Genomic DNA, 70,601 nt, shown 5'->3' with positions numbered 1-70,601 from the left:
TCTTATTTGCAGTTTTTCAGATAACGAAGAGTAATGAAGTTCTGAGAGCTGTACGCCTGATTAGACTGACTCTTTTATACGTTTATTTGCATTCCTGCTGTGTTTCCAAAGCCAATTTGGGGTAAGGAAAAAATGGAAAGTCACTTAAAGTCTTTTTGGGGAGAGATAGCTGGGGTTGGTAAGCAAGAGCCAGAGCTCCATGCTGTTGTCAGTCTGGGAGAATCACAGTGCTTTGCCCAGTTAAGAGCTTCCTGGGTTCCATCGGTGTCCAAGAAGGCTTTGCAGAGTGTCCCTCCTGGCAGACCGTACCCCCTACCACTTAAATGCCATTGCTTTGAGATTGCACAACGACAATGGCTGAGAAGCAAATGGAAAATCTTGGCAGTAGCTCAACACCATTTTAAAACCACTTTTCCACCTCCCCTCTCTGTAACACGTGAAAACTGATAACATTCTGCACATACTGGCTGATAGTTCAAATGCATTAGAAACCAACTTAGTTATGATTTATTAGCCGGAAGAGCTGTTAGAATAATTTCTAAGTGTGAAAGAATACAAAAAAAAATACTGTTCTCCACCAAATCAATATTAAGATTACTTAATCTAAAATCAAAGTAATTCAGAAGTAAAACCAAAGTAAACAGGTAAAAACACATCACCTGGTTCCATTAACTGCCATGGGCTATGTTAGAAGTGGAGGGTTCTTGCATCTTTTCAGAGGTGATTAATGTCTTGTGAGATCTGAGCATTAGCTGTGCAGATGCACTGCCGTGTAACGAACTAACACTGCCTTTGCTTTCTTCTGAGTGTCATATCACTAGCTCTTAACTCACAAGAGCTCAAATTCACACACTATTGTTGTGCTGTGATGGCAACGTAGCATAATTTTATCTCTTGTTCCCGTCTCAGTGTACGACTTCACTTGTTTAGTAGTTTAAAGAATGATCTGTAAATAATACACATGCATAGACTTCACTGAGATGGATGACAATGATAATTAAAGTGGTCTTTTCAGTGGGAGACACTATCAGCATCAATAGTTAAAGCAGAATTTTAAGAGTAATCAACACATTAGAGCCTGTAAATTCTATTCTTTCTGGCAGTAATACATTCGAAGATTAAATTAGACTAAATGTTTGTTACAACAAACGGATTTATGTTAGCATTCAGGATTATGTTCCCAGTCAATGTTTATTATGCTTTTGGTCATATTTATTCTAAAGGTCTCATTTTCCTACTTCCATAATTTTTTGATCAGTTTTGTTTAAACTGGAAGCCTTTTACTTTTCACTTTTAAAATTACTGTTTCTTCTTGAAACTTCTAGCAGGTTATGGTATCTGGAATGAGTACTAAGAAAAAGGAAACAAGCTAAACCAAATTAGTATCTAATCTAACCCATCTGACTATTTCTAAGGCATCTATTATTGTGCTATCAAAGTACTGGATCTCTGATAGCATGTGATCTTTGATCTTAAATTGGACCTTCAATAACATTTTTAATTAAACATCTTATTTGATGCCTGCTGTAGCTGAGATGCAAATAGCATCACATAAAGAACAAAAGTTATGAGAGCAGGGAACAGAAAATGATGGCTAGTTATAGCATGTTTATTGTACCAAAACAAAGAACCCCATCCTCCAGTCCCTGCTGAATTAAAATGATCAGGTTCAAAGTTCAAAGACTGAGTAACAACTACCTAGAAATGAAAAATGCTTTCAATTTATTAAAATTAAAAGTGAAATAAACAGTTTGTCAGAAGCAAATTTGAGGTACTCGCAAAAATAATTCAGAAAAACTGTGATTTTTTTTGGCTTCCTTTGTCCTCCAATGCTCAGCAAATATTCCACTCTGTTGCAATCCTTCACCAGGAATTTTGTTTAAGACTTCCGCACTGGCAGAGGTAAACCACGTTTGTTCTCTTTGAAAGGTGTTTTAAAATTACTTTTTGCATATGGCTCATTAGTATTAAAGCACGAATGCACTGACAAACTTTATCCAACTATATTCATAGTTGATTTGATAGCTATTTCTAAGAGACATTAAGAAGGAAGATATTGTTAGAGCACTGCTATTTCAATTTGTCGAGGCTTATATGAAAGCACATATCAACCGACAACTTATATCGATACAGGGCACATACAGGCAGCACTCACAGCTGACAGAAGTCGAGTGTGTCCAATTCCTTCCACATCAGATAGGAATTACTCCCTTGATGCTTAGACGCTGCTACTTCTGCTTAGGACATAAGTACAGATACCATTGCTCAGAATGTTCTGTTAGATATGGAATCCCAAAAGATTTCAGTCACACTTAAACCCAACATTTATTAAAGCCCCACTGTTCTAGATGAAAGTCATCAAGTACAGTATCATGATACTTTGACTACGAAGTAGTCTTTTTCAAAATGTCTTTGGAATTTTTTTCTAAAGTATTCCCATTTGCTTTTTTATATCGTTTCTTTCATTCTGCACTCATCACCATAATATGAGCACACTCTAATAGCACACCAAACAGCTGTTCAACCATTTTTTTTTCCCCAGCATCTTCCCAGAGGGGGATGCGTATACTGTAGTGATTTATAAGATTTAAATTTTTCACTGTGATCCAACCCCATGTAAAGATATCACCACAAGTTCTCTGACAGCTCTGCAGCCTGGAGGAGCAGCCTCTTGGTGTCTGCTGCCTGGAAGGAGGCAGAGTACAAGCAGTAGTCATCTCACAACTTATCTGAGGTCAAAATTCAGCCCTTTCCTTTCAATCATCACACAGATAATAACAAAAAAATTTCTAGCCACAACTACAGCAAGCGGTAAATAACAATAGACATCAGGTTCCAGAAAGGACAACAGGTGAAATTTCTGTTTGTTTATTTTACAACATAGTTGACATTTCTAAGTGTAGTAACCAAAAAAGCCCACGAAGCTGAAGAGCCAAGTCAATTTGTGGCTTCCCCGAGATGGAGCAGCCAGGGTGGCATCCATGAAGGGCCCAGTTACAGCAGAGCCATCAGAGCATCACCTCCCAGTCCCTGGAGATGCTGCAGCCCAGTGCCAGCTCAGAACCCCAGGACCCCGATAACACAGCAATGCTCTACCCGCACCCCACGTCTGCGCAAGAGCAGCCAGTGCCTGCAGTAGGAGAATCTGGCTGAAGAATGAATGGCAAAACCCTATAGAAGAGGCAAGAGAGCAGAGGTCTCATTTTTCTCCTTTCTCTCATTTCCTAAGGTAACTGTGGTTTAGCCTTTTGGTTTTCATTTTTCAGGAAAGTCCTTAAGCCTAGTTCACAGCAGTCTTTATGGCTGAGAGCTCATTCATCAAGAGCAAAATCTCAGATGCAAAGTTCATGACGGAGTGGTGAGGTGCAAAGTTGAAAGAGAAGAAAAATAATTTTTCCCATCCCAGAAACCATTTCAAAATTCCAGAAGCACTCCCAATTGCAACAAGATGAACTTAGAAGTGGTATTTGTTTGTTGCTTGGGGTTTTTTGGTTTGTTTTTACAAAAGCACAGGAAAAGAGCACTCTAACAACATCATAATGCAGAATTAGGGCTCTCCTGGAATGTGAAGACCTTGGGGGTTAAATACTTCTTCTCAGACAGGCAGATCAGGGTTAGAGCACACTCCCTCTAGATTCTAGCCTGAAAACAAACTTTTTATTACAGAAGTTTCACTGAAACTGGCATGTTCCCACAAAATGTTTCAGTGGTGAGAAATAAAGAGTTCCCGAGTGGGAAGCGCTGCCAAAAAAATCCCAGTCGTTTCTAGCCAGTGAGCAAGCAAATGTGTTATTTTGCCATCAGTGGAGAAGGATCTCGCTGTCCCAGTGGTGCTGTAAGGTCACGCTTCAGCTTATCCCTAGCAACTTCTTTGTGCATCCACATTGCTAGGTACCTAAAATAACGCAGGGCCATTTTCAAATGCATTTGAGCAGTTTGTATTGTAAATGCTTATATAAAATCAATAAGCATGGCTACAGGACGCAGACAGAAAGCTACCGTGACCTCTTTTCTATCCTTTTACGGCAGTCTCTATTCCCTGCACATACACATACACATTCGTGATACGTGAAGAGATTTTGGAACTAAATTTTTCACAAATATTTGCTCTTCAAACCTATATGCTTTTAAAAGAGACGTAGGATCCACCTTTCACTTGTAGCACTTAGAACTTGCCTCTTGCTCACATGTTGGGAAAGGCCAGAAATTGAGTGCAAGGTGACAATTCCCTGATTTGTCAAAGTCTTTCTGGAGGAGAAATGTTGAAAAGGAGCTGGCTAACATGGCACAACTGCAGCCATGAATCTCGTGGAAGGTTTGGTGGGCACCGAAGCAAAGGACAGTGTGAGTGCCCCTATCAGCTGAGCGCAGCTGGCTATTTGAGGAGCGTGTCCTTCTCTCAACCAAACTTAGAGGAGTGGCTGTTTCAGAAGTGAGGGGTGCTGAGTCAGCACTTCTAGAGACCACTCTTGTCTTTATCACTTGTGAATACTGGATGCAGCTAAGCATTTCATATTAACATCCCCATGCTAAGTTTACACATGCTACTCCTTACTGTACCCAATCCGTAACAGCAATGCTTTGCAGTTAGAACCCATTAGTCAACCTGTGTTAAATCCATCTTTTTCCAAATTCCTTTGCTATCCCCAAACGGGCACCACACCTGCTGTTATCCCCAACAAAGCAAGTACTACCAGAGAGGATAAGCACCTCTACGTTACAGGCAATGAAAATCCAGCTGAGCAAAAGAAATCTTACATTCTCTCTGAAGAAGACCTTGTGTGCTCAAAACAAGCTTGAAAGAACTCAAATACTTCATATAATTTTTAATTCTACCTAGACACACAGCAGTCTGAGAAGCTGTAGTGTTTTATATATAACCTCCTTATGTTTCACTATTTACATTGTGTTATTCTCTGGCTATTTCCCAACCTTATTCATTCACCCTAGAGATCAATTTATGCACCAAAATAAAGTATGATCTTATCTTTGCACTGTACAGAAAACCGAAACAAAATTTCTCACGGGAGGCAGGGGTTAAGACACTGGACTGGGTGTCAGAGAAGTGGTGTTCTATTCTTGGCTCTACCACTCACTTGCTGTGGGAGCTTGTAGAGCAAGATATAGAGCAGGAATGGAGACTCTAGCCAGTAAATTCCTCTGTAACTTTTCCTCTTTCATTATGCATGAGAGTGAGTTTTTCCAGCGTGCAAGCATACATCTGAAAGCTGGGGAAACACGACTCAACCAAAATACAGAACCAGCAGAGAAAGAAAATGAGTGGAAAACATCAATTACAAAGTTTTCTTGGGTGCCTCTGAAGTACTGAAACAGAATCTCTACTCACACAGTGAAGATAGAGGACCAAATTCAGGCCCAGTTTCAGTAGGCAAACCTCCAACTACTGCACTGGACCCGCACAAGGGCTGACTTTGTCCTTGATCCATTTTCTGCTTCAGGCAAATTTTCTGGGACAGCAAACAATAAAGACTCAAGGCAGGGGGGAGAGGTTTTGTTTTGTTTTTTAAAAAATAGGAACCTACGTTTTGGTTTTTAAATAAGCAATCTGACTTTTAAAAAGTAAAAATAGAATTTATTAGGGCAATTTTGATTCAAAAGCCATAGCTAAGACTACATCCAGATCTGGAGCAGCTAACAAACTGTCTAAATTAAGAATGACAAACTCAGTTAACTCCTGCTGGAAGCGGTATTTCCATGCCCTTCAACAGGAACAGACTAGACAGTACCTCTTGCTTTAGGTAATAGCCATGATCTAATACACAAAGTTGCAACATTTCTTATCACTTTGGTAGAACTGAAGAAAAAGTAAACATGTAGGTCCTCATTTAGGCATGGCTAGGGCTAGGCTCTTGTACCACTATGCCAAGTAATGACTGAACAGCTAGATTTTTCAACTGTGGTGTTCTGTGTGTAAAATACATTGTCATGAAAGTGATTTATCCTAGCCTTATTTATTTTTAATTGCTTTACCACTTATTAAGAGAATCTGCACCACATTCTGCTTTGAGCCATGTTCTAGATGTTTGGTGCAAACTCATTTGCTGACAGCTTTACAGCTGGGTCTTGGACCCTTTAGGCTCACAGAAACAGAACACTAATCCAGTTGTAGAATATTGTTCGAGATTTTTTTTCTTTTAAATTTTGTATATGATATGTGAGAATATGTGGGAATAGCATATCCTTGTTTTGAAATTTTAGGAGTCATATGAAATCACTGACTGACCAATAACCTCACAAAAGCAGCTACTGTACAGTGTCAGTTCTCAAACACAGGTAATCCTGGTTCTACTGTGTAACAAAATGCAGTTTCTTGGTCAAGACAGAAAAAAATTTCTTATTCTGACAATCACTCAAAACACCAAGTTTTCAGAAACTTTTGGACTGAAAGTCAGGCCCACTAGGGCTCCTTTAAGGTGACCAGATATAGGATATATCCAGTCATAAGTGATTTATTAGAAATGTTAACAGTGAATATAGGGCTCCTTAGACACAAAGTGTTTGCTCCCTTCTCCTTTTTTCATGTCAAATCTCTAACATTTTTTATTTTTCAGGGCCCATAACAAACTGTTCCAGCCAGTTGCTTCTTGATATGTAAGAACGACCCTTCCAACTTCATACTTTCAAAAATTTTCTATATTTTAGTTGCTGAAATATTAGCTACCTGCAGTCTTTAGTCTTTAATCTAAGTGCAACGCACACCTGATATATAACAATTATTTCTTAATAAAATATAATTATAAAAAGTTGAAGGCAGTCTCAGAGAATGTGCAATTGAAAATGTTAATATACCCAAGGGATTTTTTGCACGTTTATTATATTAGGCATTATATAAAACATAGGATTTCTTGGGACATTATCAACAAAGGAGAATTTTTTTTTTTTTAAACCTGCTTTTTACTGATTGCATTATTGAATTCAACTTTATTAGCTTGAATCTTCTGGGAAGGATATGATTTTAATAATACATAAAAGGTTTGCCTAGTAGTTGGCTGTTGGCTTTTACTTGATACTTAATGTAATCTGTAATTACTATAGCAGCTCCTATGCTGGCTAGTGTGTTAAGGTCACTGGAAAGCTATCCTGTGTTGTACTCAGTGTACGAGAACATCCTTCTGGTGATTGATAGCTATACCCTATGGAAATGTTTTAATTTTGTCCTTGAAGCATGCCTTTAAGGAACACTGTCAATATGTATTCTTCCTTGTCAAGCAGTACATGGTCCTTAGGAAGCTGTAGACAACACCCAGATCTGTCTTTCTACCAAAGAGAATTCAGTAACATCTCCTTTGGATTTCAAATTTGGTTCCCAAGTCTTCAACCAATGAATTTACATATCTCTTATTTATTAGAAAGGGTGAATTTAGAAGGCACATTTTACCTTACACAAGCTTCAAGATGGAAAACACTTGAAGCCCTCACTATACTTTAAAAAAAAAAAAAAAGTGTTACAGGACTTGGCTTTAAGAAGGTAATCTTTCACCTTTATAAGTATTGCTCCTTCTTGGAATAATTTTTCTTTAAACTGTAATCCTGAGCTATCTGAAACACTTGGCCAGAACTTACAGTTGAGAATCACACTTAAAACATGATTTGAACTGACTTATATTACAAGACTAAACTGTATTTTAAACAAGTTTAACATTGTCATGCTGTAGCCAAGCCCTGTGACAGAGCAAGCTTGCAAGCCAGCAAGTCACCTGCGGCTTCACATGTCATCTGCTTCAGTGGTACTACCAAGATAAACTTGAAAATAGAAGCAAAGTGTTGGAAATATTCCAGAGCTGCAGTACCCCTGAGCTTATTAAACTTGGATTTTACACTCACAAGGTTTCCATGAAATAGATTGACAACCAAAACAATGGTCAATATTAATCACAGAATCAGAAATTTAACTAATAGTCTACATCTGTTTATGATCCTCACTGGATGTAAACCAACTTTTTGTGCTGGTGATACAAGTTTGCTACATTAAAAATGTCATTCCCGAGGGAAAAAATCAGTATGGAAAGTCCTCTGATTGAAGAATGAAAAATCAGCTTGGTAGAAAAAATGATTGTGAAAAGCTGATTAATGACTAATTTTTTTCTGTACTTCATAACAACTTCTGTACTAGATAACATTACCTTTACATTCTGTAAGTTTATTTCAGACAAATTGTTCACTGAAAGGTTCACATGCTTTCACAAAGAAAATCAGGAGCAAGACTCCACTTGTCATTTACCAGGATTTGCCATCCATTTTCATCATTTCAAATTCATGGTTGCTGCTCCTTCTGAAAGCAATTAGAACACTGATTTATAAGCCATAGGAATAGAATTTTGTAAAATACTTCATCAGTACTATTTTGGTATTACAAACACCAATAAAGAATCATTATCTTCACCTCCAATAAAACAAACAAAAAAAGGCTCCCTGAGACAGGTTTTAAGGACTTTTTCAGTATAGAACTTCATGTTTTAGGTTGTTGGTTACCTGTTTTCTCAGTGAAATTAATTAATTTCATGTTCACTAAACAACCAGCCATTCTGTGGAGATGGGTGTCCTCATCTCCAGTTCTAGCCAAGACTGACGGGTTTTTCTGTATCTCCCAGCTCACCCTGACAACAACATAGATTATTCTCAAGACCAGGTGCATTTAAACTGTAGACAAGAGTCAAGAGGATTTTTTTATAATATCAGTTCAGCTTAGCTCTTACTGCAAGTTTAAACCTGCTGCAAGTCCAACACAGATGGAAGTTAAACATATTGTCGTTCTTGTCTCATGAAAGAATAGGGAGGTTTTAAACATTGCTCTCTGTAACTGCTAAATGACTAGCACATACGGACCAATAAACCTCTGCCACTGAACAAGGCTCATGATTGTCTCCACTGAAAATTAATTTTGTTGTACTCATCAGCTGTGTTGCATCATCCTTGTCAGCAGAAAAATAACCCCAAACACACGCAAGAAACTGAGTAACAAAACACCTAATATTTCTATATCCTTCATGACCAAGTCTGCGGGTTTACTTTTTTGTTATAAATAAAAACAATCTAAAATCAACATTAATACAGAAGAAAGCTGCTATTCAACACATCAGTGAGAACCCCCGTTACCTGTAAAGCCACTACTGTAATCCCCGATAATTTCTTGGGAGCAGAATCAAAGGACTACAGCATGCAACTTCAATAAAAAAATCCAGCCAGAATAAATAGAGAAAACATGAAAACAGTGATTTTCTGGCACTCTGTTTGAAAGGAAGAGTTAAATTAATACATGAAAAGATCCTATCAGCTCTGACTTGTCTGAGTTATTAATTGAACACCTTCTTGGAAACATGTAGATAAAGACGTGTACCTTAGAGAATACGAGATAAGAGTGAAAGGCAAGGGAGAGAAATTAGCAGTTTTGCCAGTTCACTCCCTTAATTGTCAAGCTAAGGTTGTTCAAAGCTGCCTGGAGGAGCATAATATGAAATTGTAACTAAAGTGCAGGCTGATGATGCAGAAGATAAAAACTTCAGGATTATACTTAAACATACTTATCTTTAGACACAGAAGAGGCTGTAAAGCCAGCTGAACGATATAAAGCTGTTCTAAAACAAGACAAATGTATACTCCATGTGTTATAAGCAGTTCAAGCTGCTTCCTGTGATGAAAAACATGGACTGTACGGTAGACATACTACAGCTAAGTACAATAGATCCCATGATACAGTTGTTTAAAGGAATATTAGAGTGATGAAAGAAGTGATGGAATTCTGCTCTTTAGGAGGCTCAGAGGCTGAACCAGACAGAAAAGGTTTAAGCATGCGGACTTGGTAAATTTTCCTGATCCTGAAAGTTTGTGACCTAGAAGACAGTTTTATGCATGAAGAGCCTGGCCCCTCAGGAAACAATACAACTCTATGGGTCTGTTGCCCCGGGCAAGAGGAGGAGAGGGTAGTACTGCTTAGCACTTCTCATTCACGGCCGCACAAGGTCAGTATCGTTATCACCATTTTATAGATGAAGAATCTAAGAAGCTCAGAAGGGCACATCTGGAGTCAGTAGCCGTCCTGGGACCAAACCCCCTTCGTCGCTTCGTTTCAGTTGGTTTCTATACTTTCTGCCTTATTTTGTCCCCCACAGAGCACAGTGAAGCATCCAACTGTACAATTCAGATAATACCAAACAGTAATGAGAAACAACCTTATTAAAATACTAATTGCACCACCAAAATGTTTTCTATGAAATTATCATAGCTGCCAATATTCCATCATTAATGTACAAAAGTCTGATTATCTTTGCAATAAAACCAGAGAAATGCTAGCCTTTAAACTCGTTATCGTTGCAAAACAGACTGCTATGATAATGCATGAAAACTTTGGTTTCCAGCTGTAAAATTCCCAAAAGTCTTGTGACTCGGTTATAACTTTGTTATAGATGATTACCTTCCTCACTCACATAACTCTCACGTTTGCTTTTGGGAAACAAAGTATATATTCCACAAAAGCAAACAGTAGATTTATTTAAATAAATGAGAAATGTGGAAAGCAATTTATCCTACAGCATACTGCTGTATAATAGGAAAACTAACATTTGCACATGTAGTTTTGAATTATACAATGCATTTTTAGAGGTAAAAGTAAAAACGAAGATCTGTGAATACTGATCTCTGACTATTTTCAGTGGGGTCAAGGTGTCAAACTAATTTGTCAGGGTGAATCCTAAAGTTTAGAGAGAGGAAATAAAATCCTCTAATTTGGGTAAAGATATATTTTAATTAGTTTCTCAACCAAACATAAACTGAAAGCTACTACTGTTTTGAGCAAACTTGAAAAGGAATAAAAATCTAGTGTTAACCAAGATTTCTTAATCACTTGAATTTCCCTAGAATGTACGTGGAAAAACACATTTTTAAATACTTTTTCCAATAGGGATGAAAATTCATTATAGTACCTTCCTGGAAACTTAAGTAGCATCTTTCAAAATTTTTGTTTTGAAGTGGATTCTATAAAAAATTTATTTAAATTCCAAAGGTTTCTATTTAATAGCAGTTTACCTGTGCTCAAAAAAAAGAGGAAGGTTTTACAAAATAGTTTCACTGGAATTCCTACCCAGGAATGATCCTACTTGCACATTAAATTCTGTAACGTGCTGAGTTCTACTCTGATGTTTTACAAATGAATGGCTATTGCCATCTACTGTTGGAAAAAATATGATCAACAGCAAGAGCACATCCAACAGACCTTCACAGCACAGGTAAGATGTAGAAAACAAAGACTTCACCAACCACAGGTGAGCAGCTTACCCTGCTGAAATCTCTGAAATACAATATTCAACTGACTAAAGAGAGGTAGAAAAAAAAGTCTCTTCTACTCCTAAATCATTATTGGTTTTAGGTCTGATATAACTGGGAACTATCCACAAGTCCAAACATTGACAACTGTTCTTTTCGTACAGATTTGAGGGTTTGTAAGACTCCCCCAGTGCCTGCAGCTAGAGTTGATAACATACAAATTAAAAGATTAACCAATAGAGCTTAATTTTAAGATACTATTCAGCCCAAGATATGATTATGCCTCTGCAAACTGAAAACTGTAAGTGCAGAAGGTAAAAGCCATCCCATGGGTCTCTATGCAAAGGCCATGCAATCCAGAGCTCTTGCCTGAAGTCAGACCTGATCTGACCAAGCAGGTCAAAGTCACCGAGCACAGGACCAAGACCCAGAGCTTTCTCCCAGGCTCTCACGTCAGAGGTTTAGAATTGCCTGGGGTTGGTTTTTCCAAACTTCTTTTGGATAAAACAACTTCCCCGCTTGGGTGTGTTAAGCTGAGTACAGAGAACTGGGCAAAGAAAGGCACAGAGTTATTGTACACTTAAACCATCTTTAGTCCATATTTTTAGCATTTACAAAGATTTGATTACATGACTTCACTTTACCATTAAATTACTTATTTAAAAATGATTGAGATGTATGCTTCTTCCATTCCCTTTGCTGATAAATATCCTTAGATACGACACCCAACCACATTTTGAAAGTACCCCTTGTTGAGGCAATCTACAAACAGAATTAGGGTAGGGTTCTATTAATGTTTGCCAGACCTGTCAGAGGTTAAACAGCCTTTGAATTAAACCATTCTTTACTCTTTGATAATTATTATTTCTCCTTAAGACACTTTTTGTTGTCTCATAAGCAAGGTCAACTTGAACTGTTTTGTTAAGACTCAATATTGTAGTTCAACGTTAACTCTGCTTGCACTGTTCTTACAAAGCCTGCATGTGCTCTCACCTCTGCAAACAACTTTTGGAAAAATTCAGTAGAATTTTCAGCAAGTGAAAAAACTCCAGCTTTTCTGTTGGTCATTTCAAGTACATAACAACGTGTGCTTTCAGTTTACACACAAAGGCATACCAACATGTGAATCTATACTAATTTACTTCAGTTTGTCCATCTTTCCATATAAATTTCTTGAACTGATTTAAATCTTCCTTGGTTTGGTTTGTTGTTCACTGGCACATCACATACAACCCCAACAATCACGATTGATTTTAAATTAATGTAAGAAAGCTAAAATGTAAACTGGAATTAAACCAATGTAAGATAAAATACTGCTGCTTTCTTATACAGCAAGTTCTTCTGAGAGCAGAAAAGAGTTCTTGTTGGTATCGGGAGGGGTAATGATGATGAGAGGTGACTGAAGGCAGAGCCCGGGATACAGCCAGGAGTGGAAAACAGCTCAAGACCTCTGCATGCCACACACTGCCACGGGCAGAATAAGCCACAGCTGAGATCTCAGACTTAGAAATGTGCACTTGAAAATGTGTTAACGGGGCAGGTACACTCATCCCCCCACTGTCCAACAGTGCTTGAAACACCCTCAGAAGAGGGTGATTTGCACAAGCACAGTAATATTACACCTCCTGCTATCTGTCAATTCTGTGGGATCTCCTGAGGGATTTCATCCTCATTGTGCTGATTTTTTTTCTAGGTTCTCCACAGAAAGGGAGCAATTTCCCACAGGGACAGAAAACTCTAGGGTGTTTAGAAATAGCACACTAGGAAGATGACCATGCAAAAGGAAGGCAACCCCATGCAAGATTAGTGGAGTGCAGCGAGGCCATTTTGCACTGCTGGGGCAATCAGTAGTGCTTTATCACCTTCGGCCAAAGCACTTTCCATGTTACAACGCCGTGTGACTGATCTCAAACAGTGACAACACCCACCCTAAGCAGGTGTGAGCAAGACATCCTTCAAAGTTCTCCACCTAAACATTTGTTACAGAACCTCCTGATGACTTGGTGTTAATTTCTGAGCACCTGGCACTCAATAACAAGTCCCCCAGGATGCACAACCCTAATTCCCAAACCATCTGAATGACAGCCCCGAGCAGGAACCTCAATAACATGCTTTCACCATTTTATTGAGCACAAGTGCTCCTCCTCTCCCAAATGCCATCACCTCCCTCTGGATCACTTTGTGGCACAGCTAACATTGATGACAAACTTCCCAGCACACACAAGTTTCAAAGGAACCATTAGATTTTGAAAAACAAACAAATCTGGAGATATTAACAAGAGCACTTACGCTCTGAAGGAAAGAAAATCCCCGAGCTGCTGACTCTCGCAGGTAACTACTACTCACTGCCAGTGGAGTTCTGCTTAGAGGAGAGCCATCAAATATGATTTCTCTGACATACCGAGGCAGCGGACACTTGCAAATGTTTTAAACTCTTCAGGGGAGAAATAGCTGAGAGCTTCTGTTCCAATTCCTAAAAATCCACTGTAGCACCTTTTTGGGGCTGTTTCACTGGGGCCAGGAAGGCAGCTGCAGGCTCTTCAGAAACAGTAGCAAGCTGTAGCAACAACAGCTACATTTGCTGTAGTTTCCACAACAATGTCATATTGCACAAAGCTTTCCTTGCTATCGTAAATAGAAACAAAAGTAGACCAAGTTCTCAGTTTCCAAACATTTCTTCTCCAACACATGAATCTGCAGAGCATACACTTTTTCATGTATACAGAAACTTGGCAGTTTAAGCTTATTACCTCGTTCAGAAGTGACAGCGGAAAAAAAAAAAATCTTCGTGTCACAACCCCAGATATATTTAGGAAACAAGTCTTTTCTCAGAAAAATGAGAGACTTGTAAGACAAGGAGAGTTTCATTTGAAAAAATAGTTACTAAGCACATGAAATATCTTGGCTTTGCATGTTTAGTTGTAAGTCTGAAATGAAGTATTTGATGTCAAGTGAAAGCTGTTGCTCAGAAACAAGATAATGAAAACACGTAAGTTCCTTTGAAACAAGAAAGAACATTACCAGTGGCATGAGCCAGTGCTAGTTTTAGTTAGATCGGGCTTAAGTGACATTCAGATTCCACTACCAGAAAGGACGTATGCATCTTCAAGTGTGTGACATCGGACTTTCCCATTTTCATTTATTCTGGTAACAGGTTTTCTTCAAACAGAATTTCAAAAATTAAGTACCCAAGTTCACTCCCATCCTCTGTGCAAAGACAAAAAAAGCAGGCCACAAGATGGCACTGGTCAAACACTCAGGAAATTATTGCAGGGTTGGTAAAATGTGAGCATTGAGTCATGCCCAGGCCCACTTTCTAGGGCCATGTCTGTTCCCCGCGGAGGTGAGACCTGTGGCAAGGCAGCAGTGCACACTTGGCTTCCATCGCACACGGCACACACGGACGCCTGAGTTTGTGGTAAATTTTCTGTACGTGGTTGATATTGGCTACAAAAGCACCGAAAATGTTTGGCCTATGGTAAGAACTACCAGCCAAGGTAGCGGAGCAGCCTGTTTCCACGATGGTGAGCGCCATGGGCCAGGTTCTCTGCACTACTCCTTCAGGGAGACGGTGCTGCGGCTGGGTGTGCAGCGGGGAGGTGTGCTGCATGGCGGGGCCAAAGCCTCCGCGCAGAGAGGAACGGCCGGAGACAAGCCCCGACGCTTTCCGCCGCACGATCCGTTCCTCCACACCTCAGCGAAGAATTTGTCGCCCCATACTCGGAGGCTCACGTGTTTTTGCAAATTCTGCTCTGTGCTTCTAAAAAAAATATCGATGAGTAAAATTCAACATTTCTTCAGCTCGGTGAGTAAAATTCAACATTTCTGAGTTTCCATCACCGCAGGGCTCTCCCAGATAAGATCGCGACGCCCTCCCACCGCCCGTCCTCCGGGAGGGGGATACAAAACACATCTCGGTGGGGACTGGCACTTCGGGGCCTCCGGTGGGCTCGCTGTGCCCCCGGGGTCCCTCCTCCCCCGGCCGGCCCAGCAGGGCGGATCCAGGGGCCGGGCCCCACCGCGCCGGGGCCGCTTGGCCCCCGACCCCCGCCCGCCTCACGGCTGAGGGGTTATGAGGGGGGCTGTGGGGGCGGAAGCCCCAACGGTCGGGCGCGAGGGGCGCGCGCACCGCCCCCACACCCCCCCATCCTCCGCGAGCCCCCACGGGCGGGAAGCGCGTGTCGGAGCGGCGCCGGCCGCGCGCCCCACGGCTGAGGGAAGCGCGGCGGTTGGCCCGGGGGCGCCGCTCCCGTTTTGCTCTGCTGGGGGCCCGGCCCCCCCCCCAAACCCCGTACGGCGCGGGGGCGCCGCCCCTCCGCTCCCGGCCGCCACCGAGGCTGACAGAGACGAACTCTTCGCGGCGGCAGTGGCGGGAACCGGCCGACCGCGGCCTCCGGACGGGTGCGGCGGCGGGAGCCTCCGCGGCGGGTCCCCGGCTGCGAGGGGTGAGGGCGGGGAGGGGGACAGGGACCCCAGGGCGGGCCGGGGTGAGGAGCCCCCTCGCTGACGTTTTTTGGATGGCGGACCCCCTTCCTTCCCCCCCCCCCCCCACACACACACCCCCCCCACCCCCCGGGCTACTCCCCTCGCCCGCTGAAAGTCAGCGAGTAAAACAGCGGGCGGGCGCGGGGAGCGCGGCAGCAGCCATTAGGGTTAGTAACGCCAGGGACTCCCCACTCGCCACGCGACCTGGGGGCGCCCCCGCCGGGTATCTTAAAGCCTCCGCGGCCACGCCCATCGCGCCTCCCATTGGTCGGAGGGACGCCCTCCTCCGCCGCTATTGGCTGCGGCGGGGCGGGGGGGCGGGGAGGGAGAGAGTGGCGGGAGTTTGGAACGCTCGGGGCCGCGCCACGTGCTCCCGGGCGCGCGCTTGGCCGCGCCGGCCCCGCCCCCGCGCCCCGCCCCTGCCCTGGGGCCGGGGTCTGCGGGCGGGGCCGGGCCTGGGGACATGGGCCTGGGCCTGGGGACATGGGCCTGGGCCTGGATCTTGAACCCAGAGCCGGGCCTTGGGCTTGGAGTCGGGATTTGGGGCATGGTGCGTGGCGCTTAGGGCCGCGACTTGGGGCCTGGACTTAGGGTCCGGCCCCGCGTTCAGGCCCTGCCCTGGTCTCAGTCGGGGACCCCTGGGTGAGGAGCTGGGCCCAGAAACTGCCCCTGCTCCCCCCAAGCAGGGCTGCGCCAGCCCCCTGTGCTCTATTGGAGGGGGGTATTTATCTCCTCCATGACCTCTCTTTGTGCAAGGCATATTGTGGTACCTGCTCCCTGGAGTGCTCACCTCGGCCGCCGGCTGCCTTGCCTCTGCTGCTTCAGACGGTTTTTGTGTGTTTGCCTTTTGACCCCAAGGCTTCCATGGAAAAGCGAGGCGTTTAAAGGCCATGCAGCTTTGCAGGCACAATGGAGTATGAAGCAATAGCGTAGAGCTCTCAGTCTTTCTAACTGTAGTTTTACATATACTGCACAGCATCGTTCTGGTAAAGAACCTCTTAAGAAAACATTTTACACCTATTCAGAAAGATGTATTCGTGGACTAAGGAAGGAAGTAGCTGTGCCAGACATTATGATTTTTATTGGACTTTCAAAAGGCATGCTGCGGACACAGACTTCCCCTTAGACACTATGTTCCAGGTAGCTGTAATCTCAGGTTCTTTTCCATGAAGTGTTAAGTAAAATCTGTTATAAAATCACATGTATTTTAGAAACATTTTCTGTGCACTGTGTTAGGCTCAACCTCCCTGTATTCTGTCATGGTAATTTGCATCGGCTGAAGGGCACTCGGGGAAGCAAAGAGCCTTCTGTCCAGACTGAAAACTTGTTAGGAGGAGCACTGACTTACACCTTAACACCACCTGGGACCATGCAGACTATCCCCTTGTTTAAGCATTCAGCTTAATTCCAGGGAAGAGGCTAAAACTACCAGAAGGAGTGGAAGTAAATCCTTATGCCAACATCACAATGATGATTCACTCATGATAGAACTGGAACAGAGTTTGTCAATCTCTGGTGACTATGCCAACATTAGGAGGGTGAAAGAGGGTTTCAGGACAACAAAACCTTTGATTCTGAACCATAATTTCATGGCCACCAGGAAGGTGGTAAGTTTTTTTTCACCTCGCTGGGATTCTTAGTCATCTCTTCCTCAAGGCTCAGGCACATATAACAAATTTTTATGCCTTAAGCAGCCCCTCAGCTGTGGTGACTTGTGAAGTGCCGCTTTCTTTCAGGATCCGTGTTAGGTGCTCTGTCAGATCACAGATGTTCAGGTGAAGCCAGAGGATACCATGGGGCAAGCAGTAGCCTTCAAAGATTGGTACGCTGTGGGTGACACGTAACCGGGGTCTATCACACAGCCTGTGCCAAGCCCTGAAGCACAGAGGGTGAGCACAGCTGGGACAGACACACAGAGCTGGTACCTCAGCATGCTCAGGGAAGAGCTCTGCCATTTTTTTCTCTGTTAACCAGCAGGTTAAGCAGTGCCTCAGCCAGAATCACTCTCTGCTCACTACTTTTCATTTTTAAGCCATTGACATAGACATTCTTCCCCACAGCCTCTCTATCTCTCCAGGATGTGACAACCCCATGCTCTTTTGGGTACCTACAGGAGTCAAACAAAATACAGTGGCCCTGGACAGTTATGCTCTTCCACCCCCGTCTCCACGGCAACACCAGCATCTCCCCTTGGTCAAGATGGTCTGTTTGGGGGTGTCCCAGGTAAAGGACATTAGGAAAAAGCATTTCATGTACATTTAAATTATTTGTGTTGTTTTGAAAAAATACTGGAAATATATTTGGCCCTTTCACAGTCTGGGCAGCTTCAGCAGTTGTGAAAGCTGAGACCATTTAGCTCCTCTGAGAAGGTTATAGTGTGTTACATAAGAAGAACCCTCCTTTTTTAACTGTGGTTGTCAACCTATGACTGAAAATATTATTATATCAATAATAATATATATTCATTAGTTAATTTGTATTTTGTGTTCAATTACATTAAAATTTAATCCTTGGGGACTGCTGAAGACCTTCCAGGAGCAAAATGGGTGTTAGGAATATTGGGGCAATATGTGACTGGGCAGAGACATGGCTGCAATGTCAACCTTTTCACACCAGGTGCTACAGTTGCGCACAATGGATCTTGTGATGGCGGTGTGCCGCTAAGAACACAAGTGTGTTCCCACAAGTGTTTTTCCATGTGGACCTGAGAGCTGTTGCAAGCATGAAAAGAGCTAGTATGGATGCTGGTTTTTCCCAAATGCCCTTTTGTGGCACCTCTTATACACACTTCCCTGCAGCCGTTAGAAACCTCTGCATGATGACAGCTGTAGTGTTAAGAAATCTTGCAGCTGCCACTGCCAAACTCAACAGAATATTGTTGCTGCTTGCTTCCAACTTTCTTCTTTCCCCTTTTCCCTTCCCTGTCACTGCTTTCTTCTGAAGCTTTTCCTATTTCATTTCTCCTGGCTTTTCCTACTCCTCCTCCCACAGGTTGGGGTTTGGCTTGCGTTTCCCTTTGCAAAGGATGGCAAAGCTAAGCTCCCTTCTACAGCTCCTTCCAAGATCAGGCATTTCAGTGCCTGGTGTACTAGAAAATCCAGGAGGATTAGTCACTTCCTCATTTTCCAAGCTCCAGCTGTAGTGAGAGGCCTGCAGAGGAGACGCTGCCTGATGTAACGCGCTCTCTGTTCAGCTCCCGGCTTGCCTGCACACTCCCGCTGGCTGCTTTATTATGGTCCTGCCCTGCCAGGCCAGCAGTGCCAAACAACTTTTCTCCTCTTTGGCTGTGACTGCCTCATTCCGATACCTGATAAACACACACTGAAACTGCCCTGATTTGTTCCTGCAGGAGCTGCAGTGCTTTATGCCTCTCCGAGGCAGCCCTGCCCGATTTGTCCTGCTCATCCCACCTGCATTTGCTGGCGCCAGCAGGCAAAGATCTCTGTCCTCTCATTTTCCTGGGCTTTTCAGCTCCTTTTGCTGGAATCTTTCTCCTTGTCCATGCTTCGTTCCCCACAAAGCCATCCTTCCAGCCTCTCTAACCACAGCAGGAGGTAGGCTTGGCATTGTATGTAACAGTGTTTCAGAATGACACTCTGGTGTGAAATATTAACCGAGGGCACAGCTTTTTATTTACAGATATGCTGAAAATCAGTTAGAGCAGTGGTTCTCAACCTGTGGTCCACAGACCCCCGGGGGGACACGATGTTGTCACAGGGGTCTGTGAAGGCTTAAAGCAGGGGTGGAGAATGTCCAGCCCGGAAACATTTGGTCTGGCCTGCGGCAAGTGCTGCACCTCCTTCTCCCACAGCCCCCTCCCCTCAATGCTCCTCTCATACTCAAGCCCCCCCCTCCACCCCTGCCCTGACACAATAGTATATTCGGTGCTAGTATGGTTGGTGGGACCTACTTTAACTAAGCAGTTTTTCTCTTGAAGACATTTTCTTAACTCAGCAGCCCTCTTTAGGGCCACCACAGGGCTGAAGTCTGTTCCTCTACACGGTGGCCCTGGACAAAAATATATAGTGACTGAACACAGACAAACAAGGGGGAAGGTGAGAAAAATTGTAAAAACTTTTAATCAAATTTTAATGTAAAAATTGGCATCAAATTCGGAATTAGCACAGTAAAATACCATAAAACAGGCCATTTGAGCAAGAAGAGTGTTGATGCTATTATTTTAAATTCATATGGAATCATTGCAATAAAGATATTGTAATAGGAGTGTGTGCATTAACAGATTAACTTGTTTCCCCTTCTCTCCAAATTTGAAGACCCTTCATGAGAAAATTGAAGTAAATAGTTGATGCAGTCTAGTGCTTTAAGTCTTGGTGGTCTGCGGCCACAAAAGGTATTTAAAGGGGGTCCGTGGTGAAGGAAAGGTTGAGAACTCCTGAGTTAAGAATATTTTAGGGAAGATCACGACCTTAAAGCTGCCCGTTCACAGCAGTGCTGTTATTCCCGGCGTGGGGGGAGAAGGGGCAGTCGGTGACACCCCTGGAGCACCCCGCACCTCGGGGGTGACCTGCTGGCGGGCGCCTCGGGGGGTGTTTGGGGAACTGCCAGCACGGACAGGCCGTGCGCCTCTTGGGGTGCAGGTCCCTGGGGGAGCCCGGGGGCTCCGGGCACGGCCGGGACCAAGGACTGAGCTCAGGGAGGGGTGGGGGTGTCGCGGGGGCCGGGTGCCATTACAGGGACCGCTGGGAAAACCGTACCAAGCGGCGTTTCCGTAGTGTAGTGGTTATCACGTTCGCCTAACACGCGAAAGGTCCCCGGTTCGAAACCGGGCGGAAACACCAGCCACTGTAGCTTTTTTTTCCTTCATCACTCTTGAAAATACCAGACCCGCTCCCTCCTGAGCTGCAAACCGGCAGCGGCGCATTTCTAAACTTTTACAAGCACCTTTACCTGAGTGCTTTTTAACCGAAAGCACCGGCACGGCGAAACTCCCCCGCGCTGCTGCTGCATTAACGGTAACACGTACATGAAACCCCACGGATTTACCGGTGCAGGGCGAGGGGCCGCGCCCCGGGAGCGGAGTTAATTAGATGTCACTCGGCGTCACGGCCCTCGGGGAACACCGGGCCCCGCCGGGCGCGACTACGCCTCCCGGCATGCACAGCGCCCCGCCGCATGATGGGAGCTGCAGTCCGCGCCTTCCCGACCCTCCCGGGGAAGCCGTTCGCAGACCGGCCCCGCCCGTTCCCCTCAGCGGGCCGGGTCGCGGCCCCGTCCCCGCTTCCCGCCGGTGCCACCGCTGCCCCTCAGCCCCGAGCCGCCCTCGGGAGCGCGACACCGGAAGTGGCATCCCGGAAGCGGCGCGCGTGGCGTCATCAGAACATGGCGGCCTGAGGCAGAGGCGCTCCGTCGCTTCCCCTCCGCAGGTGCGTGGGGCGCAACCGCCCTCCCGCCGGCTCGGGGGCGGCTCCGTCGGCGCCGCTGCGGCCCTTTGGGCGGGCGGGCAGCGCCGGGGGCACGGCCGGTGCCCGGTGAGCCGGGCGCGGGGGACACGGGGGTGGCGGGGCCGGGCCCGGGCGAGGGCCGCGACGGGGGAGGGCGCTGCGGGCTCCGTCCCGTCCAGCGGCGGGGCCGGGCCGGGGAGGGCGCCGCGGCTGCTGGGGCTCGCCGGCACCCCTGGGCCCCGGTGACCGCTGGGGACCCCCCGCAACCGGGGTCTGCCGGTCCCTGGGGCGGGGAGCGGGGCTGAGCCCCGGGGAGCGACTGCCCCCGCCGCAGGGACCTCGGGTGGCTCATTTCTGCAAAGTGCTCCTCGGAGCCCGGTTTTGACGTGACAGCTCGTCAGCTTAGTGAGGCTAATCCTCTGATCGGGTGGGGGAGCGTACACGTCTCTGCCCTTTCCCCCCCGTTCTGTCTTTAAAATTAGCAGCCCCCCAAGTTAAGAAGGATCCACCCGTCTTGCTGTACCTCGTACAAAAGCGCTACAGCACAAACCGTCCCGCAGTGATCACGAGTGGATTCGAACACTGACTCTTTTGTAATCGTTAACTTACGCTGTTAAGGGGAAAACAAAGTTAAATCTTGCATGTAAATCTTTTTTTTTTTTTTTTTTTTTTTTTGCTTTCCCAGATCAGAACAAAGAGGCTGCAGCTTGTTATCAAAATGCAGTATTCCCATCACTGTGAGCACCTTTTAGAGAGACTGAACAAGCAGCGAGAAGCCGGCTTTCTTTGTGACTGCACTGTTGTTATCGGTGAATTCCAGTTCAAAGCGCACAGAAATGTGCTTGCCTCCTTCAGCGAGTACTTTGGTGCATTTTACAGAGATACATCTGACAATAATGTGGTTTTGGATCAGACTCAAGTAAAAGCTGATGGATTCCAAAAACTCCTGGAATTTATTTATACGGGAAACTTAAACCTTGACAGGTAACATACGCTATTAAAGGGGGAAAGAGAATAGGGAAATAAACTTCGTGTTAAAGCAGTACTGGATTTTTTTGATCTTTGTAATAGTAATGGATATGATACATATTAGCAAGTTGAAGCTCATCTGTTTGTATGTTTTAAAATACCATGTGACATGTGAGTGCCGAAAGAAAGGTATGTTTTCTGATACTTCACTGATTGATAGTTTCAGTCTCCCAGTCTTTCTGGATCAGAAGGGATTAAACATCTTGCGTGATTACCAGGAGAGGGAAAGATAAGTATTATTTCTGAAGTTGGATTATAGGAGTCTGGTTTTGCAGAGAACACACAGAAGCTGTGTATGTGGTAGAGACTGAAGTCTGAGGAATGGATGAGGATAGGCACGATTTAAAAAAAATTGCATTTGCTAGAATTCGCGTGATCTGTTACGTAACATTGTATATTATAGTGCCCAAAAGGAGTCACAGGAAGAGTGTTTTCCCCACTTACTGTATTGATTTTCTGCCCATTGTGTTGCTTCATGTACAGGGAGGATTCTTTGCAGTGCTTTTCTTTTGGCAAAAGAAAGAGATTATCCCTCATGAGGGAAGTGTGATGACTTAGAAGTGTGTGGTCCAGGATTTCTACTCCTTTCTCAATGTCTGGTGTCAACTGCAAGTTTAAAAAAACCTTTGTTTCTACTGAAGTCTGAAAACTCATACTCCATAATTTAAGTTCAGAGATGCAGGGTGTTGGCTTTTTTAAAGTTAGCTACAAGGATTAACAGCAGTAGGGCAGTGTACACAGCTACGTGGTGAAATTAGTGATTGATGCTTTGCAAATTACGCATGAGCAGAAGCGTGCAGCGTTCTTGGCATCTGTCTGGGACTGCAGGAGGAGAGTTTCTGGATTCATGATGAGCAGTTGAGATCTCTGAAGGGAGGTGAATGTACTGTTTTCACCCAGGAAGAACTACCTGACTAAAGATGACACCTGTGGGTCTGCCCCTGCGTGCCTGACATCTTGTACCGTATCCCTGTAGGTGACTGCTTCAACTGTCTGCAAATTCTGTTGTCTTTTGTGATGGTGGGTGCCTGGGTGACACCAGGAGGATGTACTTTGAACTCGGTGCTAGTATAATACAAGTTATTAAAATAGCTGTATTCCCATACAGAGAGTAATTGTGACTAGTTACTTATGGCTTCATTACATTTACTGTGTAAGAGGTTGTTAGAGGTATGCTGTTTACCATTAATCTCTCTTTAATGTGCTGTAAACCCACAAATGCCTTGATGGTATGTGTTGCTACCTTTTCCAGATCAGTCTTTTCTAAACCATCGAGGCTTGTTTTGCAGGAACTGAAAAACAGAGCGTAGTACTTTAAATGAGGACTTCCTTGGTGTTAATGTTGTCTGTGCACAGCTGATACGGAATTAAGACTGTTTGCAAATCGTTTTATAAAACAAGATTAATACCCGCCTCACAGAAGTGCTGAGGTGAATGCGCTGCTTGAGAGTTACTTAAGACTTTTCCCAGAAGGATTATAGAATGGTAACTTAGACATTTTATTCTCCAGTGTTTTACCCCTTCGTGCTGTGATTTCTGAGCTTTTTGGACCTATAACCCCACGTCTAGCCTTGTAACCTCACAACTGGACTTTTAACATACAATTGTACGGAAGGCATGTGACTGAAAATAGTTCTGTGGATCTGCAGACCCCACTAGACATGGGCCGTCAGTTTGGGTGTCATTGTTGTACTACTGTCTTGGGGCACTACTGCACTAAGAGATTAGATCTTGCTGTATGTGTTCTCAAAGTTACATTTTCTGACAGTGTAACTTCTGTGTAGCTCTGCTGTCTGTATTTCATACAGATGGTACAGAACAGATGTTTGCTTTGTCCAGAATATTGTCACCCAAGTCTTGTTTTCTTGCAGCTGGAATGTTAAAGAAATTCACCAGGCTGCTGACTATCTCAAAGTGGAAGAAGTGGTCACTAAATGCAAAATCAAGATGGAAGACTTTGCTTTTATTGCTAATCCATCTTCCACAGAGACATCTAGTATCACTGGAAACGTTGAAATGAATCAGCAGACTTGCCTTCTGACTCTCCGAGATTACAGTAATCGGGAGAAAGCAGACGCTGCTCCTGCAGAGTTGGTTCAACCACAAGCGAAGAAAGCAGCTTTAGAAAAGAAATCTCCTCAAACCAAAAAGCGAAAGAAGAATTTCAGCTCCCCCAAAAGCATACAGAATAAATCCATACAATATCAGAGCAATGTGACCGAGAACGCATCCATTGAACTGTTTTTAGATGCAAATAAGCTGGCCACCCAGATCACGGAACAGGCCGCCCAAGGCAGCGATAACTCTGAGCTACAGCTGGCATCCGTGGTGGAAAGCGAAACACTGGCAGCGCAGGATATCCTAGTCCAGACTATTGCTGCGAAACAGAAACGGGGAAAGCCTCAGCAAAGCTGCGCGCTGAAGGAGCACTGCATGTCCAACATAGCCAGTGAGAAGAACGCCTACCAGCTGGAAAGCACAGGGGAGGAACTTGACCAGAAGTACTCCAAGGCTAAGCCGGTGTGCAACACCTGTGGGAAAGTCTTTTCAGAAGCCAGTAGCCTCCGTCGACACATGAGAATACACAAAGGAGTGAAACCCTACGTGTGTCAGCTCTGCGGGAAGGCGTTCACCCAGTGCAATCAGTTGAAAACACATGTAAGGACTCACACAGGTAAGCCACTGGCCTTGTCTTCATGGGCTGTGGAGACCTGGAGTCACAGCCTGTGAATACAGGATTGAAAAGATCTTTGCATTCCAACTTCTTCCTCTAGAAATTTTGTCTGCTGCTGGTATGCGTACGGGGATAGTACCTATCTCCTGATAGCATGAAATGTTTCAGCATTTTTCTGTACAAAATCATAGTTTCTACTTTAAATAGCTAGAGAGGACTTCAGTAGTCAGAGGATCTCTGGAAAGACTCAGAAGAGCTGGCTGCCCTTTAACTCTGTAGAGTGACAGAGTGCCAGAAACAATTGCCAGTAGAGCATGAAAAACTCACTGTACTTGATACCAGAATTTCTATTGCTTTTTTAAAAAATCTTAATACATGTTTGATAACAAAAGTGGGGGAAGAAGCAATCTTGTGACAAGTAGGTAACTTCTCCCGTAGGGTCTTCAAAAAGGCAGGGAAGATGGCTTAATTACTACGGCATTTGGGATTCTATTTAGCAAAACATGCAGCTGAGATGTGTCATGGTGTTATCTCTGCATTCAACAACATTACCAGAAGTCTGTGTTCTATCAAGAGCTGCTGAACAAAGCATCAAAGAGAAATCAATTACAAACACTTAAACGTTAAGACATATGGGAGGAGTACTGTGCTTGTCTTTTCGTACGTTCTTCCCTAGAGATGGAACACTTGATGCCAGGTCAGCTCGTTCTTCAGGGTGATCTGGGATAGCTGCTCTTCTGCTGTTGCCTTTGCTGCTGTATTTAGCCCAGCCATCAGCAGAAGGACCTGGTTGATGTAGTTTTCTTCCTTTTGTGGCTGGCATTTGGATTTCTGAAGTAACAGTGAATCAGATAAAAAATTGTTTAGTTTTGCTCTTTTTCCCCTTTGGAAAGCTCTGAGCAGAGGCCAGCAGTGGAGCTCTTTCCAGGGAGCTGTGAAGGTTTAAAGAGGTGAAGTAGGAGGTGTTGAGGTACAGCTGCAGGAGAACGCTTCGCTCTTTATGTAACCAAGGGAGAGGATTTCCCGGGTTGTCAGCCACTGACTAACCAGAGCTTCGTGGGCGAGATGGAGCTCGTGAGCAGTGTTCAGGGACAGTTTGCTGGTAGGAACATCAGCTGCACTTTCTACTTTTGAGGGTATTGTACTGGGAATTTTTGCATGAGTAGGTAGGGAATTTCACAGTGTTGGTTGCTAGATGGCAGATTAGATGTCTAATACTTTTGAGTTTGAAGTTTCTATGTACCCGGTGTATGTAAGAATTGTTGAGTTCTTGGTTTGGTTGTGCACTGTCATAGAAATGCAGAGGTAGGCTCTTTTATACGGTCATCAAAGACTGCAGCATTGCACGATCCATTACGCGAGACTGTTGACCACTAAGAGAACGTGAATAACCAGAGAATTACCTGAAGCATTCTACAGCAGATGCTAACGAGAAATTAGTGAGCACTAGGCTGCATTGAAGACGTGTTGGTGTTTAAAAAAGCAGATGATTTACTGGTTGTTCATCTTGAATATTCAGAATCATGAATAGACATAAGCAGCAAAAAGTCTGAAAATGTAGTAGTAGCATTCTTAAAATAATTTGGGGAAACAGTCCTATTAAATATTATTACCTTTTTTCCCCAAAAGTTAATGTGTTAAAAAATAGTCTGTCATCTGCTGTGTTCCTGGCACGTTCCACTTCAGCGGCCTGATTATGGGATGTTCCAAGATCTTATTTGTAAGAAGCATTAGAACAGACACCTGAGCTTTGGTCAGGTAATGGATTGGAAAGCTTTCTTACACAAGGCCAGAGAGCACAAGGGTTTTATTTTTCACTAGGGGAGAAGCCATACAAATGTGAACTATGCGACAAAGGCTTTGCTCAGAAGTGCCAGTTAGTGTTCCACAGTCGGATGCATCACGGAGAAGAGAAACCATACAAGTGTGATGTCTGCAACCTACAGTTTGCAACTTCAAGCAATCTGAAGATTCATGCCAGGTAGGCAAAAGCGAGATCCTGCAAATGCTTAGCCACGTGTATAAACAGAATAATTCACTCCAGTGGGAGCAAGAGTCACACATTCACGTAATTTGGTCATTTCTACTCCTTTTCTCTTGAGTCTTCTCTCGCACTGCATAACGGAATAATGACATCTACGTACTTGCTTGTTAGGGAAGCGATTTGTGATTTATGAATCTTGCAGCCTACACACTGGTATCCTTATGGCAGTGGTGTGGGTTTTGTTTCAAACTGCTTGTAGCACCGAAGAGGAGAGAATTCCTTGGTGGGAAGTGAAACAGAACAGCTCTCACTGTTCACTGCTATCTGCATGGGGCTTTTGCATTTTTGGCAGAAGCAGGAATTATACTCCCTTGTTAGGAATCATCATTTTATCTTTCAGTACACGGTAATGCAAAACGCGCTGAGTTCTCCCGCTGTGTGTTACACGTGCAGGGCCTATAGTTCTGCCGTTGAAATCACAGACGTGCTGATTCCCAGAGTCAACAGACAGTGAATTTCACTCCGTGAGAAACTGCTAACTCAAACCCAAACTCGTAGTTGTTACCTTTTTTGGGGTTTTTTTTTGGTTCACAGAACATTAGCCCAGGGAACTTTGGGGATAAAGTACTAACTGAGGAAAGTTACTTAATCGTGGGTGTCGCATCCCTCTTGGCCGGGAGGTCACTGATGTCTGTGTTGGTTGGCAGGAAGCACAGCGGGGAGAAGCCCTACGTCTGTGATCGCTGCGGCCAGCGGTTCGCTCAGGCCAGCACGCTCACCTACCACGTGCGTCGCCACACGGGGGAGAAGCCTTATGTGTGTGACAGCTGTGGAAAAGCCTTCGCCGTCTCCAGTTCTCTCATCACCCATTCCCGAAAACATACAGGTGAGGGGAGACAGAGCCCTGCGGGACCGAAGGGGCCCTGCGCGGGAGGACTGGCTGCCTACAGAGGGGTTGGGGATGGGTAGTGACCCAGCAATCTGTAGATCAGGAGTTACCTCTGGAGTTGTCATCCAGCTCCTTTCTCGTGTTTTTTTCCCTTTGACTCCAGTTCAAGTAGCTCTTTCTCCCATTGGACATCACCTCTGTTTCATTTTGATTTGTTCTTTATGTGTATTCTGGTTTATACATTGAAATAACAAATTCCTTGTGTTTCCTTTAGGAGAGAAGCCATATATCTGTGGCATTTGTGAGAAGAGTTTTATTTCCTCTGGAGAGCTCAATAAACATTTTCGGTCCCATACAGGTCAGTTTCCAGGCAGGCCACTTCCTGCACTATAAATAATATTTTACCTTTAGCCTTTTGCCTTTAAAATACACTGTATTGTGCTGTACTTGAAAGTAGCAGTTTCTTAATTTATGTAACTCTGTGTTAACAGAGACGTATGATGTATCAGAGACGTAATTTATGTATCTCTGTGTTAACAAATTTAAAGAAAACATTTGTGAATTTTTTTTAATTGTCTTTTTCAGACCAGTATGTAACAGTATGAGTGTTGATGTATAATCATGGCTTTGCTTCTCATTTTGTTTTTTTTTTTTTCCTTTGTTTTAATCTATTATTCTGGAAACAATTTTATTCTGAATACAGACCAAATAACAGAGTTACAAAGTTGTATTTTAAAATACAACATTGAAATCCATTATCCTACATCTCTAACTGTGTTTTCTTTCAATTTCAAGATTGTTCTAACTGCCAAACCACTTCTTTTCAGGTGAAAGACCATTTATCTGTGAAATGTGTGGAAATTCTTACACAGATATAAAAAATCTTAAGAAGCACAAAACGAAAGTTCACACAGGTGAGTTCCTTGTGCAAAGAAAGGTTAAGAAGCTACATCAACTGTTTTGTCTTCAGTGCTGAATAACGGGGGTTTTTTTGGCTTATCCAGGCCTAAAATTAGGAAATATAAGATTTTTGGATAGTAGCTCTCTTTAGAGCCAAAAGCATCTGCTTTAGAAGTACCCAAGCCTCTTAAAGCATAAAGTACATGCTTTAAAGTAGATTCCAGACAAACTTTCAAGCATTTGCATTGCTATAGCAAACACATGTTGAGCAACATAGAAGTGGATTGCTGCTGACAAGAATTTCTGTATGTGAATATTTACTTTCTTGTCCTAGTAACTTGTGAGAGCTTCCCACGTGAAGGCACAGTCTGGATTGTAGGAAGTCTCTTACCTCTTCTGAGCGTGTCAAAGGAGTAGGTCTTTATGTGGGTAGTAACTGAGGTGAATGAGGCATACTGGTTACAAGGATTACTTTACATCTTGAAAGCACTTTTAATGTAACTGGAAGATTTTTATATATGCAATGTTAATCCAAGTCTGAGCTAGATTAGCAAACACACAAGATCAGACAGCTGGAAAAATGTTCCCAGCTGTGAATACTGCTCTAAAAAAACTTCTCAAATGCTTTCAATTCCTCTTCTAGATACCAGATTTTGATTAGGAAGAAATTTGAAATAGATTACTTACCTATGGTGCAAAGCAGAGAGATGTTCAGGTAGCCAGCCTCCTTCCACAGTGGTTCCAAACGCCTCCTTATTTGTCCATCCTTAAGTGTATTAACCATAATTCCCTTGCCTCTGTCATATGGAAAAAGGAATAATAGATGTCTGTGCAGGTCTGGAGTAGGAGGGAGAGGGTGAGAAAGCAAGTGTCATATGCAGAGGCAGCTTTGAATGTCAGAAGCTTGAGAAGCCCCGTTTAGGGAGGCCCCGGTGCAGCGGGAAGCCAGGACGAGGTGAGAGCAGCAGTGAGCGTGGAGAGGGCCCGGCAGAGGCTGAGGGGGAGAGCTGGGAGAGCTGCCAGGGCCGGTCTGCTCTCGTGGGGAGACAGAAGGCAGTCAGGAGAGCTTCAGCACTGAAATGACAGGCTTTGGAGCACACTTTGATAGAGGAAGGGTCAGATACCTGATGTGGCTTGACCAGAAAGCCGCCCGAGAGCAGCGACAGACTGCATTCAAACAGCAGGGCAGTGAGGAGTCCGTTAGCAGTGGTTTCAGTAAAGAATAGAAAAGCATTTCTCAAGTGATTGGATAAAAACTGTAATGACTCTGGCTGGAATGGACTTAACAAATGTTTTCTTCCAGTTTTTGGATAAATGATACATTGTAGATTGCTGTCTCAATTAAAAGAGGATGCTTGGACGTGGCTGTGGTTCTTAAGATTTCCTGGGGTGGAAAATCTCAAGGAAACCTTCATAACTGTATTTTTTCCAAAGCTCCTTCGTTCACTGTGATGTTAAGGATTTATAATGTTCCATACCATGTCACGTAGAGATCAAGTTGGAATGCAGCATCCATCCAGTTGTCAGGCTACAGGCAGCAGGGGATGTGACTCTCGGTGCGTAGGCTGCATTTACAGCTCGTTCTGGCTTGGCGGCACATGGGAGCCACTGATAGCCCAGCTGCCCCAGCAGCCTTTGGTACACCAAGTGTTTGTTTTGACAGCCATTTGAAAGAGAATTTGCAGAATTTGCGCAGGAGCTTTTGAACATTTTTCTTATTATTTTTTTTTTCCCCCCCCACCAGGATCTGAAACTCCCCCTGATTCTAATGCGCTTGATAATTCTTTCAATGAACAAGAATCCATTCAGAGTCAGAAAAGTCCTTTATCGGAGTCCATAGATGTGAAACCCTCCGAGATGTCTTTAGCACTTCCTCTTTCCATTGGGACTGAAGACCATCAGATGCTGCTTCCCGTGACGGGTGGTCAGTCTCCTTCCTCAGAAACATTACTAAGATCTGCCGTGACTGGATATTCAGAACCTCAGTTTATTTTCTTGCAGCAGTTATACTGACAGTGCAGTGCAGAGCCATTGAGGTAATTTGGTAGCAGACGTTTGGTAAGGTGAACATAAGCAGTCAAGCAGTCACACTTTTTGAATTGGACTTGTTCTTTTTTTTTTTTCCTCTTTGTAAAGACGCTTGTAAAGCATTTCCATTGTGCAGTGCTGTCTTTCAGTTTTTGAATCATGCTAATCTACGATCAGATTTCTATTTGCAATTAACACTGATTTCCAGGAGACGATTCCTTTCCAGCAACACCTGCCTTAAGAATTCTCTGTTAAATATGTTCATGTGTTTTGGAGATCTCCTCCCGTGTTCCTGCTGATCTGATGTGTCACAATGTCATCTGAGAGCAGACATTTTAAGCCATAGTTGATAATTTATTAACGCAGGGGTATAAGTGGAAAAATCATGATTTGAATGTCCTAACAAGCTCATACTCCTGCATTCCAAGGTGATACCGTGGTACATGATGGAAGGTAGGGCAGTGCTCTGGTGAGGTCTTGCAAAGAATTCCTGCTGTCTGCCAGAAGCAGCCGTCTTCAGTTGGAGTCTGACCAGAGGGAAAGAAAGTTTTGTGTATTTTTTCCTGACAAGGCAAGTAAATGAGAGTTAAGTTTTTTTTTCTGTAGCGTGGTAAGTCAGAGGGTTCTAATGGCATAGATACTACTGGGTATTCTTTCCAACAAGTCACTTTTTTTTAAAGTGAATCCAGCATTGTCGTATCTCGTCCCAGACTTATTTTTCACATCCCTAAAATGTTCTGGTTTTGATACAAACAGCAACATTTGCTCAAAAGGAGAGCTGCAACATGCATGTTGTAGATGAGATGAAAAGATGCCTTGACTTAATTGTGAGGAATGGATCACGGCTTCATAATTTTTTACAGTAGTGCTTCTTGTGCTAAACAGTAGGTACAAAAAAGGAAATAAATCCTGCCCTTCACTGTGAAAATAATAACTGAACGCTGCATGAGGGGGCGTTAAGGAAGAATACAACAGAGCAGATTGATACTCTTGGCAAGGTTTAGTTAGAGTATGACTGATTTAAGTGAAATATTAAGTATCACTTTACCTCTCATGCTACTTGTCCACAGTAACTGCACAAAACTGGTATCTAGCAAGACCCATGTAAAGGTATGTTTTATTACTAGAAATGTATACATTTTTAAAAAGCGACATTTTTAGTGTCTGAGTAGGGTCATTAATTAAAGACTGGTTGACAATAGGAGTACTTTTATACTGCATTTTGCCAGTTTGTGCCATTAACATAATGTAAGCATTATTTAAGTAATCATCAAATAGTAAGGAAACAGAATACTGTACCAACAATGCATTTAAAGATATTATTTGTTGGTTATTTACTTGGTGCTAGTGTTTTATTTCCACTGATGCCTTGTGTCCAGACACTGATAAATAGAAGAGCATAGGAGATACCTCTAAGCTGATTCTGTTCTACATGGAGTAATAATTAATCTGCACCTTAATTAAACAGACTTGTGAAAAATTTCTTGGAAGATTTCATTTAAATATTCTGCAAATGGTCCCTCAGCATGACTATGGATTTTTTTTTTTTTTCTTCTTCTTACATGTTTGTACTTGTAAAGTAATAGCCCTTTCGCTGCTTTGTGTTGATCATCTTAGTATGTGGCGTGTTTCAAACTGCTGCTTGATCATATTTTATGCTTTAATATATGGCAGATTTTTGCTGATAAAGTCTACCACGGGCAGCAAGGAGTACAGCCACGTTCACCGGGAACATTCTTAATGCAGGCATCTCTAACTCTGTCCACTGGAACTAATTATTGCCACCCCTGCCTGACCTTTAATTTCTTCCCTTATCTGTACACAACATTTATGAACAGCTGATCTCCTTCATAACACTGGCAAAGGACAATGGATTAAGTTCTCTGTTGTTTTTTTTTCTGTTTGTTTGGCACTTCCCCTTTTCCTCCCCTCTTTTCTTTTTTAGCTTCTGTTGTTGATGTAGCACCTGCAGGATTCTTTAGCCTTGCCATTTCAGACTGAAGAACCACAAAGATCAGGATCTTGACTCTGTGTAAAAAAAGCAAACTCTGTGTAGCTTGTCCTAAGGTTCCTCTTTACTTTCTCTCTCTGAAAATAGAGCAGAAGTCTTGGGATAGACTTAGGCTTGGTCATGAATACTGAAAAAGAACAATACCGTACAACTGATAAATTTCATATCTAAACAGCTTTGGAAGATAAACTAATGATATGCTGCTGTTATCTGGGGAAAAGTATCTGAAGATTAACACATCCAGAATAAATGACCACAAGAGAGAACTAGCTCTGGAAAAAAAAAATTTAAAAATTACATTCCTACATAGAAAATGCATTCCATAACAATGTTTGTTTGGACTGTTTTTATATTTCTAAAATTATAGCTTATTACTGTATTCTTAGATTTCAGACTTTTTTAAAAAATACAGTGCTTAGATTTATACAGGATTTGTTTAGATACTTATAACAGTAACACTTGCTTTATTAGTCATTTAGTTTTCTTTATAGACAAGAAGATAATCATTATTTTTTACAAGACAACAATTTTAACCTTTCTTAATAGAATACACAGGCTTGTAGTTTTGTCTTGGAGCAATAATTTAGTGACCTGCACTCCTGAGTCCCCATCTGAGAGTCTTGATTTTTATCCTCATCTTTCATGAAGATATCTCAGCTGCTGAGGTATGATCTCTATGAACTGTATTCATTTACTAGAATATAGATTTTAAATATATATATATATATTAAAAAAATATATTTGTAGGTGTGTTCAGGCTGGGTGCTGTAGGACCTGAAGAAGTGGGTCTGTACTGTACCTTTTGCCAATAGATGCATGGAAATCAGCTGCACATCTAATTCCTAGGCTTAAGGATTCTGCGTTCATTTTGGAGGTACAAGTAACAGTATTGATAATTTCTGTAAGGGATTAATATGGAAAAGCACGGAATCTTTTTAGGAGACATCTTCTTGAGACCTACCTGCAAAAGGAAAGTGGGAATTTTAATAATTCCATTAACAGTAATTTAGAGAAAACAACATGATTTGTCACACCGTTGTTTCAGTCAATTTTGCGCTGAAGTCGGTGCAAGTTTTGCCTGAATTACATTATGTGCATCTAGAAATCGCTGAATTGGCTGTTTGGAAATACTTGTGTGAGAATAGCTCCTTGTACGACAGTTACTTCCAAATTTGTGCCTATGTGTGGGCACAAAGCATGACAGCTTTTCTGAAATTGTCTGTTTCAAAAAAATTTTCAAGTATGGACGAGTCCCATGTTTAAGCATTTCAGGGCTGTGATCTTAGATAGGCTATCAGTAAGCCTTGCAGGATTAAGTTCAGATAAGGACTAATAACTGATTTTTTGGTTAAGTTATTTTTAAAGTATCTTTCATGTATATACATTTTTTTTCCTCTGTTATTTGTATATACCTCAACTCTCAATTTTATAATCCCCTGGGAAGGGAGGGAGTTGTACATATTTAGCCTGAAGTGTTTTATGTTAGACTTTAATAAACTTGCTTTGTAATTTTCCCTCACCTTGTGTCTCCTGTTTATAACTGCAAGGGGTAGCGACAAAAGGAGGAGGGAAGCAGCGTGACATAACCACCACCACACCCCCTAGCAGAAGGACGCGCGGTAGCCCTTGGCGCAGCTTACTAACACAGCAAGGATTACTACATTTCCTTCTCGGCAGTAAACACACCTGATTTTTCTCATAGAAGAGATTTTTGGATCTGTTCAAACTAAATTAAACAAAAACGTTATTCTAACTACAACCTAGTATAATGACTCTTAGGTTCATTTTTTGCCGCTTGTTTTGAGGTATTTGGGGTGAGGTTTGAGGGGGGTGTTTGTTTTGGGGTTTTGTTGGTTTTTTTACAGAGCACTCTGAAGATGTAGTTTTTATGCTGAAGTAGATAGTGAATTTATTTCCCAGAAGTTGTATCTTCTTTTTACTAGATTGTTTAATTTTACATAAGGTGGTGTGGTGGCTAGAGCATACAGTGGGACTTAGGGGACCTGTGTTGTACCACGGGCCTGCTGGATCAGGCATTTTCTGTCCCTTTTTAAATTGGGGCAAAAATGCTGCCTTTCAGCAAGGTACTGTGAGTTCTGGAAGCTGAAACAATGGTTTACAGAGCAGGATTATGCTTGCTTTAGCTACTAGAATAACTTACTCAGAAGAACATGGCAAAAAATTCTAGCCTATGTAAATTCTGTCATTCCAAAGAACACAAGATACATCTTCTAAGAATTTCAAGGTTTGGTTTTCAGAGAAAGGAAAGCAATAAATGTCTCTGGCGTAGACCTTTCTAAGCAATATAAGTTTTTGCACAAATAATTATTTTAGTTTGCAGGAAGTTGTTTATATGAAATTGAGTAGGAATTATTCTGCCGCCCTTTCTTACAAAGGAATATCAAATAACACATGAGCTATTTTTATGGATATCGTCAATAACAGAGTGTTTATGGGTTGAGCATCTTGCTGTTAAACAAGGGTTCAGACAGAGTACAACTATTTCAAAAACATACACTAGCACTTTTGAAAGTAGATGCCATTTATCCTGTTATATTTTGTGTATGATGTTGTCATCTTACCACATCTAAAAATAAAATACTGCTGTTGGTAGAGTTGGGACTGACGTGGTAGATTTGATTCCTTGTTACCACAGCAGATTACTGAATGTCATTCATGCAAGTAAATTAAGACTTCATTTGGGCAATGCAATTAGCCTGAACAGGACAAGAGAAGAAGAAGATATATGGAAAAAATATACTCCAGTCTGAATCTTGTGGTGATCTTTCTGGCAAAAAATTCTATCATCAGTGTCTCAGTACTGAGAGTGCTCTCTTGAGACTATCAGAGTATAACCTGCAATGCTCCAGAGCAGCAACACTCAGAAGAATACCAACTTTGATCATACAGGCTTAGCTAATAATTAGAAATTTGGGAATTTTCACAGCATGCAGATTCTTCTCAGACAATCTTGTTCAGCGTATCCTCAACTTTTGTTCTCATTGCTCTGTTCTTCCTGTTTAACAACAGTGAAAATACAAGCTCCTCTCTAGACTAGGGTTTTTACAGTGTGAGGTATGGACTCTGCACTTAACAAGATGATGACAGGTTAAGGTGTAGAACAAACATTCCTGCTCTCTGGGCTTACCTCTAAGTCCTCTTATGATACTAAATGCTTTTTGGAGCAACAGAGCCTGACTAATTTGTGTTTGGCGGTGGGGGGAATGAGAAAAAAAAAAAGCCAAACAACACAAACCCTCCACGTATGCCAGCTGTCAGTACCACCTTGGTCATTTCAGCTTGGTAAGGGGTATCCATACATCTCCCTGTTTCTACATTACCACTGTGGTAATACAGAATCAGAACAGCAGCAGTTACATCACTGCTGCTTGGGTATTATTGCTGAAATTACTTTCTTTTTGCCCTCATACTTCAGTCTTGTAGGTCTTTTGCCTGCATGCACATACATTCACAGATTATTCTGTTACTTTATATGAATTTTTAACAGGTACATTTAGACAGGCAGAAGATTGCACTAGTGAAAGCCTTTGAGCAAACCTCCGCTGTCCTGTTTGGTGCCTTTTTTTCTCTAGTCACTGCTACGGGTATGAGCAGAGAGGGTGGAAAAAGGAAACAAGCTGAGTGATTCCCAAACTTCTACTAAGTCTGTATCTAAACCATTAAACAGTGTTTTAGCTACCGTTATATGCATATGTTGTCTTATTCATGCGTAGGAGTTGCCACATGGCTATAATGATAGAAATCTTTTCAAACAGTTTTCAAGAGACAGGAAGAAATAACGACACCAAGTTTGGTGGTGTTTTTCATTTGTAGTACAGGAAACAAGTATATGCTGTAAGTTAATCAAAATACCATTTATATCTGAGGTTCACCAGCTTTAAAGTTCCAGCGTTACAGTGGCTTAAGTTCATTTAATGAGGTTTTAAAAATAAAGCTACCCTTGGAAAAAGATCAAAAGCCTGTAATTACTAAGTAAAAGGAAGAGAGTATATAGAGCACAGTAGCAACAAGTGGATTTCTCCAAACCTCCTGGTTTCAGCAAGAATCTTGTTCTACAGCATATCTGATTTGCTGTCAAGCAAAGCTGCTGCCCAGCGGCTGTCCTGGGTGTGTTTTTGTCGGTTGGATCTGCCTGGCTGTACTCCAGGGGCGTTACCTGTGGGCTCCCTGCTACCTCGACACCTGACTGCAGCGACCCAGCCCAGGAAGGGCGGCGACAGCTCTTCCTCCGCAGCAGCCCTGCGGGAGAGGACCCGTGGTCGTGATACTCCATCCATGGCTCTGCGGATGCTCTGATCCAGCCCCTTTTTTTAATACGAAGCACTTGATAAAAATCCTGATCTGAGAAGGCATCCTAAATAGAGCGGAGTAGTTCAGCTGCCAGGAGTTCGAGTCATGCGTCTGCACTGCTGCAGTCTAAATTCTTCACGTGCCTCTGGTCAGTGTTTTACTCCCCATTAGTGCTGAGAGTGCCTCACGTCACTCCTAGTGCACTGTGCTGTGGTGAAAATGTTTTCCTCTGGGCATGTTATTTCACTAAATGTATCCCCTAGGAACCCTGGAACTACAGCTCATCAGGGTAAGGCGAAGGAGATAGTGTGCAATAGAAAAAACTGCAGCAAAATTAATACATTTCCATATTAATAGGCTCTTAATAGAGTGGGCATTATTTAGCAATAAATTTTAAGTCAGTGGCTTGATACTTTAATGCCATTTCAAGCAGTTTTAGATTCCTTCTAGACTAAAGACCCTGAAGAAAGAATATGCAGCAAGTCTGATACTGATACAATCTATTTTACTAGAAACCAGATAGGAAAAGCTCAAGCTGCTACCTCACTCAGTATTCTGAAACAGCTGTAATTGCCAGGCTGGCATTAGCATCTCGGTTTGTCTCCTCCCCACAACTTGGTGTCCAGTAGTAATGCTTCTGAAGGCCATGGGAGAGCTCAGCGAGGTAAACGTGCCCATCCACTTCATACGGCTCCACGTCTGTACAATTAGGTTTCAAGCGACCCATCTGAATCAATTCTGAAAATGCCTGAAATTAATAAAACCAAGAATATGACATATAATACTCCATTTTGACTGCAGTGAAGGCTCTAGAAGATGACACACAATGGGAGAGTACTTGATCATTTCAGTATGCTGATGTCCAAGTCTCATTAGAGCACCACCATATTATAATTATTTAAAAATCCCCATGGTAAATCAAGTATCTTGTTCACTAATTGCTGTAGTCTTCCAAATGACTGTAAAAACAAATTGGAACAAACAAAACCCTCTTAGAAGAGTTCAGAAGCAACCACTTACCACACAAGTGGCTTCATCAAATTTGTTCCCCCAGATGTAAATGTAGGAAAGTTCTATGTTTGTTTTCATTGCACTCGAAAGAGCTACAAGTCCTTTGCCACTTATATTGTTGCTAACTACTGACAACCTAATAAACAGAGAAAATAGTTATGCAAATCTGTGCCAAACCACGGAATTCCCATCTCTTAGTTAAAACTAAGAGTTTAACTATGATTTATTATTATTTTACATTTTATCATTACATATATATCATATATGTAAATTGAAATTTTATATTTGTTATTAATAATATTTATATCAAGGTCAGCCCTACCATAAAATCTTTTTCAGGCTGCTAAAGGCAGTTTGGACTATGGACTTGTGCTATTTCTCAAGGCATTTCCAAGACTCGTGCAGCCAGGTTGTTCACTATTTGATTCTTCAGTGTCAGTGACTTACTGCATGGTGGCCAAGTCTCATCTCCAGTCTGCTTTGAAGCCCAAGCCTTGGCATTTATCCAGGCTAAGCTTTGATCTTTGTGGACTGGCAGTTATTTTTATATTAGTGAACCTGGAAGGCTTTCAGAGGCACCTAGCAGCCGCCACCTCCTCAGTCTGCTACTTAAAACTAATGGCTTCAGGTAACACCTTTGATCAGCTTGTACATTCTGGCAGTGCATGGTTTAATGTGGGCTACAAAATACACCCTGATTACAGCTCTTTTGGGTTCACCTGAAAGCTAACTTAAATGGAGGATTTTCTTAAGTGTTGAAGCTCAGAATCAACAAATGGAGTGCCTTATCCCTGCATGGAATCTGATTATCTTAGAATTCTGAAAACGTACAGCTGTTTGTTTTCGTTTCTGCACCACAGGGACGGGTGCTTTAAAGATGCAGAAAGAACAGATGAACTGATTGCTTCTCCCCCAAATACCCCCTTAGAATGACTGTAAAAGCTGTGAATTGCATTTAAGATGAACCACTACAAAACTGATCTAAGCACCGACCCCAAAAAAACCTGAAATAGAAGAATAAGCATATGTCAGGCCACACAGCAATGGATACAAGATGGAGAAAAGGACGTAGGAGAAAAAGGGGATAAAATGAGTTTTGAGTAGGGCTGGTGGTGTGGGAAGGTGAACACGAGGCATTAGCACAGGTCTTGGGGCATCTCCCACGGCAGGAGACACCTATGCTTAGCAAAGCAATCCCACCTGATCTGTCACTCACATTTCCCCCCTCCCCGAGAAGGAAAAAATGGACAACAAAGTTTGGAACTTCCCGACTTTTCTATTTTGATCAACGTCAAAGCACACAGTTTTGATGTCAGTTCAGCCATTGAACAAAAATCCGAGTTTCCTATACTCTGAGTCGTTATGCCTGCAGTCTCTGGGGAGGTTGTGTAAATACTAACGCCGTAAGAGTCCTGTTGTACAAAGCCAAGGCTTCACTCAGGTAATTGGCTCCATCATCTTCTATTCGGTTTGCATTAAGATCTAGAATTTCCAGGGTTTGGTTCCGTTTTAGTAGTTCTCCCAAAAATTTTACGCCATCGTGGGTTATTTTATTACTGAAAGAGATGCACACACTTTTTTGAAAAAGGCACTAAGAAAATGAGTTTGTAATGTTAGGGCTGTGTCACTTAATAACTCTTACCAGCTAAGATCAAGGTATCGCAGGCTGGAGTTTTCATACAATGCCTCACACAGTCGCTCTACTCCAAAGTTTTTCATTTCGTGCTTGCACAAGTGTAATTCCACAAGAGAAGAGTTACTTTTCAACATCAGAGCAACATGGACTGTGGTCTCTTCCTAAAAACATACACTCAGGTTTATTAAGCTGTACTTTAGGGTAAGATATGGTCTTCCTTCAGTAAAAGGGAGATGCACAACTAACAGCAAGATTTGGTTGTCAGTAGTGTCCTATTTTGTATATTGCATTAAAAATAGCCAGGAAACAATATATTATAAAAAAGCTGAAAATAAAAAAAATGAAAAATACCAGAAAGATATTTGCAGATTTACAGTACTGTATACATCCATGCACATATCAGGAGCATCAATATTTGAATCATTATGTCTAATCAGTTTTTCTTCCAGTCATTGCTCTTAAAAAAATGAATGTTTGAGTCAGTCTTCACTAACATTAGAAGTATTTTGTCATGATGCTAATCTATTATTTCATAAAGAGGATTGCTATGGGAAAAATATGTCCTGTCACTGTAAGACAAAGTAAGTTCATTCTGAAGTTGTCACATTTAGTTAAGAAAATATTGGAGTGAGTCAAATATAAGGCAACAACCCCAGAGGCTTCCGAAAATGATAGAGTTGAAGGTGGCAACAATGGCAAACAGAGTCTCCCACAGATACTGAGCAGGCCCTTACTGGCCTATAATTTCAGTAGCAGTAGTTTAAGTTGACTTCTAAAACCAGGTCTAGGCAGATCAAGCCCTCTCTGAGTAGAAGAAGAAACAACTACAATCTGTTTAAACTGTTAAATTCACCTTTGGGCCTTCGTGACAGTTTGATTCACCATCCTGCCATCGGGACAATACTGTGCCTACCACTGACACCTGACAACCGCCACCAGTCTGGTGAAACCACCAGCACAACCAGCTGGGTAGCCAAGACTTCAGCAGGACCAGCCGGGCACAGAAGCTGTGTGCCTGCCAGCGAAAGCCCCCCAGCTCCCTGCGCCTCTACACACCCAGTGGCCCGTGGTGCTGCCCCCAGCAAATACTGCCTTGCAGATTGTCTTTTCAGTGCTGTTTTGGAGGGTTTGTGTCTTTGCTTTGGCTAACAAATGTGTCATAGGTTTTACATTGATGAGGTTCATTCACTTGTTAAATTCATGCTTCAAGTTCACACAGTGAAACAACAAAACCACCCAGCCCAGTGAATATGGCTTATTGTTGAAGTGTGCCTTTCTTCTTCAGGCTGCGGGCTCTGGCAATTGCCCATGGACTGCACTGCTCAGATAAACAGACTTTTGTTCTTCCCCTCATTTCCTACTAAACAACATTTCTCCCTCAGTTTGCTGAACAATGCATGAAACTCTCCATCCTGTAACAGCAGAAGGAATACTTGGTTCTCCAACACCAAGCCCTCTCCATTAGCCCATTATTTAACAAATGCATATGTACCAAGAAAGAAATTTTTTTTTTAAATAGCCTTCTAGTTAAACAGGGGCAGCCTGTGACTGCACAAAACTTGGCACAGAAAGAGAAAAAGAATATTTCTGCAACCATTTACTCCACTTTGTAAGGAAACCCAGAGAGCCGTGTAGCTCAGATGTCCATAGAATCACAGAGTCATCTAGCTTGGAAAAGACCTTGAAGATCATCCAGTCCAACCATTAACCTAACATTGACTGTTCTCAACTCCGCCAGACCCTTAAGCTCTATGTCAACTCGACTCTTAAACCCCTCCAGGGATGGGGACTCCACCACTGCCCTGGGCAGCCCATTCCAATGCCCAACAACCCCTTCTGGAAAGAAATACTTCCTAATATCCAGTCTAAAAAAATACATAAATACATCAGTACTGACTTACTTATGCTTCCCTCTTTGACTGAGCTGACACCACAGTCTATTACATACCTCTTGGCTGTACAGTAAAGGACGATTTAGGTTTATTGCTTTGACTGATTTGTTGTGAGTCAGGGCTGTTGCTATTGCTATTAGACACTGCATACCCTGGAAATGAAAATAAATAAACTCTTTAGAGAAACCTGTTCAATGTATAGATCAAGCTACCGAATTACCATGACTTCTTAGAATTGATTGTCAGAAGATCAAAACCATCAAATGGGCTCAGATTAGAAATACTATTATTTCCGCCTCCATGTACCCTGGAGAGATGCAAGTGCAAGAGCTTGCAGACACGATGTATTTTCTGGTAATACCATGCCAACTCCCCGTGGAATAACAGGGTGGAATTAGACTAAGTAGTACGAACAACCAGGAAATCTGGCAACTCAGAAAATAAAAGGCAAGAATAATGCTTGATACTTGTCCATTTAATTGATCCTGTATTTTGGTTTTCCTAATTTATGAATTCAAATCAGCTTGTGTGTGTGTTCCCTAAGGTTTTTGGTAAAAGTCTTAGATAACATTTATCCACTAGGTAAATTCATACTAAATGTGAATTAATGTGGTACAGAGTAGTGAGAGTCTAGGATACAGGCCAGTTCAGATTTTTGTATTTCTTTCTCATTTGCTCACTAATTTATATTTACATTATTTTCCAATTACGCTGGTCTACATCCAAAGCTATTTCATTTTAAATCAGTTTTCTATCAATTCCCTATCAAGCATAAATATATTAAGCTTTCAGATAAACCCTACACTGGCTACACTCTCCTTGTTCATGTTTTCATAACACCCTTCACAGTTTCTGAGATGTATTCCCCCTTCTAGTTTAGAAGCATATTCTGTAATTCCAGGAAACAAATACAATAACCTTTTAATCTGACCCCAGCTCTCCCCCTGCCTCCAGGTAACAGTCGTAACTGTTAGGTTACAGCCAAACTTACTCGTCTGCCCAACATACACCTCATTATCACCTGAAAAGATGAACACCCTTAACAGGAAGGCTGAGTGGGACATCTTAATTTCACTTCTAGCTTGGTTAGAGCATTCTCCAGGAGAGCAAGATACAGGACCAAATTCTCCCAGGCAGGGAGAAGAACCACTTCCACCTTCCAGCCCCTCTAAAGTGATCACACAAGGACACACCATCAGTCAGGTGCCGGGACCTTGCACTGGGAGAAGGGTCACAGCCCCAATTGCTACCTCCTGCTGTACCCCACAGGTTTTTAAAAGCCATCTGCAGGCTTTTACTGGCTAGAGTGGGAAGCGCCCTGCTTAGTGCCTGTTTCTACCCTCCTGACTTCCCCTGTGCACTGTGGAAGAGGCCTCAGCACCTGACTCTAGGAGGCGGCAGGTTATCTAAGACCAAATTGGGTGCTTTTCTACTCAATTCCGCACTGTTGTGACTATGTCCTTTATAGATCCAGCTCTGCTAGGAGCAAGAGAGCTATGGGACTGGGTGACTTTCAGGTACTAGCACTGCACACTTTAGAAGGAAAAGAACCTCCAGGGAATAAGAAGTCCTTTCTGCAACATAAATTACACAGGGCTTACTTCAACAGCATAACAAAAAGTTAACAGCAGAAACAAACCTTGGAAAATGCAAAAGCCAAGTACCTGAATCCCAGGGACACGGTGGCTCTAATATATCATCAGTTATGACTTCACAGGTCTTTTATGCAACATGCCTTTCCAAGTATGCATTGCAATACTATATATCGTATTACTTCTTGCTATCACAAAATGTAAAATCAATGACAACAGATGGTATTTTCCCCTAATTAAGTACTGTAGTACCTTTGTAACACCCTTGAAAGACTTATGTCATTGCTGATAATGTTACTGGATTACTCACCATATCACAGTCTCCAAGATCCAGCTTCTCTAAGGTTGAATTAATTTCTAGCATTGAAGCAAAGGACATTCCACCTTTGTTTCCTATTTTGTTTCCAGTCATTCTCAAATACACAAGAGTTTCATTCGTCTAGACAAAATAATAATTTAAAAAATATCAATTCCTTTTAAATGGCCTGAAAAACAACACTGTCCTTTTTCCTGCAAATCCTGCTTGTTGTCACACAAAGACAAAAGCCTCCAGAATTGTGTCTAAGTGATAACACTGACTGAGCAGGTGGCTGTGCTGGGTTTGTGTGTGTGGTGAGGTTTTGGTAGCAGGGGAGGGGGCTACAGGGTGGCCTCTGTGAGAAGCTTCTCGAAGCTCCCCCGGCTCCAAGTCGGACCTACCTCTGGCCAAGGCCGAGCCAATTGGCGACAGTGGCTGCACCTCTATGATAAAGAGAAGGAGAACCTGGGAGGAGGAATTGGAGTTGTGAGGAAGACACCTCTGCAAACTCTGAGGTCAGTGGAAGAAAGGAGGAAGAGGGGGGAGGAGTAGAGACTTGTGGGGAGAGGGCAGGCTGTGCCCTGCACCCATGGAGGTTACTGGTGGAACAGATGCCGACCTGCAGCCCATGGAGGACCCCACGCCGGAGCAAGGAGCTGCACCCGAAGAAGGCCGGGACTCCACGGGAAGCCCACGCTGATGTAGTTTGGGGCTGGGAGGACTGCAACATGTGGGAAGGACCCACGCTGGAGCAGCTCGGGAAGGGATACAGCCCGTGGGAAGGACTCACATCAGAGAAAATTCATGGAGGACTGTCTCCTGTGAGAGGGACCCCACGCTGGAGCAGGTGAAGAGTGTGAGGAGTCCTCCCCTGAGGAGGAAGGAGCAGGGGGACTGACCGTAACTGCCATTCCCTGACCCCCTGCGCCGCTGGTGGGGGAGGAGGTAATCGGGAGCAAAGCTGAGCCTGGGAAGAAGGGAGGGGTGGGGGGAAGGTGTTTTTAAGATGTGGTTATACTTCTCACTGTCCTACTCTGTTTCTTAAGTGTTGTTGTTGTTAGTATTTGAATTAAACTGATGATCTTTTTCTTCCCCTCACAAGTGTGTCTTTTGGCCATGACCATAACAGGTGAATCATCCCTCCTTGTTCTTATCTCAATTCTTGAGCCTTTTGCTTTAATTTTTGTCCTTCACATTCCTGAGGGGGGAGGGGTGAGTGAGCATCTGCGTGGTGCTCAGTTGCTCTCTGGGCTCAAACCTCGACACTGGCTCAGGCTCCCTTCACTGGAATTAAATGCATCAGAGTCCAGAAGCAAAATTTTAAAACTTTTGTTTCTCCCAAGTTAGTTCACAAATTTCACACTCATGTAAATAATCCAGGCAGATATTTCTGCCTAAATTGACAGCTGAAATACAAGTTATATCAAAACTGATTTAAATCTAGTAAGTATATTTTAAACAATAATATAATTTTCTTTATTTTTTTTAGTCTTTGAAATCACATGGCAAATCAAAGCTCAGTGAAGCCAGTCGCCCTCACTAGGGCTACCTGGTACAGAGTCAAAGCAGTGCGTAAGTCTTTAATGGACTGGAGACTTCACTGGCAATATAAAGTTCTGATCAGAGATCTAGAAAAGTCAGCATCTTCCCCCTTCCCCTCCACAGAATTTCAATGGATATGAAATAGCTATTTGACTGTTAAAGCCCTAAATGCAATGCGGAGTAGTTTTGTATTTTTAATTCTTCAGTACCACCGTAATCACTCATTACCAGAGATTATGATTAAGAGATTTCAGAACAAGTAGTTCGGTGAGCAACAGAACTAATAAAGCTTGGTTTCATACTGCTTTTATGTCTTCCACATGACCCCAGCACCCCTTCCCCCACCGCAGTACCTCACTACAGCACAGTACCTCCTTCCCTCTCTTTCCCTCAATAACACACCCCCTTCACCCCCAGATCCTGCCACCCGCCTGCTCAGCAAACCCAGCAAACGCTGCCACGGGGCTGCACAAATAGCTCTGGGGGTTGTTTGCAAGCCCAGTGTTGTACAATCTACTGTACAACCATAGCGTGCTGGAGGCCTGTCAAATCTAGTTGAAATCAGTTCTGAGTTCAAAGACTATGAAGGAGGAAGAAAGAGCTCACATGAGTCTCGTTTCACAAACACAACAAATCTTACACACAAGCCTCATTTCCTTGGGAAACCACATTAAAAATAACAAACATGTTTTTATGCTGCTGCTGTAAGGCAAAGTTTTCAAAACATATCTCAGACATCTTGAATCAAGACAAACATTGACATCAAGGCACAGGCAAATTTAATACAATTTAAGAAAAAAAAGGGAAAAAACTGCTGACATTATATATCCTATAGCACAGCATAGCATTTTTCACACAGAAAAATCCAGCTGTGATAGATGTGATAATTAAGTGTTAATGGCAGCACAGGGCAACTTTCTCTTGTGTGAAATCTGATTTCTGAAGTCTGCCTTGGGAAAACAAGCAATCCCTGTGATACAGCAAAATGCTGAATGGACTGAAGACAGAGGGCCCTTTCAGTCAGCTCTGATGTTGGCAGGACAGCTAGTACTGTTCATCAAAAGCAAAAATATCAGATTAGATACCATTGTCTAAATCTCCCAGACAAATACTCACATGGAGTGCTCCTGCTATCAGCTCTGCTCCACTTATGCCAATATCATTAAACATCAGGTTAAGGTACCGCAGAGTGGAGTTTTCCTTAGGAACAAACAAATCAGAAAGCAATGAGCCTTTTTTCCAGACTATTTTTCAAAAAGGAAATGTGTCATATGCGTACTTAAAACTTCTGTCCTTCACGCATTTCAGGCAGCGCCTGATTTGGAGAAGTAGTTAAAGAATGCCAAAGTATATCAGATGATGATGGAAAAGCAGAATAACATGTAGTGTGTAGGTCCTCATGGGGCTTACAGAAACCACCTAGGAACCCGTGTGCTCAGCATGACCAAACGAGGCAGGTGGGCAAGTTCAGATGCAGACCTTCAGGCATTTTGTGAATTTAATGGCCCTCCCTGAGCTCCAGGAACACAGGCACTGAGTGGCAACTCACCATTTGCCATCTGTATTCTGGTGCTTACAATGACAGAAAGGCAGCATTAAAGTCTCCTATATTTAGACCTACAAAAAGACTAACACAGATGATAAAGTATCTAAAACAAAGGCCCTGGCACACTTGACACTACCATTACCTCCTTTGTTAAACTGAACTGTAAGCCCAAAAGCCCCACAGCTTATTCCATTCTTTCTTCATGACATCTTAGCCAAATGTCCAACGGATTTCTACCAGAAATTTAAAATCTCCCCAGAGAATACAATCTGAGATTCTGGTGGCATGGATTTGGATGTGAAAGTCAAAATTAACAGAATTTTGCCAAACCAACGCATTCTTGTCTCCAGTTTACCACAGATAAATATTGTCATAGCCAAATAAATTACAAGTTGCTGAATGATAAACATAATTTTGGCACCTGGAGGAATGCTGCCATGTGCTTTGCTCCAGCATCGGTCAATACATTACACCTAAGATCCAAACCTGAAAAAGATGAAGAATGTGACAGGTGTGTATCTACACTGAACTGATCTCTAAACAAAAAGAAATAAAGATGAACTAAGGCTGAAATCAAGACTGCTTATGTTTTCTTATATTAGCACAGCGATGTCAAACATACACAAAAAAAGCTTACCTGTGACAAATACAGTATTGCATAAGACAGAGGCAAGAACTTGAAGATCATCACCTGTAATTCTCTGCACAGGCACTAGATGATTATTTCCAGCTATTTTTAATGTGATCCCTTTTGTCCATCTGCTGTAACATAAAAATGTAAGCACATGGGGAGAGGTAAAATGATAGAGAAAAATTATTTATCTCTCCAGATAAGAACTGTACCCATGCTTGCCCTCACGGATGCATTTGCATGCAGTTAACTGCATGTTACTTTTGGAAACACCATGAAAGATGATGTCATTCAAGCTGTACTTCAGCACTGTCCTTTTCAATATTCTGCACAGCTTCGAGACCATGCTTCACACACATCACAGAAAGCAGGAAGAACCAAGATGAGGGGAAGGCAGATGGAAATAACGACTATCCTGGAGGTCACCTCATCACCTCCTTTTTACTTGCTTCCTTTCCTTTATTTACTCTATACTGCCGTCAGGGTCAAAACCTAATACAAACCATTTCCCTATGCTGTATTTTCTCAGGTTTTCTCTCCAAAGGACAATAAACTTTCACCCCAGGAGCATCCATGAGAGGAAGCCCTACCTAGCCACATAATGAGACAGAGTTTGAGTGGTTAATACCTTGGCAGGATTCAGAGACAGTTCAAGGAAGCATTACAAGCTGGAAACTAGCTGCATGCAGCTGAGGCTTTTTAAACAGGAGCGAGACAAAAGGGAGTTAGAATGACTAGACAATGTGTTTGGCTTCTTTAAGGGACAGAAAGGCACCATCCTGTACATTTTTCACTTTTTTTTGATTTCACTGCTTGTATAGCTGCCCAGAAAGGATATATAGCTACAAACTTTCTGCCAAGATGATGTCAAGATGAGTTAAACCAGAACTTCAGCAGTAAATGCTAAATATGATGTGTGTTTAAGCCTGAAACGACATAAACTTTCTCATTATTCAATTCCTTCTCCTGCTATCTTGTTTAAGGCTTATAGAAGCATCTGAAACATCTTGCCTGTTATTTCCTTACATTTTATCATTTTTATCAGCTTCTTCAAGCACATGAGCAATGAAGGGGTGTTCAGGTCGGCCCAAGTTTTGGCAGGCCAGCACATAGTGCTGGTGAAGATCTGGATGAACTGACATGAACTGCTGGAAAACAAAACAAAGTGTTACTGCATCGTTAAGGCAGCCTAGCAACATCACCATGGACCCAAGCGCTGTGTGCTGGGCTCTGCATAACAATACAAATGCGCTTGATCTGTAAAGGGTTACAACTCTTGGTATGCCACACAATAATAACTGATACAGACAGGAAAAGCATGAGGCAAAAATGTGGATTTGCGGATGTGTTTCTGATCTGCCATCACATAGGATCTGTGCTAACAGAGAATTAACATTCATCCAGGCAGGTCCTTTTTCACTGTAAAGCAGCTGGGCCCCCGACCTCCGCAGGCCTACCTGAGCGATCGACGCCTGCACCCTCTCCCCGTGTCAACCGGCCCACGGGTCAGTTGTGTCCCACGGCTGAGCCAGGCTGCTCCAAGGTCAATAATGTTTGGTAGTGGAGCCCGTTTCCAAGGAAGGCGTCCCGTGCCCTCCACCAAGAGGGAGCAGGGAATGCAGCCAGGCCCAGCCCAGGGCCCTGGCAGGAGGCCCCACCACCACCCCACCCCTGTGCGGTGCTGGGCCCGCCCCACAGTGGAGGCCTGGCCACGTCTGTGGGGAGGGAAGCAGAGTTTCAGCAGCTCATCCCCACCCAGAGTATTTATTTAGTGGTCTGCCCATGGTCTCCGAGGAGCCTTTGCAAAAATTTCCATGGTTACGTGGATTAGCGGTTACTTCAAAGGTGCCTGTGCTGGTCCTTTCCACCAAATAAATCCTTTTAGTGACTTCACTACTGCCCTGTACGCTGGAGGGGGTGGGCTGGGATCACATGCTCTCATGTCCCACAGGAGTGGGGCTCACACCCAAGTACTGAACTCAGAGCCAATAAAAACAAAAATACCCTCACACAACATCTGAATTAGTCTGGGAAGCCCAGCACAGATCTCTCCCCACCGTGGTCACTCAGTTCTTCTTCCTTGTCCTGGTGGCACCTGGAAACCACCCATCTCTGGAAACGTGACCTCCTCCCAGTGTGGTTACGGCAGCAGAGAAAAGGGCTTCAGGTGGGAGACGACTGACAGTTGCCTCTCAGTCTCCACTTTCTCTCTTACTGTTCCTTCAATGCCAGCTGAAAGGTTTCTTCTGTTCAGACATCAGAGGTCAGCCAGGTAGTCACCCCTTCCCACCTCTTGCTCTTTTGCTATCAGCAACAATACAGCTTTGGGGGTTCTCAAATATCAGATTCACTGGCATCTCTCTGAACCACTAAGTATTACAGGAGAAGGTGCCACCTTTTTACACTAAGACTCTTCCAGTTTTACAGTTAGCATAGCTGAAGACAGATCTCAGTCAGTATTTGTAAATATAGGCCTTCTAGACTCAAGGAAGTTGCTTCATCCAGCTCCCCTGACTTCACAAGGTCACCCTCTGAATTTGGTTCTTGGGGCACTTCAGGATGTGCTGGGATTCAAGCTCATGGTCCCGCTGCATGTGCTGCAGGATTTGATCTCAATGAACACAAGCAGCTTTTTGCAGGGGTACAATTGAGATAGAACCTGTCCCTAAATGCTGAATTCTGCCAGTATTTATTTAGCATAGGAAGGTCTTTGAGTACTGTTGATTTTTAATTTTTTCTCTTCTGAAATTAAAAATAAGGAGCAGAGATGGCTGAGTCTCAGCAGAGCCAGGAGGCCAGCGCAGGGGCACTCATTGCCCCAAAGCTGCCTCTGCTGGTTTTGAGGATGACCATGATCAGACAGCACAAGAAATACCAGTGAATGAAGTGCCAGAGAACGAAGGTCTTTCTCCTACACGTGTCACAGACAGGGTATTTTTCACTGATCTAGCCAACATGCAACTGTGAACCATCTCACCAGGGGTCTTAAGTCTAGAGTATCTGGAAGAGCTGCACAGGGAAAAGAACCTGATTGTAAGTATCCCCAGAAACATTAATTGCCTGAGGCACATGAAGATTCTTGGATCAGAATGACATACTGGACATATGTGAAGAACTGGGGGAGCTGAAATGTCTTCTGAGCTTAGATTTAAGCAACAAGCCCCTCTCTTTTAGTTTGCTTCCAGTTATCAGCAAGTTGGAGTCCCTTTGTCAGCTCAGGCTCTATAAAACACACTTGCAGCAAATCCCAGTGCAGATCTGGGAATACTTCCATCATGTTGAACTGCTTGGCCTTTCTGACAATAATCTCAAGTGTCTGCCTAAAGAAATAGTGAACCTGACAAAACTCAAGGAAATTTTCCTCCAGAAAAATAGATGCAAAAGTTTTCTCAAGGAGCTTTGTCACATTGCTAATTTAGAAATAATAGATCTGGAACTAAATCGAATCAGTCTCACCCCAGAAGAGGGAGGTTTTTTGACAAATTTAGCTAAGCTATTTTTAGCTTTTAATAACTTATCCTCCATTCCTCCTACACTGCAACACTGCCAGAAGCTGGGTGTGCTGGATCTGTCTCAATCTCCTGCACAAGCTTCCCCCAGGTTTGTAGAATCTCACTGAAATGAGAGTACTGACTGTTTGCTAACAGCCTGGAGAAGTCCCCACACCAGATCTGCCGCTGGCCGCCCCTTTCCCATGTTTATCTGAGGAACACTGGACTGCACACAGTACCTGGGTCCTTCACCATATTAATCAGTGTCAGGATACTAGATCTGAGTGAAAATTGCTTTGATGATATTCTTAAAAGAATATGCACTGTGAAAAACATGGAAGTATTGGCCCTGGCTGACAATCAGATACAAGAAGCATACGTTCCTTTGTTTTCATTTTTATTTTATTGATACCTCCCTTTTGCAGAAATCTAAGTTCTTCCTTACAACTGAGTGCCACCTTTCCCTGCTACAGAGAGAGGGCATGTTCCACCTGGTATGCACCTGAGCCTGGGTTACTCATTATCACTGACATCTGAGTATTCAGGCAGGGAGAGAATAGCAAGAATGTGGAAACACTGACCTTTGTGTTGAATTGTAAAGGTGAAATACTCACTGGAGGGATTGCTTCAGTCTTTTTGCATCTTTTTTTCTATATGCACTGGAAAATAAGAGCTGCATTTGCGTAGAATTGATATGTCACAAACTGAAACAGAGCAGAGGGCAATTTAAAAATGGATGTGATATTGTTAATGCCTTTAACACCGTTAACATTTGCTGTTCATTTGATAATGAACAGTGATGTACCCTACAGCTGTGTTATTCTAAGTGTAATAGTATTCATGGATATACTCGTTTTAGGGCTCAGAATACACCTTCCTTTTTATATCATGCAATGCTTTTTTCCAAGGAGATTTTCACTTGTGCAATTTTCTTCTTGAAGGTTACATTTACAGAAGTAGTAATTTATGCAAAAGGATCGCTTTCAGATTTCATCCATTTAAATTACTCTCCCCTGCACTGTGCATCCAAAGGAAATGAAGAAGCAGACTAATGTTTCTGCTAAGAAACAAAATTAACCCCATAAGAAATCTTTCCAGCAGAGGAAACAACATGGATTTTTTTGCCAGAATTTCCACCATACTGTGAGGTATAATGTTATATTAATGAGCAGAATATTCTGTGTTCATCCATCAACAGTAATGCAGCTCCCCAGCACTTTCTTGGCGATTTTCCCCTAAAAACAAAATCCCAAATATTACTGCTTAATTGACATAATGTATCTTTTTAATGAGTGTGTCTAGATACCTGCAGAGGTGAAAGAACTGAGAAATTTGAAATGCCTTAACCTGTCTGAAAACCAATTCAATATCTTTCCAAAGCAAATCTTTCTCCTGGAATCATTAGAGAGATTACACCCAGGACAAAATAAAGGAATTAAATTCACAAGTCTGCCAGAAGATATCAGCAAATTGCAGGTAGGATCAATAGAAGGGAGAAGATCTTCGTCTGCTGCAGCAAGGTGCTTATGTGGGCTTCAGCTGCTCCCAAATGCAGGACTGAAGGTCCTCCTAATTTCTTTGGGTACAGTGTGCAGCATCATGCCAAGGCTGTTAGAATAATATCAAAACTCAGTGTTTGAAACTCCTGTTGTCTCTTTGTGTTTAGTAGTCATGCCAGTGGTATTTCAGTTTATAAACCTTCTGCACTTATTGATATTCTCTGTACATTGATTATATTTCAAGCTAAGGAAAAATCCTTTACTTATTAAAACCTATGCACACATATTTTTCAGAATCTCCAAGAACTGCATATAGAGAATAATTGTCTGAACTACCTGCCCACAGCCATCAGCTCATTGACCCACTTGAAAATACCTGACTGTCCTAACAGTCTCCTTCAACAGCTCCCAGACTCTCTGTGCTGAATAGAGGTGAAAAATAGTCTTTGTGTTTGTGGTCCCAAGGACAAAATTACCAGTAAGCATTTTGGAAGAAGGAGGGAGAGAAGGGAAGGAAGGAATGCAGTGCATCATTCAGGGCTCATCCTGTAATTGGAAAGGAACCAAATGGGATAAAAGGTAGAACTGGGAGGCTGGGGGAAGCGCTGTACCCAAGCCACATGGGCAGGAGGTCCTCACCCATGACCTACCTCAACCTCAGGGTCTGGGGAAAAAGATGTTTCCCAGAGCTCCACGGGAAGCAGAACCCCTGAGGTGAGAAGCACCAGTGACTCCAGGGCGGTGGTGTGGAACTGGCTCTCTGGGGGTGCTCCCCAGCCCAGTCTTTCCATCTTCCCCACTTTCCATTGCACTTCTGTGTGGCTGAGTTTGCTAGCACTGTTGGTGTGCCAGTTGGCAGGACTTTTGAAAGCTGAATTTAGCCAGGTGCATAGTCTTCACCCAGTGAAGCAAAAGCTTTGCTAGGAGAGCCTGTGTCCCATCCTTCTATATTTGGGAGCAGATACTTTGGATTTTAAACACTCTGTGTTCAACACACACATTCATTACATGCACAGGCTGAATTGTTTGCACCTCATCCATGTGCTGTTTACGGGGAGCACGCAGGAATGTTCCACATCATTCCTGTTCTTTGTGCTGTGGCTGTTTGCTTTTGTGTGTTCAGGTTTGCAAAAACTGCTTGTTCAGAACAATCTCCTATCCCAGCTGCCTGAGGATTTGGACAGTCTTCAGCAGCTGGAGCTGGTCCTTGGTGATGGGAACCCTGTGACAGACCCTCCAATTGAAGTGTGCTGCCAGGGGACATCTGCCATCTGGGAATACTTACAGGAAAAAAGGTGTAAAACAGCCATGAACTTAAAGGTAGGGGTGTTAAGAAATCCACCACAATATACATACAAAGCTGTGTTTTTAGGAATAGCTACTTTGCAGAACAACCTACAGGGCACTCGGTGCAACATCAGAAACACCTTAAACCACCATTTGCATCAACTATGGCAGAGTAGTACTTCTATCACTGATCATGTTAAGGTAGGATATAGAGAACCATCAGGAAATCCAGCACTGGGCATCGTTCAAAAACGTACCAGAAGGTTGTCACAGCCCTGCCAGGTCACAGTCAGCAGGCACAGAACAGCCCTTACAACCTGCAAGGCAGTAAGGTTAGTGTGTCTAAAACCAGGTCAGATCCTCTAAGGCGTTACTTAAAGACAAAACTTAACTGCAGGTGGCATCTTCACTCTTGCTGACTGTATTTTGACTGCAGAGAGTTGAAAATCCGTTGTGCAAACACATAGAACAAAAAAACATTTTTTTGTGGTTTTGTGGTTTTTTTTTTCCAAAAGTACATCAGTCTATCACCAGTGGGCTATGGAATTAATTTGCTCAGAAAAAATACAGGGCAAGAAGGAAGGAAAGGCAAATCCTCAGTCTTTGATTCTTCTGAACCTAAATTACTCCTCTCTTTCTGTAATGTCTGTAATTTCTTTGCGAACTACTGTGTTTCTCCCAAACTGTTCTTCTGAACTAAAAAGTGACATTTAAAGATGTGTAGACATAGTCATTTAAAACTCTAATCAAAGGGTCTGGAGGACTACAGTGTTAGTGTCCTCCCTCATAAGAAATTCCTCTTGAAAAAGAATAACATACAGTGTGAAAGTCAGGTGGCTGGCAGTCTATTTCAGCTGCAAACAATGTAGTCTTAATACAGAATAAAAGGGGGTTTTGGAGACTTCAAGGTGCCTGGTTTTTTGCATCAAGAATACCCACCAGTAATACTGTTCCACATGATCGTTTGCTTTTACCCTTTTCCTCCAGGTAACCATATTGTTCTTCTCTTTTTCAGATACAAAGTTTGTAGTGTGGGTTGATGAACGAGAAGGGGATTGGACCTTTCTTGACACTTAAGAATCTAATGAAAGAAAGAAAGAAGGAAAAGGAAAAATAGAAGGTTGTGAAAGGATGAAAAGCCAAAAAGTGATATTTGAACAGTAAACTGAGCTCTTTTCATTTACAAGAAGGGCAAATGTGAGCAGAGGTAAGCAAGTAGGAGACAAGCAGTATTAAAGCATTTGAATCAGTGAGCATTACAATGAAAACAGATTATTTAAGTTTGTCTTTGTGTTTTTGTCTAAATTGACTCCAGCTGAATCAGGCAGATTCTGAAATATTCTTGAGATGCCTCATTCTGAATGCATGTTACCTCAAAGCATAAATGCAGCTGATGAACTGGAAATTAATCTAATCTGTAGGAATCTGGTGCAACGAGGTGTTCTTTGTTCTGAATCCCAAAGTATTTTACCTGCAATGGTTAGAATTCTGTTTTCCAGTCAGTGAGGTACAGCCATATCTAGAGTGAAACAATATTTGTGGACCCTCCTACTAGCAGTTATTTAATGAGTTTTACATTCAGAAATGATCAGTACCTTGTTTGGAAATATGGAGGAGGATTCCAGGCAGTCAGAACACATGCACTTCTACCAGAACCTGCATTACTATCCTGTCTTACAGAGGTGTAAAAAGCTGTTTTGAAAGTATCTCTACACTTTTGCAAAACTGTTCACTGATGTTTTGACAATCTGTAGTTATGGTATTTTGAATGACTGCAAGCTGTCAAAATCCTTAGTGTTATAGCTCATCTCTGAGATAACTTGGTGACAGTTTGTAAAATGTCTGTGTATGACAGTCTTATTTGAAAGCAGAGAGTCTGCAGAATACAATATTCTGCAATGACTCTGGGTCCTGGCACGTCATAACACCTTTGTTATTCAAAAGAACCGTGCAAACACTCCTTACTATAATTCTAGCTTGCCAAATTTATATGCAACCATCTTTCCACAGCACTTTACAGATAGCTGTTTGTCCTAGACATCTAACGTCTTTGCCTAGTTTTTATTCTGTATTGCTCAGTTACTCCTTAAACTCCTCCAGAGGTTTATTTGCAGCACACATAAAGCACAGAGCTGGTCTGGGACTGGCAAGTGTGCAGATTCAAAATGCAGGAGTGGGTGGGAGCAGTACCCTTTATTTAGTTTAACTGGCTGGTGGGAACTGCAGTCCGGCTCTCTCCCCTGCTCTGAGTTGCCTCAGAGAAGGTGGTGGCATCCCAAAGGAGGTGGTAAAGGCAGGGTCACTGAGACCCAGCTCTTCCTAGAGCTCCACCTCCAGGTAGTGATCTCCGAATGCTGCGGCTACATCTGCATCCAGGCTATAGGTCTTATTTCTGTTTGGCTCTTGAATCGATCCATTTTGAAATCTCATTAATATGCCTGCTGGCAGGAGAGAGCTGGGAGTGCAGAAAAGTGGGATGGCTCCGTTCTGATTCTCCATTTTATGAGGTAACTGATGCTGTTCTGGTTGTTTGGAGGTGTCTTATGAAATTTTTTCACCCTTGAGTGAAGGCAAAGAGGAACAGAGAGAAGGATGATTCAGAGACTACCAAGGAGCAAATCACTGGAAGAGAGAGATTTCTGGGAAGACTGGGCAGATAGACAGGACATTCAATAGAAGTGATTTAATAAAAGCTTTTTAGTGGCACAGTAGCTATGAGAGAATCATGGGAGGGCAAAGGACTGAGAAGGGGATCATGAACAGCAAGTGGAGAAGGTTGCTAGCAGTGAGTCCGTGCTGTGCTCTGGAGCTATGAGGAACCCAACTATAACAAAGCACGAAACCCCAACACTAAAGCTCAGTTCAGTCAGTAAGATTACAACAGACAGTGGACATTGAACATGGGCCAGCTGCTTTACTGAATTAGAGAGGTTCAAGTGGGAAAGGAGTAATTCAGAGAGATTCTAACAGAACACATGAAGGATAAACTTCCCACTTGGACCAAAGGCAGATTTGAGGAGGGAAGTCACAGGAAGGCAAGTGATTAAGAGAAGTTGGTGTGCTGCTGTCAAACAGAGATCGTGATACTTCCACATTAGAATAACTCTCCTGGCTTAAGTCATTGCCTGAAAGTCTCTCTTGTTAGCCCTGTATGAAAGAGGGGCTCGTTGCTTCACTCCAAAGGTTGAGGATCTCTAGAAAATAACTGAACCCACACTGCAGCAATTCCCTGGTACCTCTGACAAAGACACTCCACCTCACATTTCTCAGAGCTGGGGGAACAAAGTGTGTTTTTCAACTGGAACTGAAACTGGAATCAGGAAGTCCATGGAGACCCTCACATGACATCATGGATTAAACGATCAAGAGGTATCAGCACAGCATGGTCAGCTGCTGGTTATAACCCTGACCAGCCAGAAGCTGATGTTGGAAGGGTCACTCAGACTGAAAGCTGAATATTGATGTCATCTGCATGGGAGAACTTGATGAGAGGGGTCCTAGCAAGTTAGGAAAGTGCTACTGAATGATCCTGTTGTGCCTCTCCTTCAGGAGATTGCTGCAGCATGTAGATATACTCAGAGCTAATTGAGCAGTACTTTATCCCTCAAGCTGTCTCAGGATTTCTCTAAGACTCCTCAGTGGGCAGATCTAATATCTTTACTTCCTAAAATACCTTACCAATGAATAATCCCACTGCAGTTTCTGAGCTCACATGTGGGTTAAGATGCTCCATGACATGAGCGACTGCCAGAATTTGGCTCTGTGTAAGCAAATACAACAAAATGCCAAATAAGAAATTATCAAATAAAAAAAGGAGGAGCCACTTACAGGTCCCAAGTTGGTACTTTTTCTAACAAGTCTTGGGCACAGAGCAGGGTGCTGTGCTCTTAGCTAGAAGCTGCCCTGTGGCTTTGAATAATAGACTTTGCTTATTTCCTTCATTTTTAGGGTAAGGATAAGAACACTCTCTTTGTCACAAGGTGTTGTGAAGGTTAATGGATTAATCCTGAATGCAGGAAGCATGAAGGCACTGCAGGGACTCCCACTGGCTTTCATATGCTCTAGATTGGACTCTGGAAGTTTGCTTTTTTTGCTGCATGTCATAGAAGGGTCTGTACAGAAAGCACAGTCTGGTTAAGGCTGAAACAGGTCAGGATGAGCAGGGGCATCCCTGAAGTATCCTGAAGTCTTTGCACAGCCTTATCCAGAACGCTTATAGATTGCTCTGTATCCAAAATCCTTGCTAAGGTAGCAGGACATTTCTCCGATTTAACTTACATTGCCCCCGAGACATGCAAAGACACCAATCAACTGTTTCTTACCTTGATTTTATGCTGACTCTGTACACAGGACTCATCTACACTATGAGATGGCACCAGGGGCCAGAGCAGGGGCAGAACAGCTCCTTCAGTGTTCTCCTTACTGGATTAATATATAATCCTGAGTTGTTGGGATGCTTTCCAAAACTCGCAATTATGTAGATTTAATGCATTCATAAAGAGGCAAAAGCTTTGGGGGAGAAGAAACTAAAATTTAAAACATAGAGGTTTCAAGTATATTCACATTAGAGGCATTTTCCTTACATACATGAGGCCACATTCACACTGCCCGCCCACTGGCATCCAGCACACACCCAGCCCCTTCCCTCTGTCAGCAAACCTGCAGAGCATCCATCTGAAATCATCCCGGCTCTTTTGACAGTAGTCATTGCAGTATTCACAACATGAAGGTTAAGTGTATACAATAGTGTAAGCACAGCCCAGAGAATCTGAAAGAATATGTTATTAAATGGAATGATCTATGCATGAAGAAGGTTAAATAACAGTTTTCTATAATTGTGGAACTATTTCAAGAGATGAGATTACTAAAAACTGGGCAGTCTTCTAAGTCAGCGACAAATAATACTTGGTTCATGTGCTGCTTGTGAAAGGCCTTCCAGAAACCTTCCACCTCCATCAACAGTCAAAACGAATGTTTCTTTTGTTGTCTTGATTAAAGCTTTCCAATCGTTTCCGCTGCGATTCTGAAAGGATCCATCTTTGCATCCCCAGCTCTGCCAAGGCAGGCAGCTTTGTCAGGGCTGCTAACAACTCGCTGAACCACGTCCCACAGTCACGGCAGGATGATGGGCGAAGGCTGACATCCAGCTCTGAGAGTTCTTTGAATATTGCTAAGCCTTGACAGAAAACGACCCACCCTTCGTCAGAGATGTTGTTATTATAACTCAAATCCAGTTTCTGTAATCTGGCGAGATGGCCATCCTGCGTCAGTAATGCTGCAAGAAATGACACACACAATCACAAATAATACATCCTAGCAATTGCTTTAAAAGCTTATAAGTAAGAAGAGTAGTATTTTAATACCATATTATTTAAGGCTTTTCAGCAGTCAAACAGCAAAATTCAACTCCTCTGCAACATAAAAATCACTTGCTGTTGAACTCAAAGTGTTTTATCACAGCTGAAGGAGTGCACAACATTTAAAACACAGGCAATTCCAAATGAACAGAAGTAACAGGTTAAAATTGCATAGCAACCTGAAAACCTTTGAGTCAGTTGGAAGGAAGTTAAATCAAGTGCCAATTAAAAGGGGCAGACAGGCTTTACAGGGAGATTTAGAAAGAGGAAAGCAAAACTAGATGAGGTTGCATGATTACAACAGCCACCTCTCACTGTGGGAGGGTAATGGGCTTAATATACCCTAAAGGGAACTGGGATCCTTAATGTATGATTGGCAAAGGAGACACCCATCAAGGGTGATGTTTGTAAAGTCAAAAATATTCAGGCTTCATCTCACCAGCCTTCAGATTACAGGGCCTTAATAGCTGTCACACAGCTATTGCCAAATCTCAGACACTCAAAACCCATGAGTCAGGGCCACAGAATCACAAGGATGATTATAAAATAAACAGGTTTTTAAAAGGATCCTAGAATTTATTCCTTCAGCAGGTTCCCATTTTCCAGTATTTCTCAGCAGCTGCTAAGAGGTGGGCAAAAATATTTGTTTTAATTCTCCCATAATAGTTTGACTCCAGAAACACACCTAATGGAGTGAGAGCTGGTAGTGCCTGTATTACTGGCTGTCAACATGAACATTTTCTATAAATTACTGAACCCAAAACCAGGAACCAAGCAAAATAACACTCCTCAGAGGCAGCTTTAAATATCTGATATTAAAAAGAGACTCAAAACCTACATTTGCTAAGTGCTGTCTTTTTGTATTAATAGATAAAGCTGCTAAAAGATTTTTTGCATTTTATCCTTTCAGCTTCTGCACTGTGTATGTACAGGACATCATCTTCAGCAAAATGAAAACCCTTTCTGGGAAGAAAACTGCTGTATTTTCCATCTTTTCATTTGATTTATGCAAAAACGTGCTCAGCCCATGGAACAAATCCCTCCTGAATTGTGGTCTAAATGCCCTGGCTCCTTGACTGCTAGGAAATACCATGTTATACGTACTCAGAAGAGCCAAATCTTCAGCCACCAAGTTACAGCTGCTCAGTCTTAACACTTGAATCTCCGTTGCAAGCTTTAGCACTCCCAAAAGCAGCTTTAGGTTCCCACCAACGCACTTATTCCAAGAAAGGTCTAATATCTCCAGTTCAGGAAGGTGAAGGGCAGCCTCAGCTGAAAAGATTAAGACCAGCAACTTCTGCTTACTAACAGAAAACAACATGGCCTCAACACACACCTCACCAGCAATTCACCTGTAAATAGGCTCCTAACAGGCTGCCTACTTGTGCTTAGAATGGCTTATTTTATCTTAATAAAAGTCACACAAAAGAATATAAGGAGGGCCTGCCTATAGAATCTTTAAGGACTCTGTGGAGGGGTTTCTTGTCTTTCTGTTTACATTATTGGCTTAACCTTGTCCCACTGAAGTCAATTTAATTTAACAGCTTGTTTTTAAACCATTTTATATCAATTTAAAGACAGCAATTTTTTGCTGTGAACTCACCATGCAAGGTGAAACGCTCTGTATTTTTTGACAACACCAATTTTCATGATGACATGCTTACATAATTGTAATGATATAAATATAGTACTCTTCCTGCAGGGACCTCAGATCAGTTTAGCTTGCTAAAGTCAGTCAAGTTTTACTACAGGCTTCAATGTCACTAGTAAACAGTACAAAATATAAGTGCACAATACACAGTAACTAACAGATCCCTCTGTACTTAGACTTCACGTGCCATATGGAACACCTATCGAAGGGACAGTGTAGCCACTAATCCACTGACATTTGCAGGAAGTAGGCAAAAGATGCTGAATTTACATATCCTGCATTAGACTGCACTTTCCTTCATGGCTGTGCAGTATCTTTTCCCCTGCTGCAGTCATTGTCTCAGTTCCTCTGTTGCCCCACGCTTAACTCTAGCCCAGAAAGTTTCTGTTGAAACTTTCACCTGCAATGAGGTGAAAAACCTTCAGTCAAAACTTTACCCCACTAAACTGCAAATGCAGTGTTACAACCACACTATAATTACAGCATAATACGAAATCATGTTTTCCTTTCTCTTCCAAGATTAGGGAGTATACACAAGCTCACTCTCAAAGGTCTAAAAGGACTTTATCCAGTCAGGTATAACGGGGGAAGACATACAACAGTCTTCCCTTGCAACCAGCTCCCCAAAAGCACTGGTTTCATCACAGGCTTTTTCACTCAGGACCTGTGGTATAATGTAACCATGATCTTTGGAGATCAGCCAAAGGAGAATGAAGTGCTTTGTCCCACAGGGATACACAGAAAATAGACACACTTTAAAAAAACCATTCCTACCTAGTGATGAAAACGACTCTTCACCTAAACCACAATTGCTGATGGCCACGGATTTCAACTTCGGTAAAAACCTGAGCCTGCCCAGAAGAGGATCAGATGAGATTCCTACATTTTTATTCGAGGATAAATTCAGCTCTTGAAGACTGGAGAGTAAAGGTATCACCTGGGCTATGAAAACATGAAATATTTATTAGACAGTCACCAATATAGAACAAATATGTAGTTGTATATTTGCCTGACATCATTTCTTTTCTTTATAAATCAATCCAAAAGTCAAGGCCAAGTTCTGACACTCAGATTTATGGTGAGTAATGTTTTAGTCCATAAATAGCCTTGTCATTTTCAGTAGGAATGTTTAGGAAATTAGGTATTACATGCTGTGTGGAAGGCTGTCAGAACACAGCTTCCTGTTGAAATTTTCTAGGTGAAGTAGGCATTTTAACATTAAATGAGATGGGGGTTATTTCCAAATGTCTTCACTGCTAACTGAAACTCCTTTATATTAATGTTATTATTCTCTATTAGTCAATAAATTAAAAATAAATCATGACTGATTACTAATAGTTAGCATTTCCCAATGCTTCAGCAGCAGCTTTTCAAGTTCTCTTTATCATGGAAACTAGGATGTAGGCAATATAGGCCTTGAGTCATGGGGGTTTTTTTGTTGTTATTGTTATTCTAGAGTAAAAAATAATGTCAAAAAGTTACAATAATGCACACAGAAAAAAAACCCTGTCTCACTGATTGAATGGGAAATGTCTTTTCCTTCCTAATAGCATTTATAAGTTGGATCAATTTAACCTGGAGACTGCAGTCTTCAGCTTTTCTATAAAGCATACAGCAGCAGCAGTGCAAGATGATCCAACATCACTCTCTACTCCATGTACAGTTCACCGAGGGAGTTTTAGGCAGTTACATTTACATGCAGATATGTGCTTTAGATCCATGACAATTTATACCAGTGGGGGAACTGTCCCTGGATATTTCCAAAATTACTGATTATCAAAAGAAAGCAGTGCTTGATGGCAGTTCCTATGTTCCCATCATGGGTCTGAATCATGGCGGATTCAGGTCCTTAGGTCCACATAGGATCAGACACTGAGATTTCCTTTGATTCAGCAAAAAAATCATTCCATATTGATCAAGAAAGCTATCCTCCACACTGTACTTCCCAAACTGCCTAATGAAAAAAGTACTGAGATCTGCTAGACTAGGTTAGGCAGAATCTCTTACGCCTTTGAGGTATTTTCCTGAGTCAAAACCTAGGATTCTTAATGGATTTCCTCAACATGTCCTTACATAAAATGGTCATGTCCTCTTCTGTTACACAGCACTGGTGGAGATCAAGGACTTCAAGATTTTTCAAGCTGGCCAAATGAGCTGTTGAATCTTTAAAGCCACCACCAATCTCTTTGTTACATGATATGTCTAGTTTTCTTAGTTCTGCAAGGTGCTGTAAAGCAGCGTCTGAAATGGAAAAGGAAGCATGCTGGTCACCAGCTGCTACAACAGCACAGGTCGTGGCTTTAGCATTTATTTACTTTAACATCAAAGTTTGCACAAGGTATTGCAGGCAAACCTCTTAGACTAAGCTTCAGCGTATAATTACAGCAGACATACAGTAATACCACAAAGCTTCCCCATCTATGCAACTCCATTCTTCTCTGAAAGAGCAGGTGAAGGTGAGGTCAGCTCCTCCCCCAGATCCATTCAATCCTCAACCTTTTGCTGAAATTACTACTGGATGTGCTAATTAGTGCCAGTTGTTTTGTCTTATGGATGAGACCTCCATTAGGGAGAGACACAAATCATAAGCCCATTTCATATGGCTTCACTGGACACTCATTAAGTGATAATGGTGAATTTGGAATTCCCTCTGAGAGCAGGATTACCTTGTTAAAAGTTAGCTAGCCTGCCTGTGCCCTTGCCTATCTTCTGTCTGGGGAGAGAGGACGCATGTCCAGAGAGCCACTAATCTACCCTAAGATGTGTCTCAGATAAATGGTGTGGAGGGTGACTCTCCCCACTGACTTTCACAGGCTCGAGCTCAGGGAAGATAAATGCTACTCCCACTGAAAGCCTCTGTAGTCTTTTATCAATCTTCAAACAGCAAATAACGATTGCCCATTAATACTGCCAAGCCATCAGCAAAATCCCACCTCATTGCCTTTCTTAAATGGTTTTCAGATGTACAATTTATTCAGAATGAAAGTCTTTCTGAACATAAAGTCTAACCTAAGCCCTGGAGGCTGTCTTGCTTTAATCCACACATGTGCAAGTTTAACTCTTTCAAGCCTGGCACATTTTTCAGATCCTGAGCAATAACCTTCACACTGCAGCCGATGTGTTTGTTGATAGAGAGATCTAATACTTCGAGGTTTGGGATCACATTTAGAATTTCAGCTGGGAAAAAAAAAGAAAACCAGAATTGGTAATTGTCTGGAATATATACAGATGAACCCCAGAAAAACATAGCATCATGACAAACAGGAAGAGGTAGGCTAGGTTTGCCTATATGTGTGGTTTAGACTTACTAAGTTGTTGTTCTACCTAAAAAATACAGCAAAACAAAGACTGGATAGGAATCAAGAAAATCTGTGAAATATCTATGAAAATATAGGTGAAAAAACACAGGGGAATAAAGAACAGGAATACAAAGAGAAAAAAAACTAATTAAAAGATATAGGACTGTATGTTGCATATGGGCCATCTCCTACAGTGGAGATGAGGGCACAGGGGCTTCTCTTTAGGGAGAAAATGTCTTTAAAAACACAGAATCAGATCAAAAGACCACACAGGATTAAGCTATAGTGAGCAGAGAGAGGGGAGGGGTGATCAGTGGTTGGCAGCTCAGCCTAAATTCCCATCCCTCAGGCCTTCTTTCCCATCCCATGGCTAACTACATATTCAGCTGCTTAATTTTAAGCAATCGGTGGTGGAAATTCTGGCACACATGAGTTGCTCAGGGTCTCAAAGGATCCAGCAGCCCTGAACCACTGAGGCAGACAGACTGTAGTTTAGATTGAGCTATTCTTCTTCTCAACCCTACCTCACATGATTAGAGAGAGCAACTTTACCTCACCTGATTAGAGAGAACAACTTTCTTCTTTGGAAGAAAGTCCATTAAATTCCAGCACTGTGTGGTAAATACTGTTATAATGCAGAGCCTGCATTAAATTAACTTTCCGCTAGCATTGAGCTCAATATAGCCATCATCTGAGTCAAACAAGTTACATTTTGTGAAGGCAGTCTCAGTCCAGCTGGACGGATACACATACCAAGGGATTCTCCATCCTTTGCCGTCAGGTTACAGTCTGTAATTTTCAGAAGTTTTAACTTGCATCCTTTCTGGAGTTTTTTTGTCAGGAGTGATAGTTTTCCACCTATGTTACTGTTCCATGATAAATCCAGTTCTTCCAGTTGAGAAACAACTTCAAATGCCTCTCCTGTAACAGAAGTCTAAGATGATTGATTCTGGGTATCAATTTCAGTGCAAGACAAAAATACAGGTTTGGAATATATTAAAGAGGAAGGTTAGCCACTTAATTCTCAAATTATTATATCCTGAATGGCTTGCCAGGAAAATTGGTGTATGCCATGAATTGTTGCTACTGCAGCAACGTTGTATAAATTCTCACCTTGTCTGAAGAGCAATACAGATCACAAGTCACAGTACACACAGACCTGAAATTTATTCAGGTTGCCAAATCCTCATCAGACTGTTTGACCATCGCTGTAGACCCATGCAAGGACCCAGAAAGTCTAGTCTATAGGGAAATCAATACAAGTGACAAGTCTGAATTTATTGTCCTGTGTAGTTCTGCTCTATTTTATTTGGCAAGCTTCCAACGTCCTCAGTACTGTGTCCACAGGGCATTTTGGAGAGGAGGAATTAAGTCCTCTCACAACTATTTCTGAAACATAAAAGTTTAATTTCTGAGAGGAACTTCTGACTCACTTCATAAGGAATCAAGATGAGCACTCTTTTGACCCAAACTAACTTTCCCATGATTTCAAGGCAGACAACACTGATTTTGATTACATTCAGAAAAATTAGCCTTGATGTACCTGCCAATGTGAATCTGACAAAGTTCTTTCTAATACTAACATCCCACTGCAAAATCCAGCCTCCTAACTTCCTTTGTAGAGTAGGGAGTCAGATGTATATTTGCATAAATTCATTCCCAAGAAAGATCAATTAATCAGACCATATGCAAATGCAATTTCAAAGTGTCATACATAAATTTTTGATCTAAAGTCTTGTCATCAACCTAATAATTGAAAATTGTATTTTAATAATAAAACCCTTTCATGTCTGTGTTTTCATAATTAATTCTTCACAAAAGATTTATAATAGAAAAATAATTATTTCTGTTCTTGTGAGTATCTAGGTTTGAGAGAGAAGGACATGTCTTAATTTTTATTTTTGCATTTATTTTAAATTATTGCTTCAGTCTTGAATACTGAGCAATGCTCTAGAGCTGAGAAGTGGATTTGCCTCTGCAGCATGGCCCGTTTCTGTTTGACATAGGGACTAGCATTCCAGACACATTTTCCACCCAGAAGACAAATAAAGGACTGTAACTCCAGGAATGGTTTCCTACCACCTCTCACAGTCACAGCTCTGAGCAATCACATAGGAGAGGTTGGTATTATGATCACATTTGAGGCACTTGATTTCTAAACAGAATGCATCGAGTCTACAAGCAGCCACTTTTCCACAGACAGATGTGGACATAGTAAAACAGGCAGTATTGGCCTAAATACACGTGCTGTTTTCAAAATCATAGGCAAAATCAACGCAAATTGACTGTTGCTATTCCATGTGTGTTGGGCATCACAATTTGACTGGAAATTTAAGTCGTATGATCAGTTTTGTGTCTGTCTCAGCAGAGGCTAAGCCAGAAGGGGGAAGGAAACAACACAGAAAAACCAGGCAGGATAAATCAATTGGAAAGATAACCAATAAAACTCAAGAGAAAAAAAGTATGAGAAAAGGGTTGGAAAAAGAATGAAATAAATTTGAAGAAATCTGATAGAAAATGAAACACAGATTTTACCCTGATCAGAAACAGACTGATTATTTTCACCAGCTTTTGTAGAGATGCATTTTTCTTCCCCAACAGATAGCATGATCACTTTTGAGCTACCACCATATATGTCATTGTATTTCTGAACCTTTCCTGGAAAAAGCCTGAATATGAACGACATAAACCCCAGCTTTATAACTCAGACTGGTTTTTAGAACTTGGCAAAATAAGCAGTAGTTTTTATAATTCCTAGTTGATTGAGTTTGCCCTTCTTTTAGACACGTATCACAGACCCACCCCAGAGTAAACTCCAGGCCCAGAGGTAAGTGACTCAGTGTCAGAACCTGAGTGCATAACACCACTTTAAAACCTTTAAATCTCATGCTTTGCAGAAAGCAGCATTGCAGGTATTCCAAGCAAAGAAGTAAGCAGAGGAATAAGCTTCTCCCAGACTTGAAAAAAGAAGTCATAAAGCTCTGAGGCAGCACTTCTGGTTTTAAGTCTCCTCCAAAAGACCATAACTTTTTTTGTGATGAGCACTCATCTGTCCTGGAGCATGAAGACCTAAGCTGACCCTATTATGACTGACTCTGCTTCAGTTCTTCTGTCTACCGTTAGATATTAAAGCTAGCCAAAAACCACCTAATCCAAATTGAAAACATGCTTTCCTGCTATTAGGACTGAATTCTGTTCCCTTCTGAATGTGAAAGCTTCATACGCTGAGGAATGGACTCGGCAGAGCTACCCAAATGTATAAGGTCACTCCTAAGTCCAAGTTCTTTCTACTGTTTCACAGCAGGAGTTTACATCACCCACTGTGGAAGCAGCGGGAATAGGATGCAGGAAGAGAGGAGATGGATTACATTAGACCCAAGCTGTCTGGAAGTAAATGTAAATTAAATTGTGTACCTAAGGAGGTGACATCCTCCGCTGTCAGCCTGCAGCTGTTAAGTCGAAGGACTTTTAACAGGTTCACATGATGAAGATGAACAGTGAGAGCATTCAGAGTTCCACCAACACAACCATTCCAGGACAGGCTGATCTCTTCCAGCTCTGGGAGAAATGGCAGTAAAGAAGCTGTTAAAAAGAAAAAAAAAAATGTATTCTATTTGCATATTGTCTGCACATCCTGGATGTCAATACGTCTTAATACAGAGATGCTGTCTACAACCAATGCAGCATTATAAAGCCATGACAATTTGTACCTCAGTTTTCTTATCTGTAGTTTGAGTGTAAGGACATTCATCATCTTCACCAACCTGTAGGATTTTTGTATTTTTATATATATTATATAATTTATGTAATTTATTAATTAACATTTCTCAGGGATCTGGGACCACCAGATGAAATGTTAAATAAAACCAGGCCTGTACAAAAGAAAGGGAAGGGAAAAGAGAAGAGAGAATAACTGAATAGGCAAATAAGAATTAAAGAAATTTATGAAGTGCCAAGTTGAATAAAATGTGTATTTACCCAGTTCTGTTACATCTGCTGCACTTAATGCACAATTATTTAGATCCAGATTCTTGCTGTTGGGTTTCTTTCCCAGTTTCTGCATGAACTGGTTAAATCTCTGCTCACCAGATGGTGACTCCGATTCAGAAATGAGATGTGAAAGTCCATCTGAGTAACAAAGAAATAGGGCCCTGGTTACCTCTGCTACTAACACAATGTGCAAGACCTGACTGCGGCTGCCGGGTGAAGATTTTAGGAAATTAACTAAATCTGTCAGTAAACTGGACTCTATTTTTGATCAATGTGGACCAATAACCCGAGTGATAAGATCACGACAAAGCTCCTTATGCAGAGAAAAGAATCTCCTCTTGCACATCTCCAAGCTACCTTATGCCAGTGGCTCTGGATGTTTGCACCAGCAGTTCAAGGACATGAAATTCATGCAAAACTCCGAACTGCAGCTTTTCTGCATGCACAAGTTGTATAGCCACCTCTGTGTGCTTGCACTGCAGCAATACAGTCTGTACTTGATCAGCTAGCACCGAGTGGCCCTCTTCACCAGTGTGGTGAACCTGCTGCTTCCTTCATGACAGCCCGTGTTCATTTTCAGAGTGTCTGTGTAAGGCAGTTCCTGCTTTTCTTGGCTTTGCAAAGCAACTCCCACTTACCTTCTTCTTCCACGCAGTTTGTGCAGCAAGGAAAACTGCATTTACATTCATTGCTAAACCCTTTAACAGATCAGTAATTTCACCTAATGCCTATAGCTGGAAAAAAGCAGCTAAAAATTACACAAAATAGCAATCCCACTCTCAGTAGCTGTCCTCTCACTGTTTCCCCAAACCTACCCAAAATTCTTAGGACAAAGGATGGGGTTCTAAGCCTCACCTTCCAGCTCCTTTTTAAAAATAGTCTCATTTTCTCTGGTGTGGATGTAAAGAGTATTCCTGTGTGCACAAAATAACATACATGATGAATTTCCATTCCCTTTCCCTCCCCCTCATCAGTGTCAAGTGGTAGAAAACATCTGCTCTTGTTGTCTTCAGATTGCTCTAGCAGCAGTGTGGACAGAGACCAATCTTAAATACAACAGGCCAAGCTACTGCTCAAAGCTTGGCTTTGAAAACAAATAAGCTCCGCAACTAATGAGCTGACTCCAGCATTGACCTCTCACACTGGAGATTAAGAGAGGGGTCACCCAAAAGCTTTATCCTTCCTCAGCAACATGGATCTCACTCCACGCTCGGCACCTATCAAACTGATAACATCCCAATCAGAAGCAAATCCTGGCTAAAGTATAAACTGTAGACAGCAAAATACAGGATTCTGGCTAGCAAGGAAAGCAACTGATTTTCTATGAAATTAAATTATATGCACATGTGCATGTATTTCATTATTGTATAACATTACCTTCAACAGAGAGATCTTGCTTCTCACTCTGATCATCAGCTCCAGAGTTGTTTATTTCTGTTTCTTCAACTTCCCTTCTGTCCTTCTTGCCTTCAGATTTCCCAAAGTCAAGGCCCCTGAAGAATTTTTTGATGGATGAAGGCTGCTCTTTTCTTTTTCCAGGAGAGGACCTCTTCCCTTGGAACTGTTTTATAACAAAGTCAAATGGGGAACTCCTCAGGATGTCCTCTTCATGCTTATCCTGGCAGCAATGAATGTCATCTTTCAGGGGATCAGCAGACATAGAAAGATTTAGTTTCAGTAATGTTTACTCTTGCTTATCTTCTTTCATAATGGCAGATTCACTGAGAATTTCCTACCATTCCCTCCACACTAATATCAGAAAAGCACTGTTTAGAAGACCAGACTCTGAACTCATTTTTCCTCCCTCAAAATAAACTGGGAACACTCAGTATTAGCACAGAAGACTCAGTGGTCCCAGTTCTCCATGGTACAAGTATCAGTCTCTGCTGCCTTGTTAACACAGACTGCCCCTAAGCCACCCCACCTGGCCACCAAGTGCTGAAGGGCTAACCTGATGCTTTCCCTGTCCTTTAATCCCCAGGTTCAGTTCACAGTCTTGTGGCCACATCAAAGAAGCAAGGCTGAGATGTCCCTGTTCTGAGGGGATGCCAGGTTAAGTGATTCTTCATGCCAAAAGCCAGTCCAGCAGTCAGGAAGGTGTGCAACAGGGAGTACAAGGACATTCTTGCCTGAACAATGTCACATGCTCCCAAGCTGAGGGTGGAACATGCAAATGAAACCCCATTAACCTTAGAGCAAAGCTGAAGTGATAGTGCAGAAAACAACCAGATATTGTAGCTATGAACACTGGGAGCATGATGCTGCTGGAAGGAAACAAACCCCCAAACAGCTTGTCTGGAACAGTTCAGTACTACAGTGACCTCAGTTTCAGTGACCAATTCACAGGTAAATTAAAGTTTGACTTTATAATTTATACACATGATTTCCTTATTTCTGTTCATACTACACAAGCTATAGCATCATCCAGTGATTCTGAGGCTGCTTTGTTTTTCTCTAAACATTAATTTAATGCTCTTTCTTTAGTTTTAATTCTAGCATTTGCCCACACACACATGTTTTTAATAGAGCAGTCATAAAAACTAAGCAGGCACTCATTGACTTTTGCTTTGTGAGGGCTATGGGGAGAAGATATGTATCAAGTCCTACTGTGTGCTTTCGGCTGCAGGGGGAATGGCTTGTGCTCAGACCTTGATCCTGTAATACACCGGAGCTCATGAAGGGATTTCTGTGCTCACACGGATTTCTCCTTCCCCAGTACAGAGCCACACAGAGAACTCATTCCACAATTTGCTGTCATCCACTGAGTGCATGAATTCAATCATTTTAATAACCTTTAGTTATACAGAATGTCACTAGCATCAACTTTCCAAAAAAGAGAATCACATGAAGAAGTATCAGAAATTTGCACAGATAGTTTTCATCTTA

The 70,601-nt window shown here is 42.4% G+C and overlaps 4 protein-coding genes and 1 non-coding gene across 14 annotated transcripts; 3 read left to right on the top strand and 2 right to left on the bottom strand.

Moving 5' to 3' along the window:
• The first annotated feature begins 20,488 nt into the window (after nt 1–20,488).
• TRNAV-AAC (transfer RNA valine (anticodon AAC)) lies at nt 20,489–20,561 on the top strand. Its single transcript has one exon. It is a non-coding gene; the product is annotated as a tRNA-Val (tRNA).
• A 526-nt stretch (nt 20,562–21,087) lies between these two features.
• On the top strand, nt 21,088–34,441 carry MYNN (myoneurin). 8 transcript variants are annotated; one of them, XR_012624337.1, is made up of 10 exons: nt 21,088–21,149; nt 21,853–22,151; nt 24,068–24,870; nt 26,692–26,851; nt 27,562–27,740; nt 28,018–28,101; nt 28,571–28,657; nt 30,388–33,347; nt 33,430–33,556; nt 34,230–34,441. XR_012624337.1 is itself a non-coding variant. In XM_074834306.1 (9 exons), exons 2-8 carry the CDS (start codon nt 21,886–21,888, stop codon nt 30,654–30,656), a joined length of 1,848 nt encoding a protein of 615 aa, XP_074690407.1. In that variant the 5' UTR covers nt 21,088–21,149; nt 21,853–21,885; the 3' UTR covers nt 30,657–30,679; nt 33,229–34,201. The 8 variants fall into 8 exon arrangements, 6 of the variants coding, with proteins under 6 accessions (XP_074690407.1, XP_074690405.1, XP_074690403.1 ...); XR_012624336.1 differs by having other exon boundaries at nt 30,388–33,556; XM_074834306.1 differs by lacking the exon at nt 34,230–34,441 and having other exon boundaries at nt 30,388–30,679; nt 33,229–34,201.
• A 2,773-nt stretch (nt 34,442–37,214) lies between these two features.
• On the bottom strand, nt 37,215–48,742 carry LRRC34 (leucine rich repeat containing 34). 3 transcript variants are annotated; one of them, XM_074834605.1, is made up of 11 exons: nt 48,599–48,742; nt 48,168–48,289; nt 47,148–47,272; nt 46,932–46,996; nt 46,081–46,164; nt 43,435–43,563; nt 41,589–41,684; nt 39,647–39,801; nt 39,405–39,560; nt 38,014–38,140; nt 37,215–37,741 (listed from the first exon to the last, which is right to left on the bottom strand). In XM_074834605.1, the coding sequence occupies exons 2-11, from the start codon at nt 48,281–48,283 to the stop codon at nt 37,541–37,543; spliced, it is 1,254 nt and encodes a 417-aa protein (XP_074690706.1). In that variant the 5' UTR covers nt 48,284–48,289; nt 48,599–48,742; the 3' UTR covers nt 37,215–37,540. The 3 variants fall into 3 exon arrangements, with proteins under 3 accessions (XP_074690706.1, XP_074690707.1, XP_074690705.1); XM_074834606.1 differs by having other exon boundaries at nt 47,148–47,269; XM_074834604.1 differs by having other exon boundaries at nt 48,168–48,286; nt 48,599–48,735.
• Nucleotides 48,388–54,495, top strand: LRRIQ4 (leucine rich repeats and IQ motif containing 4). The gene is given in 9 exon segments (XM_074833272.1): nt 48,388–48,400; nt 49,966–50,215; nt 50,217–50,723; nt 50,725–50,772; nt 50,774–51,005; nt 51,935–52,108; nt 52,426–52,550; nt 53,148–53,451; nt 54,406–54,495. Coding segments are annotated over 9 exon segments (1,743 nt in total).
• A 3,376-nt stretch (nt 54,496–57,871) lies between these two features.
• LRRC31 (leucine rich repeat containing 31) lies at nt 57,872–69,442 on the bottom strand. Its single transcript, XM_074834602.1, has 9 exons — nt 69,093–69,442; nt 67,704–67,853; nt 67,140–67,307; nt 64,479–64,646; nt 63,436–63,603; nt 62,500–62,667; nt 61,201–61,368; nt 59,880–60,047; nt 57,872–58,693 (listed from the first exon to the last, which is right to left on the bottom strand). Exons 1-9 carry the CDS (start codon nt 69,373–69,375, stop codon nt 58,374–58,376), a joined length of 1,761 nt encoding a protein of 586 aa, XP_074690703.1. The 5' UTR covers nt 69,376–69,442; the 3' UTR covers nt 57,872–58,373.
• Nucleotides 69,443–70,601: the final 1,159 nt, after the last annotated feature.

Source organism: Strix aluco, chromosome 9 (assembly GCF_031877795.1).
Source record: "Strix aluco isolate bStrAlu1 chromosome 9, bStrAlu1.hap1, whole genome shotgun sequence".
NCBI classification, from domain to species: Eukaryota; Metazoa; Chordata; class Aves; order Strigiformes; family Strigidae; genus Strix; species Strix aluco.
This window is presented reverse-complemented; position numbering and strand designations above follow the sequence as displayed.

Excerpts from the sequence above, each read along its gene's own strand:
- LRRC31 (XM_074834602.1), bottom strand. The coding sequence starts at position 69,375 with ATGTCTGCTGATCCCCTGAAAGATGACATTCATTGCTGCCAGGATAAG. Across the intron at positions 62,668-63,435 it reads AGACAGCCTCCAGGGCTTAG|ACGCTGCTTTACAGCACCTT; the intron begins GTTAGACTTTAT and ends TTTCCATTTCAG. Across the intron at positions 60,048-61,200 it reads AGAGTCGTTTTCATCACTAG|CTGAGGCTGCCCTTCACCTT; the intron begins GTAGGAATGGTT and ends TAATCTTTTCAG.
- LRRC34 (XM_074834605.1), bottom strand. The coding sequence starts at position 48,283 with ATGTCAGTTCATCCAGATCTTCACCAGCACTATGTGCTGGCCTGCCAA. Across the intron at positions 41,685-43,434 it reads ATCTTGGAGACTGTGATATG|GGTATGCAGTGTCTAATAGC; the intron begins GTGAGTAATCCA and ends TTTCATTTCCAG. Across the intron at positions 37,742-38,013 it reads TTGATGAAGCCACTTGTGTG|GCATTTTCAGAATTGATTCA; the intron begins GTAAGTGGTTGC and ends TATTAATTTCAG.
- MYNN (XM_074834306.1), top strand. The coding sequence starts at position 21,886 with ATGCAGTATTCCCATCACTGTGAGCACCTTTTAGAGAGACTGAACAAG. Across the intron at positions 27,741-28,017 it reads CCATTCCCGAAAACATACAG|GAGAGAAGCCATATATCTGT; the intron begins GTGAGGGGAGAC and ends TGTTTCCTTTAG. Across the intron at positions 28,102-28,570 it reads ACATTTTCGGTCCCATACAG|GTGAAAGACCATTTATCTGT; the intron begins GTCAGTTTCCAG and ends ACTTCTTTTCAG.